The sequence below is a fragment of the Triticum aestivum genome, chromosome 6A, assembly GCF_018294505.1.
Source record: "Triticum aestivum cultivar Chinese Spring chromosome 6A, IWGSC CS RefSeq v2.1, whole genome shotgun sequence".
Classification (NCBI taxonomy): Eukaryota; Viridiplantae; Streptophyta; class Magnoliopsida; order Poales; family Poaceae; genus Triticum; species Triticum aestivum.
Genome location: NC_057809.1, coordinates 80893987 through 80966075, shown reverse-complemented (window position 1 = coordinate 80966075; position 72089 = coordinate 80893987). Strand labels below are relative to the sequence as shown.

Below are 72089 nucleotides of genomic sequence, written 5' to 3'. Positions count from 1 at the left end.
GAAAATTTCAACATCTACAACACCAAATTAGTTCCATCATAAAATATGTATCCATAATATATATTTGATGTCGTAAATATTAGCATATTTCTCTATAAACTTGATCAAAATTGAAAAGATTTAACCTAGGACAAAGCTAGAATTTTGATAAAGTTTTTTTTGATAAAACTAGAATTTTGATGAATTTAGATTGAAGAAAGTAATTCATTTTGCACATGAAAGAGAGAATAAATACACCACGTGGCAAGCGTGGTAAAAGCATTCTATGATGACTTTTTCTGATTTAAATGTATATGGATGCATTTTAGTATGTTTGCTCACTTATTTCAGTCTGTATGTAGTATGCATAAATATATATATAATATGTTACATTTGTGAATGAAGGGAGTAGGTACCTGCTGCATGGCAGGAAATGATGGTGGTAGACATGGCGACAAGAGCCATCAAGCACAGAATGCGAGTGTTGTCTCTGGTGCTCGTCATGTTGGGGATCCTTCTCTTCGTAGCGTTGTTGTCCTTCTGTAGCGACGCTGTCACCGGAATAGGGCGTGCTAGTCTTTATATAGAGATCGGAGAATGGATTTAATATCATTTTATTATTTCCTATATTAATGTTTTGGCAAATACTTTATAATCAATTTTTGCCTATTATATCTTCATGTATTTATTCTTTCCTTATCAAAATGTTCTAGAAGTAATTTTTACCTATTATATCTTCATGTATTAATCAGTTCCTTGTTAACGCGCGGGCAAATGAGATAGCCTCCTGGATTATGTCTTGCATTTTTTTAGTTACTGGTTAAACTGTCCTCTCCCGCAAAAAAAAGTTAAATTGTCTGTGCATATGAATGTGGGGCATACTTATTTTAGTGGTTCAAATATCAATCGTGTCTATCATATAATAGGCATTGGTGGAGTTCTTCTTTGAAACAAATAGTAGCAAGTTCTATTCAATAAAACCACCTTAGTGATTGTAAACAACGTAACTCTAAGTCCAGTGACCAAACTGAGTTTTTCGTCCAAGTTGAGTGAACATCCATGTAAGGTAATCAAAACTTCCGTGATGCTTTAGATTTTGATTTTTGTAATCTTAAAGACCTTGGTTTTGAGGGTGATGTTTTCACCTAGAGGAATAACAATTATCGCATTGATGGTTATATCCGTGAGCGCCTTGACAGAGTGGTGGCTACCCCAACGTGGTGTGCGCGTTTTCCCCACTATAAAGTCGTTAATGGTTATCCTGAACACTCGGACCATAGACCTATTTCTCTATGGGTTGATGGCAGTAGGCGGATGATGAATAAGGGAGGTGGTACACAGATGAAGCGATTTGAAGCCCCGTGGTTACTTGAGGAGGACTGCGACAACTTGGTTCATCAGTAATGGGAGAGAGCTTCTGGTCCTTCAGTGGCTAGAAGACTTGCAGCTGTTAATAACGCATTACATGTATGGAGTCGGGATGTTTTGGGTGATTTACAAAAACGAGCAAGGATTTTGAAACTGGAACTAGAGGAGATCCGGCGGCTACCTTTGTCACGGAGTATGATTCGGAAGGAGCTAACAGTCAAATACAAGCTTGAGAGACTTGAGGAACAGATTGATGTGGCAAGCCGGCAAAGGGCACATGCTGATTGGTTGTCTAAAGGAGACAGCAACACTAAATATTTTCAGGTGTATGCGTTTGAACGAAGGCGGAAAAATACCATAACCAAGCTAGTGAGGGAGGACGGGGTGGTGGTGACCGGGGAGGAGGGCTTGAAGGCCCTCATTACTAATTATTTTTCTAGCTTATTTACCCTCATGGCAGGTGCTGACACTATGGTAATTCTAAATAACGTAGCACCAAAAATCTCTGCCCAACTGTACGAGTACTTAACGGCGGATTTTACTGCAGAGGAGGTTAAGAAGGCTCTAGATAACATTGGTGATCTCAAAGCACTTGGCGTTGATGGCTTACCAGCGATCTTCTATAAGCACTATTGGCAGCTGATTGGTGATGATGTTGTTGTGGGCGAGGTTTTACAAGTATTACGAGGCGGCTGTATTCCAGAGGGATGGAACGACACCCTTGTGGTGCTTATCCCAAAGGTCCAGAACCCAGAAAGATTGAAGGATCTACGCCCTATTAGCCTCTGTAATGTTGTGTATAAGCTCGTGTCCAAGGTTTTTGCCAACAGACTGAAGTGCATACTGGGAGATATCATATCACCAAACCAGAGTGCTTTCGTGCCCCTACGACAGGGTGAACTGGGATTTTGGCTTATGAGATGATACACTTTTTGAAGAGAAAGAGAATTGGAGCCACTAGCTATGCGGCACTCAAACTTGATATGAGTAAGGCCTACGATAGGGTGAACTAGGATTTTATGGAGAAGATCATGACACGGTTGGGTTTTGATAGTACCTTTGTGGGACAAATCAGCAAGTTTATGCGTACTGTACGCTGCAGATTTAAGGTAAATGGGTCTTGTACCGAGACAGTTATTCCAGGACAAGGTTTGAGGCAGGGACACCCAATTTCTCCGTACTTATTTCTTATTTGTGTTGAGGGTTTCTCCGCTTTGCTTGACCATGACGAATCCATGGGTTCGATTAGAGGCATCAAAGTAGCATCTGAGGCCCCTACCATCACACACCTGCTTTTCGCTGATGATTCCTTGCTGTTGTTGGAGGCCACCGAGGAGAGTGTGTCCATGGTGAATGAAATTCTTGAAGTATAAGAGAAGGAGTCGGGCCAAATGATTAATCGGGACAAGTCTTCTGTGCTCTTCAGCAAGAACACGTCGCAGCTTAGGAAACAAACCTTACTGCATCTTCTCGGCCTACAGAACGAAGGTCAACAAGGCAAGTATTTGGGGCTGCCTCACTATGTGGGCAAGGCTTGTCAAGCCTGCTTTTGAATACCTCTGAGACAGAATCCGGGACCTACTTCAGGGTTATAAAATCAAGATGCTGTCAAAGAAGGGTAAGGAAATCCTAATAAAAATGGTTGCCCAAGCAATTCCAGCCTATGCCATGGCCTATTTTGATCTGACAAAGTCCTTGGGCGAGAGTATAAGCGACATGATCTGACGTTTTGGTGGGATAACCAAGAGATGAGCATAAACATCACTGGGCTAGCTGGGAGAAGATGACCCATCCGAAGGAACAGGGAGGGCTGGGGTTTAGGGATCTACACGCATTCAATATTTCAATGTTGTCTCGCCAAGTTTGGAGGCTGATCCAGGCACCGGACTCGCTCTATGCTCGTGTTCTATGTGCTAAATACTACCCGGACGGCGACATTTTTGCAGCTACAGCGACCCCGGGCATCAGTTATGTTTGGCGGAGCATCCTTCAAGGGGTGTCCGTCGTGAAGGAGGGGATGGTGTGGAGGGTGGGTTCGGGTGAGCATATCCGGATCTGGTAGGACCCCTTGCTCCCTGCTGGTGTTGTTCGGTTTCCAAGGTCTCCCCATTGCAATACCATCCTGACTAAAGTCTCAGAGCTTATCGACCCGTATACACACTCCTGGGATGAGCTGTTGGTTAGACAAATGTTCAATCCGGAAGAGACTGATATAATACTAAAGATTCCAATTTTTGAGCAACATGAGGAGTTCTTGGCTTGGCAATTCGATAGCAAGGGCTTATTTTCAGTGAGGTCTGCGTACAGAGTTCACCTTGACATGAAGAAACGGATGGCCCCTAGGCAGCAGGGTGAGGGTGCTGCCGGTGATACAGCTTATGGAAAAATGTGGCAGAACCTCTGGAAGATTAGATGTCCCAGGAAAGTGCATCATTTTTTGTGGAGAGTCACACATAATAGTAACCCTATGCCGAGGAATATTGAATGGATTGGGATTGAACTCGATACTAGCTGTGTCCTTTACCATAGATTACCGGAGGATGGTGGACATCTTTTCTTCAGATGTAAGGAGCTCAAGAAGATTTGGCGTGTGTGTGAGCTGGAGTCGTCCCGGTTAAACCGGCTGCAATGTCAGTCACCGAGCGAAATCCTCGCCACCATATTTGCCCTTTCAGAGGACAGGAAGCTGAGAATCATATGCTTTCTATGGCTGTGGTGGACGGAGAGGAATAAAGGAAATCATAAACAAAAGAGAGCTAGACCTGAGGAGTTCTGCTTCCTTTTGGAGAAGCATGTTGCTGAATGGTGTGTCTTTTATGCAAAAACAAAGAAAGCGCAGATTCTGAGCAAACCTCTGTGGAGTAAACCGATGGCGGATAAGGTTAACCTCAATATTGACAGTGCTTTTGATGTTGCTAAACAGACCACGGGTTGGGGCTGTGTGGCTCGAGATCATACAGGTGAGGTGTTGTTTGCTGCTGCTGGAAGGCTTGTGCACATAAGTTAAGCTCTGCACCCTGAAGCAACTGCGTTGTTGCATGCCATACACTTAGCTGAGAAGCATGGTATGGGGCGTGTCATTTTTGAGACAGACTGTCTTGGACTTGCTCAAACCATTAATTCCACGGTGCATGACCGCTCCAACCTTGGTGCTGTCTTTCGTGAGGCTAGATATCTCCTACCAACGAGTTTTAACAAGTGGAGCATTGTTCATTGCCCAAGAGATTGTAACAAGCCTGCCCATGAGTTGGCAACTATAGTTAGATGCACCGAACAGCGGCTCTGGCTATCAGATTTCCCTCACAATGTAACCGTGGCTGTGACCACCAATTTGGTCGGTCCAACGTTATATATATAGTAAGTTAATTGTGGTAAGAGGCAGAAAACTGGCCTATTAGAGGCTTCTTTAGAATCATGAAGATTTCATAGATGCACATGTTTCTCCTTAGGTGTCGTTCTAATAAATCTTCATAGCCGCTAACCTACGCGAGCTAACCTAGCAGCAGCGTTGCCGCCGACACATAGCAGAGCTGCCGCCCGCCGCTTCCTCCCTTCCTCTCCCGTCCGACGCCCCCCGCACGGGCGGTGAGGGGACCCAACCTTATTCGCCGGTCACTCCCCCTCCCACCCCTCCCCTCTGCCGCCGCTGGAGGAAGCAGCCGGGCTAAGCCCGGCGGCTGATGGTGGTGGCGGAGGAGACTCTCCTTCTCGCGCACGAGGGTGGCACGGGGCACCCGGGGGGAGCGGAAGTGCGCTCTGGATCCGAGCCTCCACGGCGGATGGCCGCGGTGTTGCAGCACCTCGGATCGGCGGCGGCGTGGAGGGCATTGGTGGACTGGTCGGTTGTGAACATGGTTGGCCCTCCGGTCAGATCTGATCTATGCAGAGTGGCTTGATCGCTCCGAGGCGGCGGAGAGCGGTCGTGGTATGTGCGCACGATGCGAGATGGAGGTTCGTCGAGCAGATCCGAGTGAAAACCTAGTCCTTGTCTTGTTGCCAAGACCGGAGATGGCGGCACTCTTTTGTGTCGTTATCTTCTTGAAGGCATTGCCATGGAGAAGCTCCAGACCTCTATCCGCTACCTTCGGGGGAGACCCTAGATCAGTAGATCGGATGACGGCGGTGCTCTGGTGTCGTTTCCCCCCGGGGGGCATCATTCATGGAGGTGTAAATGAGCTCGAGGGACTAGTGGACGGCTTCTTTAGTGGAGCGGCGCTTCATCTTACTCATTGATGGCGGCGAATCTCGACGGCGTGGCGCAGTGGAGACTCGACATTCGATGCACAGAGATGGACTCGCGCAGGAGGAGGACGTTGTCTGGCATCATGGTGGCGACGATGGCAGATAGGCCTGGCAAAGTCGGTGCGTTAGTTTCTGCTCTGAAGATGGATTGATGGAAGATGACGACGGTGACACATGAGAGTGCGTTGGACTGGTTTGTACCCCAACCCCAGTATGTGGCTCGGTTGGGGCCTCCGCTTTAGATGTTAGGCTTTGGTGTGATGTCTATTTGGTATTAGGCTCGGACTATCGGCATCCCTTCATCAAATGGACAGGAGTAGTGACAGTTGTTGCTAAGATGGTGGTTTCAGACTACCTAATGTACTACTTTATATGGTCTTGGTGAAAAATTAATGAAATAGCTCCATGCATCGCCCAGATGCAGAGGCCAGGGTGATCCTCCTTCTCAAAAAAAACATGTTTCTCCTTAATTTTTTAGATGGTTGAAAAATTGCCCAAATGGACTGGTGTGCTTGGACTCCCTAATTTCATATGCTTGAACATTGTTATTGGTGTGCGTTAGCTATGGCCGCTGGGAACTAACACCTCTAGACCTTACAGCTTGTTTGGCAATCCAAGGGAAAGGGAATGGGAGTTAAATGCTAATTCCCTTTCTCCATCTGAATTACCAGGCCTCCCCCGGGTAAGTAATTTGAGGGAGTTTAATACATGAATTCCCCTCCCTATTCCCTCTTTAACTCCCGTTACCCCCAAACAATCACAGCGTGTTTGGTTCGGAGAGTTGGGGGTAGGGAATGGGAGTTTAAGGTTAGTGAGACTAAAAATACGTTGATTGGTTCAGGGGTTTGGGAATTAGTAAGGGAATGGGAAGGGGAATTAGGAGGGCCAACTCCCATCGATATCTACCCAGGGGCACCCTGGTAATGCAGCGGAGGAATGGGAATTATACGTCTAAAAACATATCATTACATATTTGGTGGCCCACCTCCCGCAACAAAATTCCTCCAAACTAACCGGCCAGCGCTAACTACTCCCTGATCTGCAAATGCAACGCCAAATAGGAGCACATCTCACGTAACCTACCATTTATTTTCTTTGTTCATGGAAATTATTCCCATAAATAACCCCACCCCATACCAAATTACTGGGACTAACTTGCCACTTCCCAAGCCTAATCCCTCAGCCAACTCCCTCTCATAAATTCCCAATCCCTTTCCCTTAAACTACAAAACACGCTGTCAAAGGATTAAAAGTCTTCACACCCAAAACTCAGATTTCCTATCCCAAGATGGTAGATCGTCATTCTTTCGGGAACACATGAGATTGCATGGATTTTGGCTCCAGGAATTCAGCCCACGCCTTTACAAGAGGATCAGACCTCGAGTGCGGGCCACCAGGATAGTTCATGACACCGTGCACCTGGCATGGCCGCTTGATTTGGGGCCAAATCTGGAGGCCACGAAGCTGGGAGAGTAATTTTCATTGAGGGACGCGATCTCCCCAGTGGTTCTTCATGAGTGAGTCTAGGAATCGGTGCGCTAGACTTGGGAACCCTCGGGATCTTAATCCGCTCACTTGCCAATCTGAAGGGCCCCTACGATGCAATTTCTTCTCCAAGCTTGCCCTCCCTAACAGGTTTTGGACCTCTGATCGACTAGCTAGCCGAGGACTTCGCATCAGGAAGCGTGCCCGCTTTGTGACAAGGAACAAGAAAGCATTGACCACCTGGTGGTTTCCTGCGTCTTTGCATGATCGATCTAGTATGAAGTGATGTCGGCTTGGGTAATAGCGAATAGACGCGGGGATGGATGATTGTCTGTTGGGACACTGAGCCCCATGCAGAAACTCAAGAAATATCGGTAGACACTCGTGACCCTGGTGATGTGGGAGATATACAAAACATCGGAAAAATATTGTGTTTGAGAATGCCTCGCTATTTGTGGTCGATGTCATTGATAAGGTCCTAGTGGAGGAGTTGTGGAAATTAGCGGGCAAGTTCAAAGAGGATTTGAAACTGATTTTTCATCGCCTGTCTAGGTGGATGTATTGCGAGCAGTCGCACTATTGTAAACTCGTGGATGGGTGTTTATACCCTCTTCATTCTATAAATGTATGATATGCTTTTTATGCGTATTCAGAAGAAACAAAGGTTTCTCCTTGTTTTAATGTTGTTTTGGCTAAACTTGATCAAAACTCTGGCTTTAAATCATATGATTGTAATTCATTCTATATGTGTACATAGAAGCATATAGTTTCTGCATTACTATACGCCCTAATCCACGGTTCATGATCAGGAGCAAAATGTCATCTGAAAAGTGCAAAATAAACCAGGATTGTTACTAACTGTTGGTAGTGTGGTGCCTTTTGAAGAGGATTTGGTAGGTAATAAATTCCCGTGTCCATCTTGTAGCAAAACAATGGAATGGTGACTCTGTAAAGCCCCATGAATTATACTTACCATCTTGTCTATTCTAGATTTCTAGTATAAAAAATAGTATCCTATTGTAGATATCACACACATGAATTGTTCCTATAACAGTGGTTGGATGGTTAGAGTGACTATGGTATCCCCAGCCCATCAGGGTTCAAGCCCTGGTGCTCGCATTTGTTCCTGAATTTATTTTAGGATTTCCGGCGATGCGCATTCAGTAGGAGGAGACGTCCCCGTTGACGACGAGGTGCCTACGGCGACTTCGGAAATTTCAAGATAATATGTCGGCTCAGTCTTTCGGAGCCGCTCATAGGGGTAGGGTGTGTGTGTGAGTTCATAGGGATGGGTGTATGTGCATGTATATGAGCGCTTGCGTCTGTACTATGTTCAAAAAAATAACATGGAGTAATCCCATCACATATTGTCCCTCTAACCAAACAAAAAAAATGGATATCACTATCCATGTAGACTTGTACATATCAGCCAAGAGATTCCATCGGCTCAGAACCATCTTTACCTTCACTGCAAAGCAGCTTCGACATCCTAGGGTAAAATGGAGCAAACCTCCAAGAGGAAATATTAAGGTGAATGTTGACGCCTCCTTTCATCATGAAACATTCAGCGGTTCCACAGGTGTGGTGATTCGAGATAGCTATGGTGTGTTTATTGCCGCTGCATGTTCCTTGTTGCCCCATGTACCTGATGCTTATACAGCAGAAATATTAGTGATGAAACAGGGTCTCATGCTAGAAAATGAAATGGGGCTACACTCAATCCAAATTGAATCAGATTCGGTGGAGGTCATTAACGCATGCTCAGGTCAGGACAGAATCTGGAACGAAGCTTCAGCAATATACGCGGATTGTTTTATCCTGGCTGGCATGATAGGTTCAGTTCAGTTTTCGCATTGCTTTAGGGAAGCCAACGTAGGGCAAAGAATGTTTTTCATGAGAATGTAGCTTGTAAATGGGAGGATGATCCCCCAGACTTCCTGATTGAATGCCTTGTAAATGATGCAACTATATTACCTATGCAATAAAGTAGCCATGATGGCATTCCCTCGAAAAAAACTTTAACATGTCCTAGGGCCTAACATCAAGGTAGAAACAAGTATCAGGTTGTCGTTACTGGAACATGGAAAACAAAATAACAACAATGAAAAAATTATTGAAAATGATCATCCAAGTGCAGTTTTGGTCCTTAGTTGGAAACAAATTGGGCTTTCAGTTTTACACCGACAGTAGGCATTAAAACGGTGAACAAGGCCGAGTCTAGTATAGTAATATGTGAAATGAAACTCACTATTTTGAGCTTGTAACATCATAACATAAATCTATAAGATCACAATATGACTCCATACAAGTTTCTCCAAGGGCAAACGCTATACACTTCTATTATGCATTCAATACATTTTTGTTATTTTATGAAGCATTTACACTATTATATACACCTCGAATGGCTAACACTACTAGAAAAAGGGCTATAGATGGGATTGACACTAATGGCGCACCAGACAAGCGGTGCGATAATGGCGCACCACCTTCTGATACGCTATTAGAGTTGAAACTACTAATGGCGCACCTGGCCCAGGGTGCGCCATTAGTATCAAAAAAAATGAACTAGTGCGTCTGTCCAAACATACTAATGGCGCATCCAGACACAGTGCGCCATTACTAGTTGTAACTAGTAATGGCGCACCTATCGGAAAGTGCGCCACTAATGTTGTTTTTTTATTATATTTTTTATTCCTTTTTTTGCAAAACTACTAATGACGCACCTAGTAAAAAGTGCGCCACTACTATGTTTGACCAAGCTTTGACCCATTTCTGGACATAGTAATGGCGCACTTTTCCCTTGATGCACCATTGCTATTTTTGATACTAATGGCGCACTTTTCCATGCGGTGCACCATTGTGGTTTTGTAGGCAAGTGCCGCAGCCCGACCGCCCACCATCTCTCTCCTCTCTCTCTCGCGCGGAAACCCTATCCTCTTCTCCCTCACACCACGCACACACGTCTCTCGGCCTTGCCCCGGCACCGATCCATGCTGCCTCCCAGTGCTCCCTCCTCTTCCTGCGCGGCGGCCCTTGCCCTCCTCTCTCTTCGGTCCCCTTCGCGCCTCCTCGCGGCAGTCGCAGCCAAGGAGCCCGAGCTCGGCGGCGACGGATCGGAAGGCAGCGTTGGCGCTGGATCTGGGAGTGGTGGAGCCGCCGCCGTCCCCGCTCCACCCTCTCCCGCGCCCCACCTTCTCTCCCATCCGTAGATCGAGAACCTTCTCTCCCATCCGCGGATCAGGAAGGGAAGGTCCCAGATCCACATCGGGTGGGTGGGTGGGTCCTTGCGCTTCGGCGCGCCGCCGTCCACCTGGGCCGCGACCACCGAGGTCCTCGAGGCCGGCCATGGAAGTCCGACCTGCCAGCAGCCATGCCTCGCGCCCGAAACCCTAGCATGCATGCCACAGGAACGAGGTACAGCACCGGACCCCTATGCTCCTCCTTCCATGGACTTCTCACCATGAGAGGTCTCATCTCTGTAGGAAGGAGGACAACGACATGGAAGCTGCTCCTTCCCCTTCCCCACCAGGACCACGCACGCCATGGAAGGTATCCTCTCCTGTTGCTGCTACCTTAGCTCTTTTTCCATCTCCAGATCTGATTCCTGAGCATTTGTGTCTCTGACCTGATTTGGTCAAGGGGGAGAAAGAGAAGCTGCTCCCATCCGCCTGTGCCTTCAGATTTGGCCGCCCATACAGTACGCACACGGTTTAGGGTTGCTCAAATCCATTTACACTAGTTTGGATGAAACAGAGGCTGTCACAAATGCATCACCTCATGTAGCTTCTTGGTCCGCTAGCAAGTTAGTAACTTGCATGTATTTTTTGGTGACGAACAAGTCTGACTCCAATGGATTAACTCTGTCTGTATCGCAAATTTGTTGGATTAACCCAGCAATGCTTTAGTTTTACTTCCCCCTCCCCCCTAGCTAGCTAACTCTTTTAAGGTCCAGTAGTGCGCTGTGATTAATTGTTCGGTTAAATCCAGTCCTGCTAGTCTGGCACACACAGATTTACTTTACTGACGATGAATGGGCTTTATATGTTATCGTTCCATATTATCAAGGGTTCACTGCTCTTTAAAACTACACAAGTGTGTTGTGTTGTTGGCCTGTGTCATCTTGTTAATTCTGGTTGGTCTCTATTTCTAGAATCCCTGCCTGCCTGTGATATTTGTTTTTTGGCAATGACAGGGCTGCCTATATGGTCCTATATTGTAAGTTTGCAGACTCGTATGGAACAATATCTATATTCCTCTATCTCTAGAATGTAGGCAGTTTGCTTCGCTCACATCACCAAGTTCTCCCACTATGCTTAAATCTATTCTACTCCATTTCCTGAGATGAAATTGTGATGATGGGAGTGACATTAAACAGCTTGAACATCTAATTGTGCATGTACTCCATAGTTATATACTGATCCATCTTGTCTTTGCCTCTTATTAACATTCAAATTGTTAATTGCATTCAAAGTGTTAATTGCAGGAGCAGACACAGAGGAGGAATCTGCTACCTCAAAGCAGTTGATCGACGCTGGGAGGGTGGGTATGTGATGTCGGAGGTTGCCGGGAGGGTGGTGACGAGCTACCGAAGAGATGAGTTCTGGCTCTCCTCGATGCCAGGACGAGGCGCTGCTACCGATCGGACGTGGACTCGATTGATTTTGATTTGAAATATGACGGGTTGTAATGTAAAATGCACTTTGGTTCAAAATTTCCTCCCCTTGCGAGAGGTATTCCTGGACGGAGGGAGTAGAAGATTAGTTATAGGATTTTGTTTTATTTCTGTGCAATTTTCTTTTTATTAGATACTTGTAAAGACATGGTAATATTCTTGCTATAATAAAAATTATGGTTCTATTTCATTTTTTGTTTTTAAATTATTTTTCCTTATAGGTTGCTTTTTTAATTTGTATTTTTTTGTTTTTCAAATATACTATTAGTGGCGCATTTCAGCCTTTATTGATGGCGCACCTAGCTTTTTAGCTAGTGGCGCACCTCTAAGATTACTAGTGGCGCACTTGGCTTTATTACTAATGGCGCACGTAAGGGTTAGTAATGGCGCACTATTAGGTGCGCCATTACTGTCTGGGATAGTAATGGCGTACCAAATGTGCGCCATTACTAAAACTTACTAATGGCGTGCTAGTAATGGCACACCTAATGTGCGCCATTAGTAGCCAAAATAGGTGCGCCATTAATAACCTGTTTTCCAGTAGTGTAAGAAATACAATAACAATGGAGTCTGACAACTAACTACTCTGTAGAAGGCACCCGGTGTAGCTTTCAACTAGCAAAAATAGTGCTCGGTATGCAACATTAGGTTCTAAAATATAGAATATCTAAACACCAAAATTTATATCTCAAAAGCCCAGAATACTTCTTTATGAGCAATGCATTTTTTTCTGCAACAACTGATGCAAGCTTCCCATTACAAAAGTAAATCCAAACCTGAAAGTTCGAGCATATAAATTAAGCATTAGCATAGAAAATTTCAACCAATTTAAGGAAATAAACATTATTTCACATGCTTGCTTACTTTCCATGACCCCCTTGGAATCACGTCCTTACAACGAGAATAATTATGGATAATGCATCAACATGAATATCCTCTTCTGAATATTGGACATGATAACTCCAATGAAATAAGCTTACCCTTTTGAGCATGTTAAGCTATGCCAATTTTGTATTGGACAGAGTTTGGTTTTACCTATGAGAGCACAATCAAAGTTATGTCGAACAAGTATGTTTTTCAAGCCTCGCAATATTGCATGACCAATAGCTATAGCCATACCTTGCAATCAAGTTCTTGAAATCGTCAACATGACCATCCTGAAAACTGAAGAAAACACATTTATCACAAAGCCTATGGAGTAGCCAAGCTTACCTTGGGCATGTGCTTGGAGGTGAGCTGCACAGCCTCGTCACAGTGGTCACGTCCCTTTGCATGGTGCACGAAGCCCTAGGCGCATGGTGATCTCGAGACATGTCTATCAGTTGTGGATCAGAAGGCTGGCAGTGGCAGCGGTGGATCGCCCTCAGCGTCGAGCTCTCGAGGATAGGAGCATCATCCGGACCAAATCCTGCATGAGGCACGCCCACCCACCCGATCTCACTGAGACACCAGTTCACGCAAGGCGGGAAGAGGGAAAGGGTTACGGTTGATAAACATGTGAGCAAACAACATTTCGGTAAGAAAAAAATTGTAGTCATGGGAGGTGGTAAAAAATCCAAACGGGTTGGAGGCGGAAGAAAATGAGAACGCAAGACCGGAGGGGAAATGTTGGATTGTTTTTAAGTAGTAGAGATAGAGATAGAGATTTGTATTTCTAATAGGCATAGCTATAATTTATATTGGGCCGAGGATAAAATTACAAAATAACACCATAGTTAGGGATAGGATTAAAAAAACACCAATTAGTAGGCACGGTGCTTCGTCAAACCTTACCTACGTTTTCCTCTTCCTCTCTCTGTTTTGATTTTCCCCCACTGATCTCTTGTTTTTACCGGTTTTTCTTGAAACAGTCTTAACTATCCCACATTTTATTGACTTACCAAATGAATTTATGTTTTTTGTTAACTCAGTAAGTTCTTACCAAATAAAATACTAAATTTATTTAGATAGGTAAATTATGACATTGATTTGATAAACATTTATTTACATAATCACATCAATATGAGCAGGTAAATCCTGAACTAACATACTATTAGAATATTTATATCCTTACAAGGCACAGGCAATTATCTAGTTTTGTTTAAAAAAGGTATAGTGTAATAGAAAAAAATTCAAGTCACACGTTACCGGCCACTAAGCGGTCTTTGACACGGAAAAGTAGTCGTTGTGTGACATAAAGCTCTGCATTCAGCGATGTCCATAGAGAAGTAGATGCTGCTTTTAGAATGTGCATTTTTCTTGTTGGATCTAATTTGGTGAAGAAAAGACCAAATATTGTGTGCTTGTTTTGTGCTGCACCAAAACACAGGGCACCATGACAGGGTCTGTCCCTCGGATGGTTGTTTCAAATATGTGCATTTTCAGATATGGCTATAGATGTTACGATAATTTAAAACATGTATTGCATGAGATCTAGTGTTCTAATATATTTTCATAAATATGAAAAACATAAATACTACAACTTAAAAATCTAGCAACCCAATTGTAAAACATGTATTGCTTGTGCAATTGTACTTGCGTGTGGCCAATGAGGAATGTGCAATTGTAGTTGTATGCGGACACTCGCAAAAAAAAAAGTTGTATGCGGACGGCAGGTGTACAACTGTAGACTGTAGTTGCGCCCAGCCGACAAACGTGTACAGTTGCATGCTTGCCCGACTTCGTGTGTAGATATAGTTAACCTCAGCCGGAGTGTGTCTGCCTTTCATGCACATAACTATAGTTGTCCTCGACATGTGGACGTGCAATGGTAATTGAGCACGTGAAAGAAAAAATTACCGACAAGACAAAGATAAAAAAGAATGATGTAAAAGTACTAAAATGAAAAGTGATACACCAAAAAGGAAAAATCCACACGAATCCTTGCAGATCCAACGGTTTAGAAGCCGATTGAGAAATTGCAATCCCAGTAATAGATAGATAGGGCTTTGTATGAAAAAGAGCAACGATGTAGATTTTTCAAACATGGCGCACATGCACCTAGATGAACACTAAAATTGGGAAAATAGCAAAAACATCAAATGATTCTAAAAAAGTTGTAATAAACATGATCGAGGTGCAAAGTTTCACGAAAATGGATATCCATGGTATTCTAGGCAAGAAGATAAAATTAGAGCCATAAAAACAATTATCTGAAGCAATATGGATGTTCATTTTTCTTTTTCTTTTTTGGCAACACATGCATGTCATTTTATTCACAAAACTACGGTCGATCATATAATTGCTAAAAAATGATTAGAATCGTTGATTTTCTTTTGCTATATTTAGATTTTATTATTAATTTGGATGCATATCAACATATGTTCACCGATGTATCTTTGCGCTGTCATACCACACAATAATCGACAGGCATGGTGAGCAATCTTCAAATCATTTAACTTAAAAAATGGCACACAATAATCAACAAGAAAATCTTTATTGATCATGATCGTCGCGTCAATGATACACAACCGCTCAAAGATCCAAGGTTACATGGCAAGCATAATCAATGACCTAATTGTCATATCAAAGGAGAAACAACCGTCTTAAAAATCTAACATGTTACACAACCTTCTTAAGAATCCAACATGTTACATTGCATGCTCATCCCCATAACATGTTGGATTTTTAAGACGGATGTTTCTCCTTTGACATGACAATAAGGTCATTGATTATGCTCGGCATGTAACCTTGGATCTTTGAGCGGTTGTGTCTCATTGACGGACGATGAGGATCAATAAAGTTTTTCTTGCTGATTATTGCTCGTGCTCTAAGCCTCCAGAGTTTCGGACAGTTTTGCCACCACTTCCCCTAAACAAAACGGAAGTTTGGGGATCCGATTGGATGACTTTATTTTGTCCGGGCTTCCACCCATGGATAGGTTTTAAGGGTTCGGTTGAAGACTGTCATACCGAGAACACACCATAGAACCACAACGTTGGGTATCTCGGCTGGAAAGGAAAAAAGGAAGTCCATGGGTAAGATATATATATATATATATATATATATATATATATATATATATATATATATATATATATATATATATATATATATATATATATATATATATATATATATATATATATATGGATTGCTCTGTAGAGCATGCGAACTGACAAAACACTTTAGGTTTGTCTAGATATGAATGTTTCTAACAAAAATCTTGCAACAACCAGTCTGAGGCCCCAAAGCATTTTTATTTTTATTAATTTTGCTTTGAGAAACCACAACAAGTCAACTGAATCACAAACAAATGTTCAATTTTCTATCCTAAGGACGGGTATTGATCAATCATTTCCCAAAGAAACGACCATGGTAAGCAAACTCAATCAAATCTTGAAAGGAACGAACATGGTTGAAGGGCAACCATGTCATCAGTAGATTCTAACAGAACACAACAGCACTATTAGCATCATCAACGATGGTGAAAAGTAAAAAAGGACAGGATAGGGTTGTTCTCCCCCAAACTTCTAGTAAATTCAACCCTCTTTATGCTGAAAACACTTTGTGTGTGTCTATTCATTGTTGGTCAAAACTGAAGCCTGAAAGAAGTCAGCATACCAAAGAACAAAATGGAGAAATTAACTTCAAGGCAATGTCTAATTGGGAAACTAAAGTAAAATTAAGGAGAACAAGACAAGCAATCAGTATTTAGCACAATATTATTTCTCATGGATCTATATTAAAATTACTTTAGAAAAATGCTCTAAAACGTATACTCCCTCCATCTGAAAAAGCTTGTCCCTCAAATGGATGTATCTAGCACCAAGCTTGGGACAAGCTTTTTCGGACGGAGGGAGTAGGTACAATTTAATATAAACATTAATCTTTAGTAGAAAAGGGGTTGAAAATATAAACAATTTAATAAACACGCAGCTCTCTCTCTCTCTCTTCTCTTGTTCCTCTTTGTATTTCCTTTGCATACATAGTATCTTTTCCAAGCCTTGTTCAACTTTTAGAGGGAAAGCATATGCAGAAAAGAGCATACAAGTTTAAAAAATTATTCAAAGGCGACAAAGCATTAGAAGATAACCGAGGATGAGGGATGATAAATCAATAATCTGATCTTGGTTCTCTCTATAGCTTCAACAGAGAGTTGTCACTGGAATAACCAATGGCACTCTGGCAATATATTAGGGAGCCTTGAAAATAGCCTATTGAAACAACAAGAAAAAATATGACAAAACAGCTTAGTATGAATTATTTAAACAAAGGTAATGATTCAGTAGTACCAACACCCAGAGAAAAGACACCCACAATAAAAAATGGATGTGCTTTGAAAGCACAAAATGGAGTAGCTGCATATAACATATCTAACTTAAATTAACAAGTGGGACTACAGATAAAGTGCATATAAGACCATACCAACTTTAGTAAAGTACGTAGTACAAGATTACTAGTTAAGTCTTCCCTACATTTAGCTGCAATAACATGCATAAACAGAAAACATCCGCTAGAATAAGAGAACTTCAAGTACTCCACTGAAATAACCAGCCTACATCAAGCTACCTTGCAGGACATCTAACAGAACCAAACGTTGCACAATGGCACAAACTAACAGATTGAAGCAGGAATCATCCAAACATAGCAAGAAATAGATGTCACCAATTTAAGAGGACTTAAATATAGTGCTGCTCCTGGCTGAATACCAAGCTCTTGCAATGGTCTAAATATCTTTCATGGCAAACTTCAACCAGCAATTGATTGGTGTTCTTCCAGCGTGTCCAAGTACAACGGAACATACGCCAAAAATGCTTCCCGACAACAGTCAGACCCAAGATTGCGGATAACATGCACTTCATTTAGATCAATGTCATACTTCATCAGTGTGTTATCCTTGCCAGCAACATAGAAAATCAACCGCAATCCGGGTGAATAGCGACAATGTTGTAGTAGTAGTGGTGGAAGGACGGATGATCGATCCCATGTGGACAGTTTCTTTTCGCTAGCAATTGTTCATTGCTCACATGATGCTTCAGTATCCATTCATCTGTATTGTAATCCTCGAGAACCCAGATCGCCAGGCTTAGAGGATCAAGGACACTACGAACTATATTCGTGTAACAAAGGTGCCCCTAGGACTGGCCAATAAAAGCAGGCTCCAACTCTGCTTCCTGGTGTGGCACACGAATGATCCTCCATCTCTCCCCATCAGTCTCCACTGCCAGTATAGAACAGTTAGGCATGACAAGATGCAAGATGTCATTGAAGAAGACGCTTCTCGTGTCAGTGCAGATTCTAAGCTCAGAGGTCGTGCAACTTCTCTTGAAAGTCCACACCCCTATTCTGGACGAGTAAATCGCTACACCAGCCAAGCAGTATCTGTTCTCAAACTCGGAGAACTCAAACACACAAAAATGCGAGGAAATGGCTGGATCGAAAGCCAAATAGGTTGTGGGAAGCTTGGTGCGGCGGCAGCCTAGGAGGGTTCGGGCAATTCGAGCCAGGTCCCGGTGGCAGAATTGCACACCACGTAGTGGAACATCTCCGGGAGATCACCGTCGAAGAAATAGTGATAGAGGAGTGAAGGAAATATGCCCTAGAGGGAATAATAAAGTTATTGTTTATATTTCCTTATATCATGATAAATGTTTATTGTTCATGCTAGAATTATATTAACCGGAAACTTGATACATGTGTGAATACATAGACAAAACACAATGTCCCTAGTAAGCCTCTACTAGACTAGCTCATTAATCAAAGATAGTTATGTTTCCTAACCGTAGACATGAGTTGTCATTTGATGAACGAGATCACATCATTAGGAGAATGATGTGATGGACAAGACCCATCTGTTAGCTTAGCATAATGATCGTTGAGTTTTATTGCTATTGCTTTCTTCATGACTTATACATATTCCTTTGACTATGAGATTATGCAACTCCCCAATACCGAAGGAATACCTTGTGTCTATCAAACGTATACATATTCCTTTCTTCATGACTTATACATATTCCTTTGACTATGATATTATGCTCTACACGTATCTCCGAAGGTGTTTGTTGGGTTGGCATAGATCGAGATTAGGATTTGTCACTCCGGGTATCGGAGAGGTATCTCTGGGCCCTCTTGGTAATGCACATCATGATAAGCCTTGCAAGCAATGTGACTCATGAGTTAGTTGCGGGATGATGCATTATAGAACAAGTAAAGAGACTTGCCGGTAACGAGATTGAACTAGGTATGAAGATACCGACGAGCGAATCTCGGGCAAGTAACATACCGATGACAAAGGGAATGACGTATATTGTCATTATGGTTTGACCGATAAAGATCTTCATACAATATGTAGGAACCAATATGAGCATCACGGTTCCGCTGTTGGTTATTGATCGGAGAGGTGTCTCGGTCATGTCTACATAGTTCTCGAACCCGTAGGGTCCGCATGCTTGACGTTCGATGACGATTTTGTATTATATGAGTTATGTGATTTGGTGACCGGATTTTGTTTGGAGTCCCAGATGAGATCACGGACATGACGAGGAGTCCCAAAATGGTCGAGAGGTAAAGATTGATATATTGGATGATAGTATTCGGACACCGGAAGTGTTTCGGAATGTATCGGGTACATATCGGTGTACCGGGGGGTTACTGAAACCCCCCGGGGGAAGATATGGGCCATATGGGCATAGGAGGGAGGCACACCAGCCCACGTAGGGGTAGCACGCCACCCACAAGGGAGGAGTCCGAATTGGATTAGGGGAGGGGGCGGTGCCCCCCTTTCCTTCTCCCTCTCTCTCCTTCCCCCTTTCCCCCTCTGATAAAAGGAAGGGGGGCCGAATCCTACTAGGAGCCCAAGTAGGACTCCTCCTACTTGGGGCGCGCCTAGGGCCGGCCTCCTCCCCTCTCCCTCCTTTATATACGGGGGCTGGGGGCGCCTCTAACACACATCAATTGTTCCAAGTCGTGTGCGGCGCTCCCCTCCACAGTTTACGCCTCCAGTCATATTCACGTAGTGCTTAGGCGAAGCCCTGCGCGGATCACTTCACCATCGTCGTCACCACGCCGTCGTGCTGACGGAACTCTCCCTCGACACTTTGCTAGATCAAGAGTTCAAGGGATGTCATCAAGCTGAATGTGTGCAGAACTCGAAGGTGCCGTACGTCGGTGCTTGATCGTTTGGATCGAGAAGACGTTCGACTACATCAACCGTGTTAAGCTAACGCTTCCGCTTTCGGTCTACGAGGGTACGTGGACACACTCTCCCCCTCTCGTTGCTATGCATCTCCTAGATAGATCTTGTGTGAGCATAAGAAATTTTTTGAAATTGCATGCTACGTTCCCCAACAAGGAGGAGGTCGTTGCCGGAGTCCGCCAGCTTGCAGCACTCGTAGCAAGGCGGGAAGGAGAGAGAGGGGTGGACGAGAGCCCCGCGTCCCAGCTCCGGAAGGAGGCTGGCGAAATGGCGGACCTCCTGGGGGGGTGCCACTCGTCCCTAGTGAGGTAGAAGACGCCGGCGAGGGTCTGGGGGAGCCTCCTGCGGTGGTGGGGGGCGGAGATAAGGCGGTGCCGGCGCCTGGACACGCACTTGGCGCGACACAGCGGCCTAGTCAAGGAAATATGCCCTAGAGGGAATAATAAAGTTATTATTTATTTCCTTATATCATGATAAATGTTTATTATTCATGCTAGAATTGTATTATCTGGAAACTTAGTACATGTGTGAATACATAGACAAACAGAGTGTCACTAGTATGCCTCTACTTGACTAGCTCGTTGATCAAAGATGGTTATGTTTCCTAACCATGGACATGAGTTGTCATTTGATAAACAGGATCACATCATTAGGAGAATGATGTGATTGACTTGACCCATTCCGTTAGCTTAGCACTTGATCGTTTTAGTTTACTGCTATTGCTTTCTTCATGACTTATACATGTTCCTATGACTATGAGATTATGCAACTCCCGATTACCAGAGGAACACTTTGTGTGCTACCAAACGTCACAACGTAACTGGGTGATTATAAATGTGCTCTACAGGTGTCTCCGATGGTACTTGTTGAGTTGGCATAGATTGAGATTAGGATTTGTCACACCGATTGTCGGAGAGGTGCCTCTGGGCCCTCTCGGTAATGCACATCACTATAAGCCTTGCAAGCAATGCAACTAATGAGTTAGTTGCGGGATAGTGCATTACGGAACGAGTAAAGAGACTTTCCGGTAACGAGATTGAACTAGGTATTGAGATACCGACGATCGAATCTCGGGCAAGTAACATACCGATGACAAAGGGAACAAAGTATGTTGTTATGCGATTTGACCGATAAAGATCTTCGTAGAATATGTAGGAGCCAATATGAACATCCAGGTTCCGCTATTGGTTATTGACCAGAGACATGTCTCGGTCATGTCTACATAGTTCTCGAACCCGTAGGGTCCGCACGCTTAACGTTCGGTGACGATCGGTAATATGAGTTTATGTGATTTGATGTACCGAAGGTAGTTCGGAGTCTCGGATGAGATCGGGGACATGACGAGGAGTCTCGAAATGGTCGAGACGTAAAGATCGATATATTGGACGACTATATTCGGACATCGGAAAGGTTCCGAGTGATTCAGGTATTTTTCGGAGTACCCGGGAGTTACGGGAATACGGGGAAGAAGTATTGGGCCTCATGGGCCAAGTGGTGGAAGAGAGGAGGCAGGGCGCGCGGCCCCCCTAGCCCAAACCGAATTGGACTAGGGGCGGGCCCCCTTTTCTCCTTTCATCCCTCTCCTTCCTTCTCCCTCTCTCCTTCCTTTCCTCCTCCTAATAGGAGTAGGAAAGGGGAGTCCTACTCCTACTAGGAGGAGGAGGACTCCTGGCGCGCCCTACAGGGGCCGGCCAGCCTCCCCCCTTGCTCCTTTATATACGGGGGTAGGGGGCACCCTAGAACACACAAGTTCATTGATCCAAGACGTGTGTGGTGCCTCCCTCCACCATAATTCACCTCGATCATATCGTAGCGATGCTTAGGTGAAGCCCTGCGTCGGTAGCAACATCATCACCATCATCACGCCGTCGTGCTGACGTAACTCTCCCATGAAGCTCTGCTGGATCGGAGTTCGTGGGACATCATCGAGCTGAACGTGTGCTAAACACGGAGGTGCCGTGCGTTCGGTAATTGGATCAGTTGGATCGTGAAGACGTTCGACTACATCAATCGTGTTCTCATAATGCTTCCGCTTACGGTCTACGAGGGTATGTGGACGATACTCTTCCCTCTCATTGGTATACATCACCATGATCTTCCGTGTGCGTGGGAAATTTAATTTGTGGAATTTTTTTCAAATTCGTGAACTTGTTTTCAAATCAATGAACTTTTTTGTTTTTTTCAAATTCGTGAACTTTTATTCTAATCGATGAACATTTTTCAATTTCGCAAATGTTGTTCCTCCTTGGAGCTGGGAGTGTTCGTGTGTTCCAGGGCCAGTCCATCAAAATCGAGGTCCCTTTGTCAAAATCTAAGTTGGCCCTATCTTGTTAGAGAAAAATGTCCGACTGGATCAAGTTGTCATCTATGGCAGGTTGCATGCATAAAAAGTATTTTGAGGTGTTCTTTTTAATTGCTTTAATATAGATTTTTTTCAAAGTATTTTGATGAAACGCTTCGAAAAAGCAAAGGTTTGGCTTTCCTCACCTGCCTCAAGTGAATGGAGGAGTTTTGGCATTTTAGAAAATATCTCCACAAATGATAGGAATCCTACTATTGATTATTTTATATACTTATAGAATGATGAAGTCATAAAGGTTATTTCACTTTCTCTAACCATAAACTACTGTCTAGTTGGTCGCCCCATGTTTTTTACAAGCTTTATTCGAGAGGTCAGTAGATCGAGCCCTTAGAAGTTTTTTTTTGAGAAATCTCGCCTGATTTATTTATTCAGAAGTATGTAGGGAAAGGCTGCGTACTATAGACCCAAAGTGGTCGGACCCTTCCCTGGACCCTGCGCAAGCGGGAGCTACATGCACCAGGTTGCCCTTTTTTTAATTGTCATAGGTACAAGATTGGGGTCATGGGGGATGCCCAACCAAACATGTCTACCTATATGTAGATTACAAGCAAACTTGGCGAGATGGTGAGCTTCAAAATTGAAGTTCCTACGCTCGAAAACAAAAGTGCAAGTTATAAAACTATTACAATGGTTCATTATTTCATGTACCAACGCAGCATTGGGGCCTCCTGTTCCACCATTGATATCATTAACCGCCTCTTGGCAGTCCGCTGCCATGCAAATTCTCTGCTGTCCCAGGTCATCCGCCAAAGCAAGAGCCTCACGGCATGCAAACGTCTCCAAGGTTAGGGGGTCCGTGATCCCATGGTAAACCATCGCTGAAGAGCCCAAATAGTGCCCCTCATGGTCGCGGCAAAGGGCAGTAACTGCGCCTCCTCTCCGCGATCGTACCACAGCCCCATCAACATTAATCTTCGCGATGCCACTTGGTGGAGGAAGCCACCTGTTCGGTTGTGGTGGTGCAGCAACAGTATGTTGCTGCACTCGACCAGCAACATTGTGCTCCAACTCGTCAATGTAATTATTGATAAAGGATGTTGTATGATGGGGGCTCTGAAATATGGATTCATAAATAGCCTTCCTCCTAGCATACCATATTGACCATAGCGTGATGACCATCCTTGTGAAACTAGCATGGTCCAATTTCTCATTAAGATCAAATAACCAAATTCTTGCGTTGGATTCCTCGTTCTTAGCCATGAGAGACACCAAATTTTTGTCCAACAATGCCCACACGCATCGGGAAATCGTGCATGCTACCAACGCATGTCTCCATGAGTCCTCGCAGCCACAAAGCGGGCACACATCTCTATCTGACATATTTCTTCTCTTCAAGACATCAGTTGTGGGGCGTGAGTGATGAGCTAGCCTCCAAAGAAAGATCCTCACCTTCGACGGGATTTTAAGTCTCCACAAGGATGTCCAAGCTTTTTCGTCTTTCTCGGTGTGAGATGAACCGCTATTTTTGTTCAGCCACTCCTCCCTCTGCATTTTTGTCTTAAGAAAAAACGTATACGCTGAACTAACACTGAACTTGCCTTTCTTGTCCGGGTACCATGCCCAAAAGTCCTCAACATTGCATGTACAAACTGGGATTTTCAAGATAGCATCAACATCTATGGGCAAGAACACTGACCGGACTGTGGTCTCATTCCAGGAGGCTGTCGCCGGGGAGAGCAACTCCGACACATACCTAGGAGGCTGAGCAACCAGTGATGTGATGGGCCGTCGCGTCATCTCCTTCGGTATCCAGTTGTCGCTCCATATCTCCGTAGTTTGACCATTGCCAATCCGTCGGATGAGCCCCTGTTTCAACAAATCCTGTCCTTCAAGTATAGCTCGCCAAATCTGAGATGGTTTTGACCCCACCTCCGCGTCTAGGACCGTATTGTTGGGGTAGTATGCAGCCTTCAAAATTCTCGCACTCAAGCTCTCTGGTTGTTGTAAGAGTCTCCAAGCTTGGCGAGCCAATAAAGCTAAATTGAAAATCTCAAGGTCCCTGAAGCCCAGCCCGCCTAAATGTTTCGGGCGTGTCATCACATCCCATGAAACCCAAGCCGGCTTGCATTCTCCTTGCTTGCAGCCCCACCAAAATTTCCTGATGATGGATTTGATATGGTCACACAAGCCTCTTGGGAGTTTAAAACATGACATTGAGAACACCGGGATGGCTTGGGCTACAGATTTAATTAACACATCTTTCCCACCCGCTGACAGGCACTTGCTCATTCATCCCTTTACCTTGTCCCAAACTCTGTCACTCAAATATTTGAAAGTACCCTTCTTTGAAAGACCCACATCCGTTGGCATACCCAAATATCTGTCGCTTAGAGATTCATTAGGAACCTGCAAGTGGCCTTTCACCGTAGCACGAACTATTTCTGGACAGCCCTTGCTAAAGAATATGGAAGATTTGTCCTTGTTTATCCGCTGACCAGAAGACAAACAATATTTGTCCAACAGGTTTGATACTGCTTCCGCTCCATCAACACTTGCCCTGAAAAACAGCAGGCTATCATCCGCGAATAAAAGGTGGTTCACCGCCGGCGCCGACGATGCCACCTTAATGCCGCTGAGCTGGGATGATTGGTTCTAGGATTTTAATAGGCACGAAAGGCCCTCTGCTGCTAACAAGAAAAGGTATGGAGAGATTGGATCTCCCTGTCGAATTCCCCTTGTAGGATGAAAAACTTCTGACTTCACACCATTAAACATTAATGAAAACGATACTAAGCTCACCATATTCATCACAACGGACACCCATGATGCCACAAAACCCAACTTCTCCATGATCGATCTCAGATAGGTCCACTCCACACGATCGTATGCCTTCATCATATCAAGTTTCAAAGCTGCAAAATTGTTATTCTTTGACATGTTCCTCTTCATAAGATGTAAGCATTCGTAAGCTGAGATTATATTATCCGTTAGAAGCCTCCCCGGTACAAACACCGACAGCTCCTCCGATATGATCTCTAGAAGAATTAGCTTGAGGCGATTTGCTAGCACTTTCGAAGCGATCTTGTAAAACACGTTACATAAGCTTATGGGCCGGAACTGAGTTAGCAAGGTTGGATTAGATACCTTTGGAGTAAGGACAAGGAGGGTATCGTTCAAACAAGCGGGACTCTCATCACCCCTAACAATGGTTAGCACTGCCCTTGTAACTACTTCTCCACACACATCCCAGTGCCTCTGAAAAAATGAGCTGGGAACCCGTCTGGACTAGGAGCTTTAGTGGGAAACATCTGAAAGAGAGCGCTTTTGACCTCCTTCGCCTCGTACAGAGCCAACAAAGCTGCATTCATCTCGGCAGTAACCTTCGTAGGCACGTGCTGCAGAACGTCCTGCATCCCCTCAACTCCCTCTGAAGTGTATAATTGTTTGTAAAAATCCAAAGCCATCTGCTGCATCTCCGTTAGTTCCCTGGTCACGTCTCCATCTGGTTTTTGTAAGGCTTTTATCAGGTTCTTTCTTCTCCGCATGGAAGCACGCATGTGGAAGAAACGAGAGTTACGATCCCCCACAGATAGCCATTGGACCCGGGACCGCTGTCTCCACATCAATTCTTCTCGCAGATATAGCTCAATTAAATGGTCATTGATTTTGATCTCTGCATTGGAAGGTCCAACCCTCATGACATCACTCCGAAGGCGATCTAGTTCTTACTTTAGGCTTCGTATTTCTCCTCGGACGCTTCAAAAGGTTGATCTTGACCAGTCGCCGAGATTACTTGCTAGGGCCTCAAGTTTTGTGCGAACTTCACCCGTTGTTAGATTATGACCGTTGCTCTCCCAGGCTGCAGCCACCGTCGGCTTCAACTCTGGATGAGTGTCCCACATCACCTCGTACCTGAATTGCTTTGGCTTCTTCGATCCCTTGATCGGCTGGGTTAGCTGTAGCAAGATGGCAGAATGATTCGAGGTCGCAGATATGATATGTTGTACAGCCGCCAGTGGGAACAATCCACACCAGTCCACTGATCCCAAAGCCCTGTCCAGCCTGACTCGTGTGTACGAGCCACCTGTTACTTTTTTCTCATACGTCCACTTCATGCCTTTGTATCCAAGGTCAATTAGATCACAAACATCAACCGCGTCTCTGAAGCCCTGAATCTGTGATTGGCTCCTTGACCCAATGCCATCATGTTCATCATGCTTCAATACCTCATTGAAATCACCTAGCACACCCACGGCAAATCTTGGAGAGTGGACAAATTTTTCATCGTGTTCCAAATATGATAGCGAAGATGGGTCTGAGCTTCACCATAGAAACAAGTGTAGGATCGAAAGTATGTCTAGAGGGGGGTGATTAGACTACTTGACCAAATAAAAACTTAACATTTTCCCAATTTTAGTTCTTGACAGATTTTAGCTATTGTAGGACAAGTCAAGCAATCATCACACAATTCAAGCAAGCATGCAAAGAGTATATTGGCAGCGGAAAGTAAAGCATGCAACTTGCAAGAATGTAAAGGGAAGGGTTTGGAGAATTCAAACGCAATTGGAGACACGGATGTTTTTCCCGTGGTTCGGATTGCTATCCTACATCCACGTTGATGGAGACTTCAACCCACGAAGGGTAACGGTTGCGCGAGTCCACGGAGGGCTCCACCCACGAAGGGTAATGGTTGCGCGAGTCCATGGAGGGCTCCACCCACGAGGGGTCCATGAAGAAGCAACCACCCACGAAGGGTCCATGAAGAAGCAACCTTGTCTATCCCACCATGGCCATCGCCCACGAAGGACTGGCCTCACTAGCGGTAGATCTTCACGAAGTAGGCGATCTCCTTGCCCTTACAAACTCCTTGGTTCAACTCCACAATCTTGTCGAAGGCTCCCAAGTGACACCTAGCCAATCTAGGAGACACCACTCTCCAAGAAGTAACAAATGGTGTGTAGGTAATGAACTCCTTGCTCTTGTGCTTCAAATGATAGTCTCCCCAACACTCAACTCTCTCTCATAGGATTTGGATCTGGTGGAAAGAAGATTTGAGTGGAAAGCAACTTGGGGAAGGCTAGAGATCAAGATTCATATGGTAGGAATGGAATATCTTGGTCTCAACACATGAGTAGGTGGTTCTCTCTCAGAACATATGAGTTGGAATTGTGTATGTGTTCTGATGGCTCTCTCCACGAATGAAGAGGAGGTGGAGGGGTATATATAGCCTCCACACAAAATCCAACCGTTACATACAGTTTTCCAATCTCGGTGGGACCGAATCAAAAAACTCGGTCGGACCGAAAAGGTAAACCTAGTGACCGTTAGAGATTTTTGGTGGGACTGACATGCAACTCGGTAGGACCGATATGGTTAGGGTTTGGGCATAACGTAATCTCGGTGAGACCGATTACACAAACTCGGTGAGACCGAATTTGGTAATAAGCTAACCAGAGAGTTGGTCAGGTAAACTCGATGGAACCAATTTGCGCTTTAGTGAGACCGAAAAGTTACAAAAAGGAAACAAAGAGTTTACACTGCAATCTCGGTGGGACCGATTCGCTCTTTCGGTGAGACCGAAAAGTTATGAAAGGGAAACAGGGAGTTTGCAATCCCATCTCGGTGAGACCGAGATCCCTATCGGTAGAACCGAATTGCTAGGGTTTGGCAGTGGCTTATGACAAGTGAAACTCAGTGGCGCCGGATAGAAAGAATCGGTAGGACCGAGTTTGGCTTAGGGTTTAGGTCATATGTGGATATGGGGAAAGTAGTTGAGGGTTTTGGAGCATATCACTAAGCACATGAAGCAAGAGGCTCATTAAGCAACACCTCATCCCTCCTTGATAGTATTGGCTTTTCCTAAAGACTCAATGTGATCTTGGATCACTAAAATATAAAATGAAGAGTCTTGAGCTTTTAAGCTTGAGCCAATCCTTTGTCCTTAGCATTTTGAGGGTTCCACTTTCACATCCATGCCATGCCAATCATTGAGCTTTCCTGAAATAATCATCTTGGAATAGCATTAGCTCAATGAGCTATATGTTGTTATGAATTACCAAAACCACCTACGGATAGTTGCACTTTCAATCTCCCCCTTTTTGGTAATTGATGACAACATATAGATCAAAGCTTGGACAAATGATAATAAGCATGAGATATACCGTCGCTTTGAGAAGTATGTGACAAGTGAGAGCTCCCCCTAAATTTGTGCATATTTAAAATTTGCTTTGGACTGCAAATGCACAAAGAGTTAGAGTCATGGGCTACTCTTCCATGTCACATACATCTTGGTGGAGCGCTTAAAACAATAAGAATGAAATACATGCACTCATCACCAAGAATAGTGAATGATCACATAAGATAGATAAGATATATCAAGCATGCATAAGTGTAGCTTATGATCAAACACATGATCATCAATGTCACACGAGCAATGACATAGTATCTCAAGCACTCAAAAGCAAACAAAGTTCTAAAAACCACCAAATAAAGCAAGAGAAAAAAGCAACACTCTCTCTCTCGAAGCCTATGATCTATACATTTTCTCCCCCTTTGGCAACTAGTTACCAAAAAGTTCCTAGAAAATGCATGGTGCTAAGTCGACACTCAGGCTTGATCTTCAGGTGGTGGTGGAGTCCGGAGCACTCCAAGGACGAAGCCTTCTATAGACGTGGTTGGAGTTGAGGCTGAAGTGGACGCTGGAGCTGGTGGAACTAAGGCTGTAGCTGGTGCATACGTGGTGGCTCTGGGGTCAGCAACTGGCACTGCATATGATCTCTGAGCTCTTGGCGCTCTGGCAAATGCATCAGTTGTAGTCTTGCCTCTCCTCTCCTGCATGTCATCCTGAAGTTGTTCCACTGCAGACTGAATCTCTATTACTTTGACATCCAAGTCATAGAACTTTTGTTCCATGATTCTCTCTAGGCTCTGCTGATTCTGAGTGAGGGTGGCCAGTCCTTGCTCAATCCTCAGTGTGGATGCAATCAAGTAACCAAGCTGCTCTTGTTTGGTTTTCAAGAAATACTCAGATGCCTCCTCTTGAGTTGGCATCTTGGCAGCTTTCTCCTTCCTTGCCTTCTCCTTCTTTGCTTGTGCTTGTGCAGATGATAGTTCATTCTCAGTCATGACCACTTGATTATCTTCAAAATCTGGACGGATGGGCAGGTGTTCCTTATCCAGTAAGTATATGTATGTGCCCATCTTTGAGTTGATGAGCTCCTGAATTTGTGGGGCATATCCACAACTCCTCTTCTGGTCTGCTGCAGTCCTCTTGATGGTCTCTACCATGAGGCTCATCACCTTGAACTTCTGTGGCATATCAAATATATGAAGCAAATTTATTGCATGGCCTCTGATGATCTTGTGACCTCCAGACTTGGGCAACAAGGTGTGCCTCAGTATCCAATTGATAGTTGGCAGCCCTGACAGAAGATAGTGCACTGAGCCAAATTTGAAAGTTTCAAGAGCCTCGTTTGGAATTTCCTTGTACATATTGGACATAGAGTTGTGGTTCATCTTCTTCTTGGCATAAATGTCCAAGTCATCTGCTTGCTCCTCTGGGGCATTAATGAGTTGTGCCCACTCAGCAACTGTTGACTGATATCTGGTTCCTTCTGACATCCATACAATCCTCTCATCTGGATAAAAATGTGATGTGGAGTAGAACTGCATGATAAGCTCCTCGTTCCACTTTGTGAGCTTCTGCCCAACAAAGTCTGCTACTCCACAAGCATTGAAGCTGTCATACACTCCAGGGTAGTGTTCTTCATTGTCCTTGATGTATTGCCAGTCAACCCATCTCATATCACAGACTATTGGCTTCTTATCAAGCAGCACTGTCTCATAGAAGTCCTGTTGTTCCTTGGTGTGAAATCTGTAATCCACAGCAGTTCTTCTCCTTGAAGCATACGGGTCTGCTTCTCTCCACTTCCTCAGCCCTGAGTCTCTCCTGAGCTTCATATCCTTGGCCACAGGATGAGCATCGTTGTGGTCTGGGATCTTGGGCTTGAGTTTTCTGAGAACTCGCTCTTCATCATCTTCTTCAGCAGCTTCAGGCACTGGGGCCTTGTTCTTCTCAGCAGCTGGGATGCTTCTTGTATTCCTCTTTGGTGTTTTCTTGACCTTTGATGCAGCCTTGGGTGCTTCCTTGGGCTTAGATGCAGTAGCCCCTGATTTGATAGCATCACCCATTAGCTTGGGTGCCTTAGGTGCTGGTGCAGCAACCTCTTCTTCTTCCTCTTCTTCCATGATGGAAGCCTTTCCAAGCACTCTGGCTACGGTCTTCTTCACCCTTTCCTTCCTTTTCTTGCCTTCAGCAGCAACTGGCTCTATGGGAGTGGGCTTCTCAGAAATCTTGATTGAAGCTCTGGCCTTTGGCATAGGCTGCCTGCCTGCTGGCCTTTTGATCTTTAACCCTAGCTTTGTGCCCTGAGCTGGCTCAATTCTCTTGGAAGTTGCTTCCTCTTCCTCTGCCACATAATCTTCATCCTCAGTATCTAAAGTTCTCTTCTTCCTCTGTCTGGTGGCAACTTTTGGCAAATTGCTTGGGGTACTTCTGCTGCCATCATCTGAAGAGCTGGAGGGACTAGTGCCCTCACTCATCTGCACTTGCTTCTCTGACAAGTTCTGGCTGTCACTCTGATCAGACATGTTGCAAACTCTGACTGCTGACCCTCTGAATAGGTTATAGATGAGATAGAGTGGATGAGCATCACAAAATGCAGAGATTTTTGCAAAAGAATGACTCAAAAACTTAGTTTTAGTTTCCCACTGAAATCATCTCGGATCTACCGATTTTTAAACTCGGTGATACCGAAGCAGTTTTGGAACCTAAACTAGTGAACTCGGTCAGACCGAGTCACGGTTCGGTGGCACCGAGACTGCTAGGGTTTCACAGAGTTCCAAAATCGGTCACACCGATAAGTAATTCTCGGTCAGACCGAGTCTCACTTGTGCAATGGCATAAGCCAAATCGGTGGGACCGAGTTTTTCAACTCGGTGGGTCCGAGATGGTTTCGGCGGAAACCTAACCCTAAAATTTTCGAATCAAAACTAATCTACGAACGCATTGACTGGACAGGAGTGTTTCAATCGTGGCAAGAATCATGACGATCACAATGTGCTAAGAATCAGATTGGGGAATAGCACAAAGATCGAGCCCATACCCTAGTTCGGCGGAGACTCGCTACGGCGGCAACAGCGGGGTAGAATTCCGTTGACGGCGATGGAGACCAGCGACTGGAGGCGGCTGGCGGCGAGGAGACGATCCGGAGACCAAGTTGGCAGAGCAGGCTATCGCGCACGCGAAGGGGTTCGGAGAAATTTCCAAAAAAAATTTGCCCGTGACTATATATAGCCCGACCCTGTCGGTGTGACCGAGTGGAACGACTTGGTGGCACCGAGATGCAAAACTGTACACAGTTATTGCAACTAGGTGTGACCGAATGGTTCAAGTCGGTTGCACCGAGATCGAAAACATATATCAACTTAATGATCTCGGTAGGACCGAAAGTAGGGTATTGGTCAGACCGAGAATCATAAAGAGGTTTTGGAAGTTTAAGTCTATGACGAATCGGGGACTCCGAGCGCTCCTCACACAGAGTGGTTCGAATCTGACTTGATCAAATTTTGTGATGTATCATGAATAGAGTTTGAGACGGGAAAAGCATAGATAGCTAGAGGAGGTTCTTAGGCATTCTTGTCCACCCACTTGGCAAAAGGAAATAAAACCGAACAATCAAAACAACAAGTGGATGTCCTCGAATGAGTAAAATATGCAACCAGCATGCTCACACAATAAGATGGCAAATGAAATATGTGACAAGGCATGCACAACCAATTCTAGCATCTACCAAGCAATTTGCGATGACAAGGTCATCTATATATGATTATATTTACTTAGGAGTCAAGTGAGAACACTTGATCATAGGTCATACTCATCGTTTAAGCTCAAGTGGGGTTACCACTTTTACATAAAGCATTGTTGTGTTCACATCTTTAGAGTTGCTTTAGCTCAAGTCTTAGAGTAAAACTCCCCCTAGATGTGATATCCCCCCTTAGAGGGATGAACTAACCTCGGGTTTTGTCGATGATGACTTCATGTAGATGTTGAAGATGTGGATGCTCAATGTTGATGTAGATCACTTGGAGCTATCCCTTTGAGTGAATTGCACTTTCAATACCTACATGGGTTAGTCCCGCAAGGAACAAACAAGGATATCCATAGACATAGAGTGATGCACACACAAGATGATGTCCATGAAAACTTTTAGGTTACCTTGTCCCTTGTCTTACCAACAAGAGGGTTTGTGACTCCTTGAACTAGTGCAAGATGTGGAAGTTGATTGCACTTGTTCTTTCCAAAATGATAAGAGTGAAGTATGTTGGCGGAGTCACCCTCAAGAACTCTCTAGTTCTTCTTCTTTTGGATCCACACCATCTTGATGGGAATCCTTGGAGTTGTAGTCGTACTTGATGAAGTGGAACTTGAAGTAGTCTTGGGAATCCACTTGACTAAGGTCTTAGGAGCTTCTTCAAATGCATCAATTTCCTCTTGAAGCTTGTCCTTGCCTTTTTGCTTGTAGTCTTGTGGTGGAAGATCATCTTGAGCTTGTGTCCCCTTGAAAGAAGTATCATACTTTTCTTGTTGAGGAACAAACTTTGTCTTGGGGTATTGATCTTCTTCCCACTCAACTCCATTGGCATTGAACTTTCGTTCAAAACCAACACCTTGATTCTTCCGGTGCATTCCTTGCTTGCGCACAATTTCCTCGAATTGCTTACTCCCGGCAAGGCTTTTGTACACTCCTTTCTCTATAATTCCCTTCAATAAGCTATTTTCTTGCTCAAGTGTAACTTGGCTAAGAGAATCATTAGTGGAATCAAGAGAACTACTAGAAGCAACAATATTGGATTTAGCATGATCATTGTTACTGCTAGAGGAAGAATCTTTCTTGTTCTTGTTACTAGACTTGACTTGAGGCATGTAAGTGGATAAGAGTAAATGCTTGGAAATGTAAGGAGAACTTTTCTTGTGGAGATCATCATTGATTGCTTTTAAGAACTCATGCTCTTGCTCAAGATTGAGCTTTTCAAAGCGTAATTTCTCATGAGCTCTTAAAAGTTCTCGATGATCTTCGAAGATAGTTTCATGAGCTAACTTAAGAGTGTTTAGTTCTTTAGTTAGAGCCTCAATCTTCTCCTTATCATTGTCATTCGTTTCATCTTGATTAGCATGATTAATTGATGTTTCATTATAGTATTCATCACTAGAGTTGTCAACAAGCAAATCATCACCTAACAAGTCATCTTCATCACTATTGAAATCAACATACTCGGGGTGTGTTACCTTAGGACCTTTGGTCATGAAGTATCTTCCAATTCCTTCATTTGGTGAGTCAATGATGTTGTAGGAGTTGGTTGACACAAGTGCTAGACCGGCAACACCTTCATCTTGAGTATCTTCGGAGTCGGAGTGATAACTTTTCTCAGAGTGGCTGTCGGAGTCGGAGCCGGATACCCATTCACCAACATGAGCTTGATGTCTTCGTTTTGTGTAGCTCCTTGATGATTTTTCCTTCCTTTCCGAATCCTTGCTTCTCCGTGAGTATCTTCGTTCATAACGATCATCTCTACTCCTTCTCTCTCTTGGTGGTGATTCTTTGCTTCTTCTTTTGGAGAATCTTCTCTTCTCTTGTAGGGAGCCGTACACTCATTGGAATAGTGTCCGGGTCTTCCACAACTGTAGCAGTTTCGCTCTCGACTAGAAGATCTTTTGTCATTGTAGGACCTTGACTTGAAGCTTCTATCTTTGCTTCTACTCTTGTAGAACTTGTTGAAGTTCTTCACCATTAAGCTCAATTCTTCATTGAAGTTTTGTTTCTCACTTGATGATGTAGGGGCTTCACATGAGGCTTTGTAGGCACCACTTGATTTATTGTGAAGTTCCTCTTTATCCTTAAGTGACATCTCATGAGCAACAATTCTTCCAATCACCTCCGTTGGCTTCAGATCTTTGTAATTGGGCATCATTTGGATCAATGTGCACACGGTATCATATTTTCCATCCAAGGCTCTTAGAATCTTCTTGATGATGAATCTATCGGTCATCTCTTCACTTCCTAAGCCGGCAATCTCATTTGTGATGAGAGCAAGCCTAGAGTACATTTCAGCGACACCTTCACCATCCTTCATTTTGAACTTGTCAAGTTGACTTTGAAGCACATCCAACTTGGATTCCTTGACGGAGTCGGTACCTTCGTGCATATCAATCAAAGTGTCCCAAATTTCCTTTGCATTCTCAAGACGGCTGATTTTGTTGAATTCTTCGGGGCACAATCCGTTGAAGAGAATATCACAAGCTTGAGCATTGTATTGCAACATCTTCAACTCATCCGCGGTAGCTTCACGGTTTGGTTCTTTCCCATCAAAGAAGTCACCTTGCAAACCAACACACACAATAGCCCAAACGGCGGGGTTATGTCCAAGAATATGCATTTTCATTTTATGCTTCCAACTAGGAAAATTAGTACCATCAAAGTAAGGACCTCTACGATGATAATTTCCCTTGCTAGATGCCATACTCTCCTAGGTTGTGAAACCAAGGCTATGACCACCAAAAGCTATGGAGATCAAAGCAAATGGAGACCAAAGCTCTGATACCACTTGTAGGATCAAAAGTATGTCTAGAGGGGGGGTGATTAGACTACTTGACCAAATAAAAACTTAACCTTTTCCCAATTTTAGTTCTTGGCAGATTTTAGCTATTGTAGGACAAGTCAAGCAATCATCACACAATTCAAGCAAGCATGCAAAGAGTATATTGGCAGCGGAAAGTAAAGCATGCAACTTGCAAGAATGTAAAGGGAAGGGTTTGGAGAATTCAAACGCAATTGGAGACACGGATGTTTTTCCCGTGGTTCGGATAGGTGGTGCTATCCTACATCCACATTGATGGAGACTTCAACCCACGAAGGGTAACGGTTGCGCGAGTCCACGGAGGGCTCCACCCACGAAGGGTAATTGTTGCGCGAGTCCATGGAGGGCTCCACCCACGAGGGGTCCACGAAGAAGCAACCACCCACGAAGGGTCCACGAAGAAGCAACCTTGTCTATCCCACCATGGCCATCGCCCGCGAAGGACTTGCCTCACTAGCGGTAGATCTTCACGAAGTAGGTGATCTCCTTGCCCTTACAAACTCCTTGGTTCAACTCCACAATCTTGTCGGAGGCTCCCAAGTGACACCTAGCCAATCTAGGAGACACCACTCTCCAAGAAGTAACAAATGGTGTGTAGGTAATGAACTCCTTGCTCTTGTGCTTCAAATGATAGTCTCCCCAACACTCAACTCTCTCTCATAGGATTTGGATCTGGTGGAAAGAAGATTTGAGTGGAAAGCAACTCGGGGAAGGCTAGAGATCAAGATTCATATGGTAGGAATGGAATATCTTGGTCTCAACACATGAGTAGGTGGTTCTCTCTCAGAACATATGAGTTGGAATTGTGTATGTGTTCTGATGGCTCTCTCCACGAATGAAGAGGAGGTGGAGGGGTATATATAGACTCCACACAAAATCCAACCGTTACACATAGTTTTCCAATCTCGGTGGGACCGAATCAAAAAACTCGGTCGGACCGAAAAGGTAAACCTAGTGACCGTTAGAGATTTTCGGTGGGACTGACATGCAACTCGGTAGGACCGATATGGTTAGGGTTTGGGCATAACGTAATCTCGGTGAGACCGATTACACAAACTTGGTGAGACCGAGTTTGGTAATAAGCTAACCAGAGAGTTGGTCAGGTAAACTCGGTGGGATCGATTTGCTCTTTCGGTGAGACCGAAAAGTTACAAAAATGAAACAAAGAGTTTACACTGCAATCTCAGTGGGACCGATTCGCTCTTTCGTGAGACCAAAAAGTTACGAAAGGGAAATAGAGAGTTTGCAATCCCATCTCGGTGAGACCGAGATCCCTATCGGTAGAACCGAATTGCTAGGGTTTGGCAGTGGCTTATGACAAGTGAAACTCGGTGGCACCGGATAGAAAGAATCGGTAGGACCGAGTTTGGCTTAGGGTTTAGGTCATATGTGGATATGGGGAAAGTAGTTGAGGGTTTTGGAGCATATCACTAAGCACATGAAGCAAGAGGCTCATTAAGCAACACCTCATCCCTCCTTGATAGTATTGGCTTTTCCTAAAGACTCAATGTGATCTTGGATCACTAAAATATAAAATGAAGAGTCTTGAGCTTTTGAGCTTGAGCCAATCCTTTGTCCTTAGCATTTTGAGGGTTCCACTTTCACATCCATGCCATGCCAATCATTGAGCTTTCCTGAAATAATCATCTTGGAATAGCATTAGCTCAATGAGCTATATGTTGTTATGAATTACCAAAACCACCTAGGGTAGTTGCACTTTCAACAAGAGAGCCTCCAAGGTTGATCTCCTACACCTAGAACCTTGCCATCAATATGGTACTTAGAGAAACCCAAAATATCGACTTTTATTTCATTATTCCAAAAAACAGCCAAACCTCCACTCCTACCGGAGGCATCAACAGCAAAAGAACAATCGTAACCTAAAGAACTTTTTAAATTTTTAGCTCTCTCCCCACTGATTTGGGTTTCAACTATACAAAGCACTCTAGGGGCAAACTTATTCGCGAGTTCGCGCAGCTCTTGAATTGTCGGGGCGTTGCCAATCCCCCGGCAGTTCTAGCATAGAAGATTCATTGCATTCGGCTGTCCTCCGTCGCGGAGGCCGCCGATATCGCATCCAAGCCCTTTCCCCCAGTGGGGTTCTTCTTCACCGTACCAGTTGTCCCATCCGTTTCTCCTGAACTTGCTATCTTCACCGACTGACCCATGAGTTTTGAGCGCTTTGGGTCTTGCTTCGGTGGTGGGCTGATTGGCACCGTACTCCCACCTGGCTTCGACACCGGTACCAGTTCCCGACCCGTCAGAAATGCGTTCGGGGAGCCAATGACCTGGTCAGATGAGCGCTTCTTGATATTATCCAGGTCCATCCCTTCAGCAGCTTCTGCTTCCTGGCTTGTCACTGGATTATGCACCACATGCTCCTCCTTCTGGTTCTGATAGCTATTCTGCTGGTTCCTGCTTCGGCGCCGGGTTCCCCAGGCAGTGGTCACCGGAGCCCTTAGATTTTTGAACACAAGAGCATAAGGGGGATGCACCCCGTCGCCATGTTCTTTGAACGCATGCCCCATCATGCCGCAAACTTGACACCAGTTTGGCAGTCGCTCGAACTTCACCGCAAAAATTTCCCTCTGTCCTCCCCGAATCAAGGATATAGCCTTCTTCAGCGGATGATGAACGTCCAATCTAACTCTTACTCTGTAGAAGTTTCCTTCGAAATAAAAAAGAAGAAGGCTCGGAGTCGACAAACTTCCCAATCTTTGATGCAAGCGCCTGAACCTTCCCAGGGTAGGCGATTGGAAGCTCGATGATCCTTGCCCATATCTCGAACGTCCACAGCTCAATCGAAGATGGTTTTGAGAATCCATCATACGGGGCGATGAGGACTGGATTCCCCCTGAAGTGCCATGGGCCACCCTGGGTTACTCGCTCCCAGTCCCCCAAGCAATCAAACTGCATCTGAAAAAGGTTTTCCTCCAGGGTTTTTATCTTGACTGGCCTGGCAAGATCCCATGCTGATCTCATGTTGTTAAAAAACCAATAGTTGTTGAAACCCTTGTCCATATGGACTCGGGCTAAGATCATTCAGCGGAGCGCCTCCTCTGCTGGGGCATCATCATCCTCGAAGATCACATCATCTAGATCGTCTTCCTTGAGGGCCAGCTCTCTCATCATCTCCTCCAAATTGCCCTTGCCCTTGCGGCCATCCGCCCATGATTTCCCCTTGCCTGTCATCGCGAATAGACCCGTAGACAAGCCGATCTCCCCGAGAAAAAGGAAAAACCTTAGCGACCCGGCGATGCAAGACCAGCCCCCGAAACTTGGTAGCGCAGGGCTGCCCCGATCCCGGCGAAGCAGGCCCCGATTCCACCGGCGCGAGGAATGGTAAACCTCAACGTCGCCAGAGGCGGCGAGAGAAGCGAAACCCTAACATGAGGGAAATACACAGGCCGTCGCTTTGACAGACTCGAGCCCTTAGAAGTGCGCATAAAACACATAACGTTCTCTTGGGAGATCGAGATTGATGGGCCGATGGACCGGTCTTACGCTTCGGCCTAGTTTGTTCTTATAAATTTTATGCTATTTTTTAATAAAAGAGCAGCGTAGTGGAGCGGCAAAGCATCATGCCCATCATTATAAAGGGGTATACGGTAATCACAGCCGTGTGTTTAGGGGGCGGGGGGTGTATCGAAGCGGAAGTGTATATATATTGATTATTCTTCATGTGAAGTAATTTCCGATGTGCATAGATAGATATTCTCAACGGTACACCATATATTTCCAGCACATGGCAATACATGTAATTCATTACTTTTAGCAGCAGCACAGGCCGCCATTATCTGGTGAGCAATAGCTTTTATCCTTATTGTAACCTTGGCCTACACAATAAGCCTTGCACGGAACGTTGCCACTAGGTTGGATTGGGGGCGCACAACCTTTTGCGGCTACACACAATTTCGTAAAAGTGCTTGTTATACCTAGACCTGTTGTACCTACGAACAATGGAGTGATAACCACGTTAGTGCATTTATATTGCATAGCAATCGATTACCAGGGTGCTTCCTTCCTTCCAGAAAATAGTTATAATTCCAACTTTATCTTAAGTCAGACTTCTTTAAGTTTGACCAAGTCTATAGAGAAAATTTCAACATCTACAACACCAAATTAGTTCCATCATAAAATATGTATCCATAGTATATATTTGATGTCGTAAGTATTAGCATATTTCTCTATAAACTTGATCAAAATTGAAAAGATTAAACCTAGGACAAAGCTAGAATTTTGATAAAGTTTTTTTGATAAAGCTAGAATTTTGATGAATTTAGATTGAAGAAAGTAATTCATTTTGCACATGAAAGAGAGAATAAATACACCATGTGGCAAGCGTGGTAAAAGCATTCTATGATGACTTTTTTTTGATTTAAATGTATATGGGTGCATTTTAGTATGTTTGCTCACTTATTTCAGTCTATATGTAGTATGCATAAAAATATATATAATATGTTACATTTGTGAATGAAGGGAGTAGGTACCTGCTGCATGGCAGGAAATGATGGTGGTAGACATGGCCACGAGAGCCATCAAGCACAAAACGCGAGTGTTGTCTCTGGTGCTCGTCATGTTGGGGATCCTTCTCTTTGTAGCGTTGTTGTCCTTCTGTAGCGACGCTGTCACCGGAATAGGGCGTGCTAGTCTTTATATAGAGATCGGAGAATGGATTTAATGACATTTTATTATTTCCTATATTAATGTTTTGGCAAATACTTTATAATCAATTTTTGCCTATCATATCTTCATGTATTTATTCTTTCCTTATCAAAATGTTCTAGAAGTATTTTTTACCTATTACATCTTCATGTATTAATCAGTTCCTTGTTAACGCGCGGGCAAATGAGATAGCCTCCTGGATTATGTCTTGCATTTTTTTAGTTACTGGTTAAATTGTACTCTCCCGCAAAAAAAAGTTAAATTGTCCGTGCGTATCAGTGTGGGGCATACTTTATTTACTGGTTCAAATATCAATCGTGTCTATCATATAATAGGCATTGGTGGAGTTCTTCTTTGAAACAAATAGTAGCAAGTTCTATTCAATAAAACCACCTTAGTGATTGTAAACAACATAACTCTAAGTCCAGTGACCAAACTGAGTTTTTCGTCCAAGTTGAGTGAACATCCATGTAAGGTAATCAAAACTTTCGTGATGCTTTTGATTTTTGTAATCTTAAAGACCTTGGTTTTGAGGGTGATGTTTTCACCTGGAGGAATAACAATTATCGCATTGATGGTTATATCCGTGAGCGCCTTGACAGAGTGGTGGCTACCCCAACGTGGTGTGCATGTTTTCCCCACTATAAAGTCGTTAATGGTTATCCTGAACACTCGGACCATAGACCTATTTCTCTATGGGTTGATGGCAGTTGGCGGATGATGAATAAGGGAGGTGGTACACAGATGAAGCGATTTGAAGCCCGGTGGTTACTTGAGGAGGACTGCGACAACTTGGTTCGTCAGTAATGGGAGAGAGCTACTGGTCCTTCAGTGGCTAGAAGACTTGCAGCCGTCAATAACGCATTACATGTATGGAGTCGGGATGTTTTGGGTGATTTACAAAAACGAGCAAGGATTCTGAAACTGGAACTAGAGGAGATCCGGCGGCTACCTTTGTCACAGAATATGATTCAGAAGGAGCTAACAGTCAAATACAAGCTTGAGAGACTTGAGGAACAGATTGATGTGGCAAGCCGGCAAAGGGCACATGCTGATTGGTTGTCTAAAGGAGACTGCAACACTAAATATTTCCAGGTGTATGCGTCTGAACAGAGGCGGAAAAATACCATAACCAAGCTGGTGAGGGAGGACGGGGTGGTGGTGACTGGGGAGGAGGGCTTGAAGGCCCTCATTACTAATTATTTTTCTAGCTTATTTACCGCCATGGCAGATGCTGACGCTGCAGTAATTCTAAATAACATAGCACCAAAAGTCTCTGCCCAAATGAACGAGTACTTAACGGCGGATTTTACTACAGAGGAGGTTAAGAAGGCTCTAGATAACATTGGTGATCTCAAAGCACCGGGCGTTGATGGCTTACCAGCGATCTTCTATAAGCACTATTGGCAGTTGATTGGTGATGATGTTGTTGTGCGCGAGGTTTTACAAGTATTACGAGCCGGCAGTATTCCGGAGGGATGGAATGACACCCTTGTGATGCTTATCCCAAAGGTCCAGAACCCAAAAAGATTGAAGGATCTACGCCCTATTAGCCTCTGTAATGTTGTGTATAAGCTCGTGTCCAAGGTTTTGGCCAACAGACTGAAGTGCATACTGGGAGATATCGTATCACCAAACCAGAGTGTGTTCGTGCCCGGCAGGCTCATTTCCGATAACACTATTTTGGCTTATGAGATGATACACTTTTTGAAGAGAAAGAGAACTGGAGCCACTAGCTATGCGGCACTCGAACTTGATATGAGTAAAGCCTACGACAGGGTGAACTGGGATTTTATGCAGAAGATCATGACACGGTTGGGTTTTGATAATGCCTTTGTGGAACAAATCAGCAAGTGTATGCGTACTGTACGCTACAGATTTAAGGTAAATGGGTCTTGTACCGAGACAGTTATTCCAGGACAAGGTTTGAGGCAGGGAGACCCAATTTCTCCATACTTATTTCTTATTTGTGTTGAGGGTTTCTCCGCTTTGCTTGATCATGAAGAATCCATGGGTTCGATTAGAGGCATCAAAGTAGCACCTGAGGCCCCTACCGTCACACACCTGCTTTTCGCTGATGATTCCTTGCTGTTGTTGGAGGCCACCGAAGAGAGTGTGTCCATAGTGAATGAAATTCTTGAAGTATATGAGAAGGGGTTGGGCCAAATTATTAATCGGGAAAAGTCTTCCGTGCTCTTCAGCAAGAACACGCCGCAGCTTAGGTAACAAACCTTACTGCATCTTCTCGGCCTACAGAACGAAGGTCAACAGGGCAAGTATTTGGGGCTGCCTCGCTATGTGGGCAAGGCTCGTCAGGCCTGCTTTTGAATGCCTCCGAGATAGAATCCGGGACCTACTTCAGGGTTATAAAATCAAGATTTTGTCAAAGAAGGGTAAGGAAATCCTAATAAAAATGGTTACCCAAGCAATTCCAGCCTATGCCATGGCCTGTTTTGATCTGGCAAAGTCCTTGTGTGAGAGTATTAGCCACATGATCTGCCGTTTTTGGTGGGATAACCAAGAGATGAGCATAAACATCACTGGGTTGGCTGGGAGAAGATGACCCATCCGAAATAACAGGGAGGGCTTGGGTTTAGGGATCTACACGCATTCAATATTGCAATGTTGTCTCGCCAAGTTTGGAGGCTGATCCAGGCACCGGACTCGCTCTATGCTCGTGTTCTACGTGCTAAATACTACCCGGACGGCGACATTTTTGCAGCTACAGCGACCCTGGGCATCAGTTATGTTTGTCAGAGCATCCTTCAAGGGGTGTCCATCGTGAAGGAGGGGATGGTGTGGAGGGTGGGTTCGGGTGAGCATATCCGGATCTGGCAGGACCCCTTGCTCCCTACTGGTGTTGTTCGGTTCCCAAGGTCTCCCCATCACAATACCATCCTGAATAAAATCTCAGAGCTTATCGACCCGTATACACACTCCTGGGATGAGCTGTTGGTTAGACAAATGTTCAATCCGGAAGAGACTGATATAGTACTAAAGATTCCAATTTTTGAGCAACATGAGGACTTTTTGGCTTGGCAATTCGATAGCAAGGGCTTATTTTCAGTGAGGTCTGCGTACAGAGTTCACCTTGACATGAAGAAACGGATGGCCCCCTGATACGTCTCCAACGTATCTATAATTTTTTATTGTTCCATGCTATTATATTATCAACCTTGGATGTTTTGTATGCATTTATATGCTATTTTATATGATTTTTGGGTCTAACCTATTAACCTAGAGCCCAGTGCCAGTTTTTGTTTTTTCCTTGTTTTAGAGTATCGTAGAAAAGGAAAATCAGACAGAGTTCAATTGACCTGAAACTTCACGGAACTTATTTTTGGACTAGAAGAAGCCCACGGAGTATCGGAGATGAACCAGGAGAGTCCCGGGCTTCCCATGAGGGTGGGGGCGCGCCCCCTGCCTCGTGGATAGCAGGGAGATCCACCGACGTACTTCTTCCTCCTATATATACCCATATACCCTAAAAACTTTGGGGAGCATAATAGATAGGAAGTTCCGCCGCCAGAAGCCTCTGTAGCCACCGAAAACCAATCTAGACCCGTTCCGGCACCCTGTCGGAGGGGGAATCCATCTCCGGTGGCCATCTTCATCATCCCGGTGCTCTCCATGACGAGGAGGGAGTAGTTCTCCCTCAGGGCTGAGGGTATGCACCAGTAGCTATGTATTTGATTTCTCTCTCGTGTTCTTGAGGTGATACGAACTTGATGTATCGCGAGCTTTGCTATTATAGTTGGATCTTATGATGTTTTCGCCCCCCCCCCCCTCTACTCTCTTGTAATGGATTGAGTTTTCCCTTTGAAGTTATCTTATCGGATTGAGTCTTTAAGGATTTGAGAACACTTGATATATGTCTTGTGAGGGATACCCGTGGTGACAATGGGGTATTCTATTGATCCACTTGATGTATGTTTTGGTGATCAACTTGTGGGTTCCGCCCATGAACCTATGCATAGGGTTTGGCACACGTTTTCGTCTTGACTCTCCTGTAGAAACTTTGGGGCACTCTTTGAAGTACTTTGTGTTGGTTTGAATAGATGAATCTGAGATTGTGTGATGCATATCGTATAATCATACCCACGGATACTTGAGGTGACATTGGAGTATCTAGGTGACATTAGGGTTTTTGTTGATTTGTGTCTTAAGGTGTTATTCTAGTACGAACTCTATGATAGATTGAACGGAAAGAATATCTTCATGTTATTTTACTACGGACTCTTGAATAAATCGATCAGAAAGGATAACTTTGAGGTGGTTTCGTACCCTACCATAATCTCTTCGTTTGTTCTCCGCTATTAGTGCCTTTGGAGTGGCTCTTTGTTGCATGTTGAGGGATAGTTATATGATCCAATTATGTTATTATTGTTGAGAGAACTTGCACTAGTGAAAGTATGAACCCTAGGCCTTATTTCCTAGCATTGCAATACCGTTTGTGCTCACTTTTATTATTAGTTACCTTGCTGTTCTTATATTTTCAGATTACAAATACCCATATCTATCATCCATATTGCACTTGTATCACCATCTCTTCACCGAACTAGTGCACCTATACAATTTACCATTGTATTGGGTGTGTTGGGGACACAAGAGACTCTTTGTTATTTGGTTGCAGAGTTATTTGAGAGAGACCATCTTCATCCTACGCCTCCTACGGATTGATAAACCTTATGTCATCCACTTGAGGGAAATTTGCTACTGTCCTACAAACCTCTGCACTTGGAGGCCCAACAATGTCTACAAGAAGAAGGTTGTGTAGTAGACATCAAGCTCTTTTCTGGCGCCATTGCTGGGGAGGTTAGCGCTTGAAGGTATATCTTGAGATATTGCAATTGAATCTTTTTGTTTCTTGTTTTAGCACTAGTTTAGTTTATAAAAGAAAACTAAAAATGGAATTGAGTTTGTCTCATACGCTTCATCTTTTTAATATCTTTCATGAGTATGATGGAAAGGCAAATTTTGCCAAAGTGTTAGAAGAAGAATGCATTAGAATGTTTGGCACTAAATCTTTGAATGATGAGCATGATTGCAATGTTGTTAGTATTAATTCTTTGAATATCCGTGATGCTAATGATATGCAAAGCCACAAGCTTGGGGAAGCTATGTTTGATGAAGATGATATTTTTGTCCCCCAAGTTTTGATGAGCAAATTTATTATGATGAAAGCATGCCTCCTATTTATGATGATTATATTGATGAAAGTGGATTTGGAGAGGTCATGACTTTATTTTGTGATGAATCCACTATTTCAGAAGAGGTTCCAATTGATTATGAGAACAAAGTTTCTATCTATGATGATTATTGTGATGACTTCTATGCTATAAAGAATAATGATATCCATGAAACTTGTCATCATGATTTTAGTTTTCAATTGGATTATGCCTCACATGATAGTTATTTTGTTGAGTTTGCTCCCACTATTATCCATGACAATAAATTTGCTTATGTGGAGAGTAATAAAAATTATATGCTTGTAGATCATGAAAAGAATTCTTTATGTGATAGTTATATTGTTGAATTCATTCATGATGCTACTGAAAATTATTATGAGGGAGGAACATATGCTTGTAGTAATTGCAATAATATCAAGTTTCCTCTCTATGTGCTTAAAGTTTTAAAGTTATGCTTGTTTTGCCTTCCTATGCTAGTTGATTATTGTTCCTATAAGTTGTTTGCTCACAAAATCCTTATGCATAGGAAGTTGGTTAGACTTAAATTTTCTAGTCATGTTCTTCATGATGCTCTCTTTATGTTACAATTCTTATCTTTTATGTGAGCATCATTGAAATCATCATGCCTATCTGGGGGCGTTAAACGATGGCGCTTGTTGGGAGGCAACCCAATTTTATTTTTGTCCCTTCATTTTTGCTCCTGTTTAGTGATAAATAATATATCTAGCCTCTGGTTATATGTGGTTTTATGTTTTAATTAGTGTTTGTGCCAAGTAGAACCTTTGGGAAGACTTGGGGAAAGTCTTGTTGATCTTGCTGTAAAAAACAAAAACTTTAGCACTCACGAGAATTGCTGCCATTTTTTACTGGAGAGTGCTATTAAGTTAATTATTTTGGAAGAGTATTAATAGACAAATTACTCAGGTCCAACAATTTATTTTAGAATTTTATGATTTACACAAGTATACGTTTGATCCATATTACTACAGATTGTTCTGTTTTTGACAGATTCTGTTTTCTATGTGTTGTTTGCTTATTTTGATGAATCTATGAGTAGTATCGGAGGGTATGAACCATAGATGAGTTGGAATACAGTAGATATTACACCAATATGAATTTAGAATGCGTTCACAACAGTACCTAAGTGGTGATTTATTTTCTTATACTAACGGAGCTTACGAGTTTTCTGTTAAGTTTTGTGTTGTGAAGTTTTCAAGTTTTGGGTAAAGATTCGATGGATTATGGAACAAGGAGTGGCAAGAGCCTAATCTTGGGGATGCCCAAGGTACCCCAAGGTAATATTCAAGTACAACCAAAAGCCTAAGCTTGGGGATGCCCCGGAAGGCATCCCCTCTTTCGTCTTCGTTCATCGGTAACTTTACTTGGAGCTATATTTTTATTCACCACATGATATGTGTTTTGCTTGGAGCGTCATTTTATTTTCTTTTGTTTTGCTTGCTGTTTGAATAAAATACCAAGATCTGAAATTATGAAATGTTAGAGAGTCTTCACATAGTTGCAGAATTATTTGACTACTCATTGATCTTCACTTATATCTTTCGGAGTAGTTTGCTCTTGCTCTAGTGCTTCACTTATATCTTTCTAGAGCACGGTGGTGGTTTTATTTTATAGAAATAGATGAACTCTCATGCGTCACTTATATTATTTCGAGAGTCCTAAATAGCATTCTAATTTGCTTTGGTTATGAATTTAGTCCTAATATGATGGGCATCCAAGATTGGTATAATAAAAACTTTCATATAAAGTGCATTGAATACTATGAGAAGTTTGATACTCGATGATTGTTTTGAGATATGAAGATGGTGATATTAGAGTCATGCTAGTTGGGTGTTTATGAATTTGATAAATACTTGTGTTGAAGTTTGTGATTCCCGTAGCATGCACGTATGGTGAACCGTTATGTGATGAAGTCGGAGCATGACTTATTTATTGATTGTCTTCCTTATGAGTGGCGGTCGGGGATGAGCGATGGTCTTTTCCTACCAATCTATCCCCCATGGAGCATGCGCGTAATACTTTGTTTCAATAACTAATAGATTTTTGCAATAAGTATGTGAGTTCTTTATGACTAATGTTGAGTCCATGGATTATACGCACTCTCACCCTTCCACCACTGCTAGCCTCTCTAGTACCGCTCAACTTTTGCCGGTACCTTAAACCCACCATATACCCTCTCAAAAGAGCCACCATACCTACCTATCATGGCATTTCCATAGCCATTCCGAGATATATCGCCATGCAACTTACCATCGTTCCGTCTATTATGACATGCTTCATCATTATCATATTGCTTGCATGATCATGTAGTTGATATCATATTTGTGGCAAAGCCATCATTCATAAATCTTCATACATGTCACTCATGATTCATTGCCCATCCCGGTACACCGCCGAAGGCATTGACATAAGAGCCATATTTTGTCCTAAGTATTGAGTTGTAATTGTTGAGTTGTAAGTAAATAAAAGTGTGATGATCATCATTTTAGAGCATTGTCCCAAGTGAGGAAAGGATGATGGAGACTATGATTCCCCCACAAGTCGGGATGAGACTCCAGGCTAAAAAGAGAGGCCATAAAAAAATAGAAAAGGCCCAAATAAAAAAATGAGAGAAAAAGAGAGAAGGGACAATGCAGCTATCCTTTTACCACACTTGTGCTTCAAAGTAGCACCATGATCTTCATGATAGAGAGTCTCCTATGTTATCACTTTCATATACTAGTGGGAATCTTTCATTATAGAACTTGGCTTGTATATTCCAATGATGGGCTTTCTCAAAATGCCCTAGGTCTTCGTGAGCAAGCGAGTTGGATGCACACCCACTTAGTTTCTTTTTGAGCTTTCATACACTTATAGCTCTTGTGAATCCGTTGCATGGCAATGCCTACTCACTCACATTGATATATGTTGATTGGCATCTCCATAGCCCGTTAATACGCCTAGTTGATGTGAGACTATCTTCTCCCTTTTTGTCTTCTCCACAACCACCCTTCTATTCCACATATAGTGCTATATCCATGGCTCACGCTCATATATTGCGTGAAGATTGAAAAAGTTTGAGAACATTAAAAGTATGAAACAATTGTTGGGCTTGTCATCGGGGTTGTGCATGATTTAAATACATTGTGTGGTGAAGATGGAGCATAGCTAGACTATATGATTTTATAGGGATAGCTTTCTTTGGCCATGTTATTTTGAGAAGACATGATTACTTTGTTAGTATGCTTGAAGTATTATTATTTTTATGTCAATATTAAAAAAAATTCTTGAATCTTATGGATCTGAATATTCTTGCCAAAATAAAGAAGAATTACATAGAGAAATATGTTGGGTAGCATTCCACATCAAAATTTCTATTTTTATCATTTACCTACTCGAGGACAAGCAGGAATTAAGCTTGGGGATGCTGATACGTCTCCAACGTATCTATAATTTTTGATTGTTCCATGCTATTATATTATCAACCTTGGATGTTTTATATGCGTTTATATGCTATTTTATATGATTTTTGGGTCTAACCTATTAACCTAGAGCCCAGTGCCAGTTTCTGTTTTTTTCCATGTTTTAGAGTATCGCCTGAAACTTCACTGAACTTATTTTTGGACCATAATAAGCCCATGGAGTATCGGAGATGGACCAGGAGAGTCCCGAGCTGCCAACGAGGGTGGGGGACGCACCCACCCCCCTGGGCGCACCCCCTGCCTCGTGGACAGCCGGAGATCCACCGACGTACTTCTTCCTCCTATATATACCAATATACCCTAAAAACTTTGGGGAGCACAATAGATCGTGAGTTCCGCCACCAGAAGCCTTCGTAGCCACCGAAAACCAACCTAGACCCATTCTGGCACCCTACCGGAGGGGGAATCCCTCTTCGGTGGCCATCTTCATCATCCCGGTGCTCTCCATGACGAGGAGGGAGTAGTTCTCCCTCGGGGCTGAGGGTATGTACCAGTAGCTATGTGTTTGATCTCTCTCTCTCGTGTTCTTGAGATGATACGATCTTGATGTATTACGAGCTTTGCTATTATAGTTGGATCTTATGATGTTTTCTCCCCCCTCTACTCTCTTGTAATGGATTGAGTTTTCCCTTTGAAGTTATCTTATCGGATTGAGTCTTTAAGGATTTGAGAACACTTGATGTATGTCTTGCGTGGGATACCCGTGGTGACAATGGGGTATTCTATTGATCCACTTGATGTATGCTACCTCTTGAGCACTGCATTGGTTTTCCCTTGAAGAGGAAAGGGTGATGCAGCAAAGTAGCATAAGTATTTCCCTCAGTTTTTGAGAACCAATATATCAATCCGGTAGGAGGCTACACGCGAGTCCCTCGCACCTACACAAAACAAATAAATCCTCGCGACCAACGCGATAAGGGGTTGTCAATCCCTACACGGTCACTTACAAGAGTGAGATCTGATAGATATGATAAGATAATATTTTTGGTATTTTTATGATAAAGATACAAGGTAAAATAAAAGGCAATGAAAATAACTAAGTGTTGGAAGATTAATATGATGGAAGGTAGACCTGGGGGCCATAGGTTTCACTAGTGGATTCTCTCAAGAGCATAAGTATTTTACGGTGGGTGAACAAATTACTGTTGAGTAATTGACATAATTGAGCATAGTTATGAGAATATCTAGGTATGATCATGTATATAGTCATCACGTCCGATACAAGTAGACCGACTCCTGCCTGCATCTAATACTATTACTCCACACATCGACCGCTATCCAGCATGCATCTAGAGTATTAAGTTCATAAGAACAGAGTAACGCTTTAAGCAAGATGACATGATGTAGAGGGATAAATTCATGCAATATGATAAAAAAACATCTTGTTATCCTCGATGGCAACAATACAATACGTGCCTTGCTGCCCCTACTGTCACTGGGAAAGGACACCGCAAGATTGAACCCAAAGCTAAGCACTTCTCCCATTGCAAGAAAGATCAATCTAGTAGGCCAAACATAACTGATAATTCAAAGAGACTTGCAAAGATAACCAATCAGACATAAAAGAATTCAGAGAAGAATCAAATATTGTTCATGGATAAACTTGATCATAAACCCACAATTCATCGGTCTCAACAAACACACCGCAAAAAGAAGATTACATCGAATAGATCTCCACAAGAGAGGGGGGGAACATTGTATTGAGATCCAAAAAGAGAGAAGAAGCCATCTAGCTAATAACTATGGACCCGAAGGTCTGAGGTAAACTACTCACACATCATCAGAGAGGCTATGGTGTTGATGTAGAAGCCCTCCGTGATCGATGCCCCCTCCGGCGGAGCTTCGGAACAGGCCCCAATATGGGATCTCGTGGATACAAAAAGTTACGGCGGTGGAATTAGGGTTTTGGCTCCGTATCTGGTTGTTTGGGGGTACGTAGGTATATATAGGAGGAAGGAGTACGTCGGTGGAGCAACAGGGGGCCCACGAGGGTGGAGGGCGTGCCTAGGGGGGTAGGCGCGCCCCCCTACCTCGTGGCCTCCCTATTGGTTGCTTGATGTAGGGTCCAAGTCTCTTTGATCTTGTTCGTTCCACAAATCATGTTCCCGAAGGTTTCATCCCATTTGCACTCCATTTGATATTCTTTTTCTACGAAACTCTGAAATAGGCAAAAAAAACAGCAATTCTGGGATGGGCCACCGGTTATAGGTTAGTCCCAAAAATAATATAAAAGTGAATAATAAAGCCCAATAATGTCCAGAACAGAAGATAATATAGCATGGAGCAATCAAAAATTATAGATACGTTGGAGACGTATCAAGCATCCCCAAGCTTAATTCCTGCTCGTCCTCGAGTAGGTAAATGATAAAAACAGAATATTTGATGTGTAATGCTACTAGGCATAATTTCAATGTAATTCTTCTTAATTGTGGTATGAATATTCAGATCCTAAAGATTCAAGACAAAAGTTTAATATTGACATAAAAATAATAATACTTCAAGCATACTAACTAAGCAATTATGTCTCCTCAAAATAACATGGCCAAAGAAAGTTATCCCTACAAAATCATATAGTATGGCTATGCTCTATCTTCACCACACAAAGTATTTAAATCATGCACAACCCCGATGACAAGCCAAGCAATTGTTTCATACTTTTGACATTCTCAAACTTTTTTCAATCTTCACGCAATACATGAGCGTGAGCCATGGACATAGCACTATAGGTGGAATAGAATGGTTGTTGTGGAGAAGACAAAAGGGAGAAGATAGTCTCACATCAACTAGGCGTATCAACGGGCTATGGAGATGTCCATCAATAGATATCAATGTGAGTGAGTAGGGACTGCCATGCAACAGATGCACTAAAGCTATAAGTATATTAAAGCTCAAAAAGAAACTAAGTGGGTGTGCATCCAACTCGCTTGTTCACGAAGACCTAGGGCATTTTGAGGAAGCCCATCATTGGAATATGCAAGCCAAGTTCTATAATGAAAAATTCCCACTAGTATATGAAACTGATATCATAGGAGACTCTCTATCATGAAGATCATGGTGCTACTTTGAAGCACAAGTGTGGTAAAAGGATAGTAGCATTGTCCCTTCTCTCTTTTTCTCTCGTGTTTTTTTATTTGGGCCTTTTCTCCCTTTTTATGGCCTCTTTTTTTCGTCCGGAGTCTCATCCCGACTTGTGGGGGAATCATAGTCTCCATCATCCTTCCCTCACTGGGCAATGCTCTAATAATGATGATCATCACACTTTTATTTTCTTACAACTCAAGAATTACAACTCGATACTTAGAACAAGATATGACTCTATATGAACGCCTCCGGCGGTGTACCGGGATATGCAATGACTCATGAGTGACATGTATGAAAGAATTATGAACGGTGGCTTTGCCACAAATACAATGTCAACTACATGATCATGCAAAGCAATATGACAATGATGAAGTGTGTCATAATAAATGGAACGGTGGTAAGTTGCATGGCAATATATCTCGGAATGGCTATGGAAATGCCATGATAGGTAGGTATGGTGGCTGTTTTGAGAAAGGTATATGGTGGGTGTATGATACCGGCGAAAGGTGTGCGGTATTAGAGAGGCTAGCAATGGTGGAAGGGTGAGAGTGCGTATAATCCATGGACTCAACATTAGTCATAAAGAACTCACATACTTATTGCAAAAATCTACAAGTTATCAAAGCAAAGTATTAAGCGCATGCTCCTAGGGGGATAGATTGGTAGGAAAAGACCATCGCCCGTCCCCGACCGCCACTCATAAGGAACAATCAATAAATAAATCATGCTCCGACTTCATCACATAAAGGTTCACCATACGTGCATGCTATGGGAATCACAAACTTTTACACAAGTATCTCTCAAATTCACAACTACTCAACTATAATGACTCTAATATCACCATCTTTATATCTCAAAACAATCATCAAGCATCAAACTTCTCTTAGTATTCAACACACTCATAAGAAAGTTTTTACTAATCTTGTATACCTAGCATATTAGGATTATTTAAGCAAATTACCATGTCATTTAAGACTCTCAAAATAATCTAAGTGAAGCATGAGAGATCAATAGTTTCTATAAAACAAATCCACCACCGTGCTCTAAAAGATATAAGTGAAGTACTAGAGCAAAACTATATAACTCAAAAGATATAAGTGAAGCACATATAATATTCTAATAATTTCCAAATCATGTGTGTATCTCTCAAAAAAGGTGTGTGCAGCAAGGATGATTGTGGAAAACTAACAAATAAATACTCAAATAATACAAGACGCTCCAAGCCAAACACATATCATGTGGTGAATAAAAATATAGCTCCAAGTAAAGTTACCGATAGAAGTAGACGAAAGAGTGGATGCCTTCCGGGGCATCCCCAATCTTTGGCTTTTAGGTGTCCTTCGATTATCTTGGGGGTGCCATGGGCATCCCCAAGCTTAGGCTCTTGCCACTCCTTGTTCCATAATCCATCAAATCCTTACCCAAAACTTGAAAACTTCACAACACAAAACTTAAAGTAGAAAATCTCGTGAGCCCCGTTAGCGAAAGAAAACAAAAGACCACTTCAAGGTACTGTAATGAACTCATTCTTTATTTATATTGGTGTTAAACCTACTGTATTCCAACTTCTCTATGGTTTATAAATTACTTTACTAGCCATAGATTCATCAAAATAAGCAAACAACACATGAAAAACAGAATCTGCCAAAAACAGAACAGTCTGTAGTAATCTGTAGCTAGCGCAAGATATGGAACCCCAAAAATTCTAAAATAAATTTCTGGACGGGAGGAATTTATCTATTAATCATCTTCAAAAATAATGAACTAAATAGAAATTTCCAAATAAAAATGGCAGCAGTTATCGTGAGCGCTAAAGTTTCTGTTTTTACAGCAAGATTAACAAGACTTTCCCCAAGTCTTCCCAACGGTTCTACTTGGCACAAACAATAATTAAACACAAAAAACACAACCAAAACAGAGGCTAGATAAATTATTTATTACTAAACAGGAGCAAAAAGCAAGGAATAAAAATAAAATTGGGTTGCCTCCCAACAAGCGCTAGCGTTTAACGCCCCTAGCTAGGCATAAAAAGCAAGGATAAAGATAGGTATTGCCATCTTTGGTAGGCAATCCATAAGTGGCTCTCATAATAGATTCATAAGGTAATTTAATTTTCTTTCTAGGAAAGTGTTACATACCTTTCCTTAACGGAAATTGGAATCTAATATTTCCTTCCTTCATATCAATAATTGCAGCAATCATTCTAACGAAAGGTCTACCAAAAATAATAGGACATGAAGGATTGCAATCTATGTCAAGAACAATAAAATCTACGGGCACATACTTCCTATTTGCAACAATAAGAACATCATTAATTCTTCCCATAGGTTTCTTAATATTGGAATCCGCAAGGTGCAAGTTTAAAGAGCAATCATCAAAATCACGGAAACCTAACAAATCACACAAAGTCTTTGGAATCGTGGAAACACTAGCACCAAAATCACACAAAGCATAGCATTCATGATCTTTAATTTTAATTTTAATAGTTGGTTCCCACTCATCATAAAGTTTTCTAGGGATAGAAACTTCCAACTCAAGTTTTTCTTCATAAGATTGCATCAAAGCATCAACGATATGTTTGGTAAAAGCTTTATTTTGACTATAAGCATAAGGAGAATTTAGCATGAATTGCAACAAGGAAATACAATCTATCAAAGAGCAGCTATCATAATTAAATTCCTTGAAATCCAAAATAGTAGGTTCATTAACATCTAGAGTTTTGATCTCTCCAATCCCACTTTTATCAAATTTAGCATCAAGATCTAAAAACTCCGAATTTTTGGAACGCCTTCTAGGTAAAGGTGGATCATATTCAGTCCCACCATTATCAAGATTCATATTGCAAAACAAAGATTTAATAGGGGACACATCAATAACTTTTAGATCTTCATCTTTATTACCATGGAAACTAGAAGAACACGCTCTTATAAAGGAATCTTTCTTAGCACGCATCCTAGCGGTTCTTTCTTTGCACTCATCAATGGAAATTCTCATGGCTTTGAGAGACTCATTGATATCATGCTTAGGTGGAATAGATCTAAGTTTTAAAGAATCAACATCAAGAGAAATTCTATCAACGTTCCTAGCCAAATCATCAACTTTAAGCAGTTTCTCTTCAAGCAAAGCATTGAAATTATTTTGTGAATTCATAAATTCCTTAACACTAATCTCAAATTCAGAGGGAATCTTATTAAAATTTCCATAAGAATTGTTGTAGGAATTACCATAATTATTAGAGGAATTACTAGGATAAGGCCTAGGGTTAAAGTTTCCTCTATGCGTGTTGTTACCAAAAAAAATTCTACCAAAAAAATTCACATCCATAGATTCATTATTATTCTCAATAAAAGTAGACAAAGGCATATCATTAGGATCAAAAGAAACACTCTTAGTAGCAAATAATTTCATAAGTTCTTCCAACTTTCCACTCAAAACATTAGTTTCTTCTATCGCATACACTTTTTTATTAGTAGATCTTTCAGTGTGCCATTGAGAATAATTAGCCATAATATTATCTAGGAGTTTAGTAGCTTCTCCAAAAGTGATTTCCATATAAGTGCCTCCCACGGCCGAATCTAAAAGATTTCTAGAAGCAAAATTCAATCCGGCATAAAAAATTTGTATAATCATCCATAAATTCAAACCATGTGTTGTTCAATTATGTATCATTAATTTCGTCCTCTCCCAAGCTTGTGCAACATGTTCATGATAAAGTTGCTTAAAATTCAAAATATCATTTCTAAGGGAGATGATCTTAGCGGGAGGAAAATACTTAGAGATAAAAGCATCTTTGCACTTGTTCCAAGAATCAATACTATCTTTAGGCAAAGACGAAAACCAAGCTTTAGCACGATCTCTAAGCGAAAAAGGAAATAGCTTCAATTTAACAATATCATTGTCCACATCTTTCTTCTTTTGCATATCATATAAATCAACGAAGCTATTTAGATGGGTAGCGGCATCTTCACTAGGAAGGCCGGAAAACGGATCTTTCATGACAAGATTCAGGAAGGCGGCATTAATTTCACAAGATTCAGCATCGGTAAGAGGAGCAATCAGAGTGCTAATAAAATCATTGTTGTTGGTATTGGTAAAGTCACACAATTTAGTGTTATCTTGAGCCATCGTGACAAGCAAGCAATCCAACACACAAGCAAACGAGGAACGGGCAAAAAGAGGCTAATAGAGAAAGATAGGGAGGATAGAGAGAGAGGGCGAATAAAACGGCAAGGGTGAAGTGGGGGAGAGGAAAATGAGAGGCAAATGGCAAATAATGTAATGCGTAAGATAAGGGTTTGTGATGGGTACTTGGTATGTTGACTTTTGCGTATACCTCCCCGGCAACGGCGCCAGAAATCCTTCTTGCTACCTCTTGAGCACCGCGTTGGTTTTCCCTTGAAGAGGAAAGGGTGATGCAGCAAAGTAGTGTAAGTATTTTCCTTAGTTTTTGAGAACCAAGGTATCAATCCAGTAGGAGGCTACGCGCGAGTCCCTCGCACCTACACAAAACAAATAAATCATCGCAACCAACGCGATGAGGGGTTGTCAATCCCTACACGGTCACTTACGAGAGTGAGATCTGATAGATATGATAAGATAATATTTTTGGTATTTTTATGATAAAGATGCAAGGTAAAATAAAAGTCAATGAAAATAACTAAGTGTTGGAAGATTAATATGATGGAAGATAGACCCGGGGGCCATATGTTTCACTAGTGGCTTCTCTCAAGAGCATCAGTATTTTACGGTGGGTGAACAAATTACTGTTGAGCAATTGACAAAATTGAGCATAGTTATGAGAATATCTAGGTATGATCATGTATATAGGCATCACGCTCGAGACAAGTAGACCGACTCCTGCCTGCATCTACTACTATTACTCCACACATCGACCGCTATCCAGCATGCATCTAGAGTATTAAGTTCATAAGAACAGGGTAATGCTTTAAGCAAGATGACATGACGTAGAGGGATAAATTCATGCAATATGATAAAAACCCCATCTTGTTATCCTCGATGGGAACAATACAATATGTGCCTTGCTGCCCCTACTGCCAGTGGGAAAGGACACCGCAAGATTGAACCCAAAGCTAAGCACTTCTCCCATTGCAAGAAAGATCAATCTAGTAGACCAAACCAAACTGATAATTCGAAGAGACTTGCAAATATAACCAGTCATACATAAAAGAATTCAGAGAAGAATCAAATATTTTTCATAGATAAACTTGATCATAAACCCACAATTCATCGGTCTCAACGAACACACCGCAAAAAGAAGATTACATCGAATAGATCTCCACGAGAGAGGGGGAGAACATTGTATTGAGATCCAAAAAGAGAGAAGAAGCCATCTAGCTAATAACTATGGACCCGAAGGTCTGAGGTAAACTACTCACACATCATCGGAGAGGCTATGGTGTTGATGTAGAAGCCCTCCGTGATCGATGCCCCCTCCGGCGGAGCTCCGGAACAGGCCCCAAGATGGGATCTCATGGATACAGAAAGTTACGACGGTGGAATTAGGGTTTTGGCTCTGTATCTGATTGTTTGGGGGTATGTAGGTATATATAGGAGGAAGGAGTACGTCGGTGGAGCAACAGGGGGGACACAAGGGTAGAGAGCGCGTCTGGGGGGTAGGCGCGCCCCCTACCTCGTGGCCTCCCTATTGGTTGCTTGACGTAGGGTCCAAGTCTCCTGGATCTTGTTCGTTCCATAAATCACGTTCCCGAAGGTTTCATTCCGTTTGGACTCCGTTTCATATTCTTTTTCTGTGAAACTCTGAAATAGGCAAAAACAGCAATTCTGGGCTGGGCCTCCGGTTAATAGGTTAGTCCCAAAAATAATATAAAAGTGAATAATAAAGCCCAATAATGTCCAAAACAGAAGATAATATAGCATGGAGCAATCAAAAATTATAGAAAGGTTGGAGACGTATCAATGTATGTTTTGGTGATCAACTTGCGGGTTCCACCCATGAACCTATGCATAGGGGTTGGCACACGTTTTCGTCTTGACTCTCTGATAGAAACTTTGGGGCACTCTTTGAAGTACTTTGTGTTGGTTTGAATAGATGAATCTGAGATTGTGTGATGCATATCGTATAATCATACCCACGGATACTTGAGCTGACATTGGAGTATCTAGGTGACATTAGGGTTTTTGTTGATTTGTGTCTTAAGGTGTTATTCTAGTACGAACTCTATGATAGATTGAACGGAAAGAATATCTTCATGTTATTTTACTACGGACTCTTGAATAGATCGATCAGAAAGGATAACTTTGAGGTGGTTTCGTACCCTACCATAATCTCTTCGTTTGTTCTCCTCTATTAGTGACTTTGGAGTGACTCTTTGTTGCATGTTGAGGGATAGTTATATGATCCAAATATGTTATTATTGTTGAGAGAACTTGCACTAGTGAAAGTATGAACCCTAGGCCTTATTTCCTAGCATTGCAATACCGTTTGTGCTCACTTTTATCATTAGTTACCTTGCTGTTTTTATATTTTCAGATTACAAATACCCATATCTATCATCCATATTGCACTTGTATCACCATCTCTTCACCGAACTAGTGCACCTATACAATTTACCATTGTACTGGGTATGTTGGGGACACAAGAGACTCTTTGTTATTTGGTTACAGGGTTGTTTGAGAGAGACCATCTTCATCCTACGCCTCCTATGGATTGATAAACCTTAGGTCATCCACTTGAGGGAAATTTGCTACTGTCCTACAAACCTCTGCACTTGGAGGCCCAACAACGTCTACAAGAAGAAGGTTGTGTAGTAGACATCACCCCTAGGCAGCAGGGTGAGGGTGCCGCCGGTGATACAACTTATGGAAAAATGTGGCAGAACCTCTGGAAGATTAGATGTCCCGGGAAATTGTATCATTTTTTGTGGAGAGTCTCTCATAATAGTCACCCTATGCTGAGGAATATTGAATGGATTGGGATCAAACTCGATACTAGATGTGTCCTTTACCATAGATTACCAAAGGATGGCGGACATCTTTTTTTCAGATGTAAGGAGGTCAAGAAGATTTGGCGTGTGTATGAGCTGGAGTCGTCCCGGTTAAACCGGCTGCAATGTCAGTCACCGAGCGAAATCCTCGCCACCATATTTGCCCTTTCAGAGGACACGAAGCTGAGAATCATATGCTTTATGTTGTTGTGGTGGACGGAGAGGAATGAAGGCAATCATAAGCAAAAGAGAGCTACACTTGAGGAGTTCTGCTTCCTTTTGGAGAAGCATGTTGCTGAATGGTGTGTCTTTTATGCAAAAAAAAAGAAAGCGCAGATTCTGAGCAAACCTCTGTGGAGTAAACCGATGGTGGATAAGGTTAAAATCAATATTGACAGTGCTTTTGATGTTGCTAAACAGACCACGGGTTGGGGCTATGTGGCTCGAGATCATACAGGTGAGGTGTTGTTTGCTGCTGCTGGAAGGCTTGTGCACATAAGTGAAGCTCTGCATGCTGAACCAACTGTGCTGTTGCATGCCATACACTTAGCTGTGGAGCATGGTATGGGGCGTGTCATTTTTGAGACAGACTGTCTTGGACTTGCTCAAGCCATTAATTCCATGGTGCATTACGGCTCCAACCTTGGTGCTGTCTTCCGTGAGGCTAGATATCTCCTACCAACGAGTTTTAACAAGTGGAGCATTGTTCACTGCCCAAGAGATTGTAACAAGCCTGCCCATGAGTTGGCAACTATAGGTAGATGCATCGAACAATGGCTCTGGCTATCAGATTTCCCTCACAATGTAATTGTGGCTGTGACCGCCAATTTGGTCGGTCCAACGTAATTTGGAATGCAAGGTGTTCCAGTTCTATAGAATTGTGGTAAGAGGCCGAAAACTGGCCTATTAGAGGCTTCTTTAGAATCATGAAGATTTCATAGATGCACATGTTTCTCCTTAGGTGTCGTTCTAATAAATCTTCATAGCCGCTAACCTACGCGAGCTAACCTAGCAGCAGCGTCGCCGCCGCCACACAGCAGCGCTGCCGCCCGCCGCTTCCTCCCTTCCTCTCCCCTCTAACGCCCCCCGCACAGGCGGTTGAGGGGCCCCAACCTTAGTCGCCGATCACTCCCCCTCCCATCCCTCCCCTCTGTCGCCGCTGCAGGAAGCAGTCGGGCTAAGCCCGTCGGCTGATGGCGGTGGCGGAGGAGACTCTCCTTCTCGCGCACGAGGGTGGCACGAGGCACCCGGGCAAGCGGAAGTGTGCCCTGGATCTGAGGCGGCGGAGATCCATAGTGGCTTGATCGCTCCGAGGCGACGTAGATCGGTCGTGGTCTGTGCGCATGATGCGAGATTGAGGTTCGTCGAGCAGATCCGAGTGAAAAGCTAGTCCTCGTCTTGTTGCCAAGACCGGAGATGGCGGCACTCTTTTCTGTCATTATCTTCTTGAAGGCATTGCCATGGAGAAGCTCCAGACCTCTATCCGCTACCTTCGGGGGAGACCCTAGATCAGTAGATTGGATGACGGCAGTGCTCTGGTGTCGTTTCCCCCTTGGGGCCGTCATTCATGGAGGTATAAATGAGCTCGAGGGACCAGTGGACGGCTTCTTTAGTGGAGCGGTGCTTCATCTTACTCATTGATGGCGGCGGATCTCGACGGCGTGGCGCAGTGGAGACTCGGCATCCGATGCACAGAGATGGACTCGCGCAGGAGGAGTCTGGCGTCATGGTGGCTTCAATGGCAGAGGGGCCTGGCAAAGCCAGTGCGTTAGTTTCTCCTCTGAAGATGGATTGATGGAAGATGACGACGATGACACATGAGAGTGCGTTGGACCGGTTTGTACCCCAAACCCAGTATGTGGCTCGGTTGGGGCCTCCGCTTTAGATGTTAGGCTTTGGTGTGATGTCTATTTGGTATTAGGCTCGGACTATCGGCATCCCTTCATCAAATGGATAGGAGTAGCGACCGTTGTTGCTAAGATGGTCGTTTCAGATTGCCTGATGTACTACTTTATAAGGTCTTTGTGAAAAATTAATGAAATAGTTGCATGCATCGCCCAGATGCAGAGGCCAGGGTGATCCTCCTTTTCAAAAAAACATGTTTCTCCTTAATTTTTTAGATGGTTGAAAAATTGCCCAAATGGACTGGTGCGCTTGGACTCCCTAATTTCATATGGTTGAACATTGTTATTGGTGTGCGTTAGCTATGGCTACGGGGTACTGACACCTCTAGACCTTACAGCTTGTTTGGCAATCCAAGGGAAAGGGAATGGAAGTTAAATGCTAATTCCCTTTCTCCATCTGAATTACCAGGCCTCCCCCAGGTAAGTAATTTGAGGGAGTTTAATACATGAATTCCCCTCCCTATTCCCTCTTTAACTGTTGTTACCCCCAAACAATCATAGCGTGTTTGGTTGGGAGAGTTGGGGGTAGGGAATGGGAGTTTAAGATTAGTGAGACTAAAAATATGTTGATTGGTTCAGGGGTTTGGGAATTAGCAAGGGAAGGGGAAGGGAATTAGGAGGGCCAACTCCCATTAATCTCTACCCGGGGCACCCTCGTAATTCAGCGGAGGAATGGGAATTGGACATCTAAAAACATATCATTACATATTTGGTGGCCCACCTCCCGCCACAAAATTCCTCCAAACTAACCGGCCAACGCTAACTACTCCCTGATCTGCAGATGCAATGCCAAATAGGAGCACATCTCATCTAACCTACCCTTTATTTTCTTTGTTCATGGAAATTATTCCCATAAATAACCCCACCCCATACCAAATTACTGGGACTAACTTGCCACTTCCCAAGCCTAATCCCTCAGCCAACTCCCTCTCATAAATTCCCAATCCCTTTCCCTTAAACTACCAAACACGCTATCAAAGGACTAAAAGTCTTCACACCCAAAACTCCCATTTCCTATCCCAAGATGGTAGATCGTCGTTCTTTTTGGAAGACATGAGATTGCATGGATTTTGGTTCCAGGAATTCAGCCCACGCCCTTACAAGAGGATCAGACCTCGGGTGTGGGCCACCAGGATAGTTCATGACACCATGCACCTGGCATGGCCGCTTGATTTGGGGCCAAATCTGGAGTCCACAAAGCTGGGAGAGTAATTTTCATTGAGGGACGCAATCTCCCCAGTGGTTCTTCATGAGTGAGTCTAGGAATCGGTGCGCTAGACTTGGGAACCCTCGGGATCTTAATCCGCTCACTTGCCAATCTGGAGGGCCCCTGCGATGCAATTTCTTCTCCGAGCTTGCCCTCCCTAATAGGTTTTGGACCTCTGATCGACTAGCTAGCCGAGGACTTCGCATCAGGAAGCTTGCCCGCTTTGTGACAAGGAACAAGAAAGCATTGACCACCTGGTGGTTTCCTGCGTCTTTGCACGATCGATCTAGTATGAAGTGATGTCGGCTTGGGTAATAGCGAATAGACGTGGGGATGGATGATTGCCTGTTGGGACGCTGAGCCCCATGCAGAAACTCAAGAAAAATCGGTAGACACTCGTGACCCTGGTGATGTGGGAGATATGGAAAATATTGGAAAAATATTGTGTTTGAGAATGCCTCGCTATTTGTGGTCGATGTCATTGATAAGGTCCTAGTGGAGGAGTTGTGGCAATTAGCGGGCAAGTTCAAAGAGGATTTGAAACTGATTTTTCATCGGCTGTCTAGGTGGATGTATTGCGAGAAGTCGCACTATTGTAAACTCGTGGATGGGTGTTTATACCCTCTTCATTCTATAAATGTATGATATGCTTTTTATGCGTATTCAGAAGAAACAAAGGTTTCTCCTTGTTTTAATGTTGTTTTGGCTAAACTTGATCAAAACTCTGGTTTTAAATCATATGATTGTAATTCACTCTATATGTGTACATAGAAGCATACAGTTTCTACATTACTATACACCCTAATCCAGGGTTCATGATCAGGAGCAAAATGTCATATGAAAAGTGCAAAATAAACCAGGATTGTTACTTACTGTTGGTAGTGTGGTGCCTTTTGAAGAGGATTTGGTTGGTAATAAATTCCCATGTCCATCTTCTAGGAAAACAATGGAATGGTGACTCTGTAAAGCCCCATGAATTATACTTACCATCTTGTCTATTCTAGTCACTGTTCAAGAAATCTTCCGATTCAGCGATTAATCTTCTGATTTAGCGCTAATCAGGGGGTGATCGATAAGATTATGACTTATCTTCACTATTTATCTTTTGGACCGATTTATCACTCTGACAAACGATTTATCAGGAATCTACCGATAAATCAGACCTATTCATAGCACTATGTTTGCCAAAACTATGTTTATTTATGTTTTGTGGACTTTGTTACATAATATGTACTTGTGTCCTATTTTGTTTGTCATTATACGAGGATTCAAAGGCTAGGAATCAAGGTAACACTTTTGTCAAATAATGTTTTGGTGTTGAATATAGCGTATTTTAGTGTTAGGAATCTAAGATTTGCAAAAAGTACCCGATTAATAGTCGACCGATAAAATCGATTAGTCGCCCGATTTCCGATTAATCTCTAATCCTTAGCTGACCGAGACGATAACGATAAGAGATATCCTCAACATTGATTCTAGTATAAAAATAGTATCCTATTGTAGATATCACACACATGAATTGTTCCTATAATAGTGGTTGGATGGTCTGGATGGTCAGAGGGACTGTGGTATCCCCAGCCCATCAGGGTTCAAGCCCTGGTGCTCGCATTTGTTCCTGAAATTATTTTAGGATTTCCTGCGATGCGCATTCAGTGGGAGGAGACGTCCCTGTTGATGACGAGGTGCCTACGGCGACTTCAGAAATTTCAAGATAATATGTCGGCTCAGTCTTTCGGAGGTGCTCATAGGGGTAGGGTGTGTGTATGCATTCATAGGGATGGGTGTATGTGCGTGTACATGAGCACTTGCGTCTGTACTGTGTTCAATAAAATAACATGGAGTAATCCCATCACATATTGTCCCTCTAACCAAACAAAAAAAATAGATATCACCATCCATGTAGACTTGTACATATCAGCCAAGAGATTCCATCGGCTCAGAACCATCTTTACCTTCACTACAAAGCAGCTTCAACATCCTAGGGTAAAATGGAGCAAACCTCCAAGAGGAAATATTAAGGTGAATGTTGACGCCTCCTTTCATCATGAAACATTCAGCGGTTCCACAGGTGTGGTGATTCGAGATAGCTAAGGTGTGTTTATTGCCGCTGCATGTTCCTTGTTGCCCCATGTACCTGATGCTTATACAGCAGAAATATTAGCGATGAAACAGGTTCTCATGCTAGCAAATGAGATCGGGCTACAATCAATCCAAATTGAATCAGATTCGGTGGAGGTCATTAACGCATGCTCAGGTCAGGACAGAATCTGGAATGAAGCTTCAGCAATATACGCGGATTGCTTTATCCTGGCTGGCATGATAGGTTCAGTTCAGTTTTCGCATTGCTTGAGGGAAGCCAACGTAGCGGTGCATAGTTTAGCAAAGAATGCTTTTGATAAGAATGTAGCTTGTAAATGGGAGAATGATCACCCAGACTTCCTGATTGAATGTCTTGTAAATGATGTAACTATATTACCTATGCAATAAAGTAGCCATGATGGCATTCTCTCAAAAAAAGCTTCAACATCCTAGGGCCTAACATCAAGGTAGAAACAAGAATCAGGTTGAAGTTACTGGAACATGAAAAACAAAATAACAACAATGAAAAAATTATTGAAAATGATCATCCAAGTGCAGTTTTGGTCCTTAGTTGGAAACAAATTGGGCTTTCAGTTTTACACCGACAGCAGGCATTAAAACGGTGAACAAGGCCGAGTCTAGTATAGTAATATGTGAAATGAAACTCACTATTTTGAGCTTGTAACATCATAACATAAATCTAGAAGATCACAATATGACTCCATACAAGTTTCTCCAAGGGCAAATGCTATACACTTCTATTATGCATTCAATACATTTTTGTTATTTTATGATGCATTTACACTATTATATACACATCGAATAGCTAAGAAATACAATAACAATGGAGTCTGGCAACTAACTACTCTGTAGAAGGCACCTGGTGGAGCTTTCAACTAGCAAAAATAGTGCTCGGTATGCAACATTAGGTTCTAAAATATAGAATATCTAAACACCATAATTTATATATCAAAAGCCCAGAATACTTCTTTATGAGCAATGCATTTTTTCCTGCAACAACTAATGCAAGCTTCCCATTACAAAAGTAAATCCAAACCTAAAAGTTCGAGCATATAAATTAAGCACTAGCATAGAAAATTTCAACCAATTTAAGGAAATAAACATTATTTCACATGCTTGCTTACTTTCCATGACCCCCTTGGCAGGGGCGGAGCCAAGGGGACTAGAAGGGGCCTGCCCCCCCCCCCCCAATGATCGACAATTTTAGTAGCAGTGACGAGTAATTACCAACGAGATTAGATCAATATATGTACTCGCCCCCCCCCCCCTATACTCAAATCCTGGCTCCGCCACTGCCCCTTGGAATCATGTCCTTACAACGAGAATAATTATGGATAATGCATCAACATGAATATCCTCTTCTGAATATTGGACATGATAACTCCAATGGAATAATCTTACCCTTCTGAGCATGTTAAGCTATCCCAATTTTGTATTGGACAGATTTTGGTTTTACCTATGAGAGCACAATCAAAGTTATGTGGAACAAGTATGTTTTTCAAGCCTCGCAATATTGCATGACCAATAGCTATAGCCATACCTTGCAATCAAGTTCTTGAAATCGTCAACATGACCATCCTGAAAACTGAAGAAAACACGTTCATCACAAAGCCTATGGAGTAGCCAAGCTTACCTTGGGCATGTGTGTAACACCCACGATGCATCTATATCTCCCACGTGTCGGGACACGACTTAGAGGCATAACCGCATGGTAGGCATGTCGCAAGAGGGGTAATCTTTACACATCCCTTGTACTGAATAAGAAAGGGGTCAAGAGTTGGCTTACAATCGCCACTTCACACAATACATAAATATGTCATACATCATCCAGAATACAATCAAGATCCGACTACGGAACCAAAATAAAGAAAGACAACCCCAAATTTTAGATCCCCGATCGACCCAACTGGGCTCCTCTACTGATCATCCGGAAAAGAAACATAGTAACTGATGTCTACTACACAACCTTCTTCTTGTAGACGTTGTTGGTCCTCCAAGTGCAGAGGTTTGTAGGACAGTAGCAAATTTCCCTCAAGTGGATGACCTAAGGTTTATCAATCTGTGGGAGGCGTAGGATGAAGAGGGTCTCCCTCAAACAACCCTGCAACCAAATAACAAAGAGTCTCTTGTGTCCCCAACACACCCAATACAATGGTAAATTGTATAGGTGCACTAGTTCGGCGAAGAGATGGTGATACAAGTGCAATATGGATGGCAGATATTGGTTTTTGTAATCTGAAAATATAAAAACAGCAAGGTAACTAATGGTAAAAGTGAGCGTAAACGGTATTGCAATGCTAGGAAATAAGGCCTAGGGTTCATACTTTCGCTGGTGCAAGTTCTCTCAACAATAATAACATAATTGGATCACATAACTATCCCTCAACATGCAACAAAGAGTCACTCCAAAGTCACTAATAGCGGAGAACAAACGAAGAGATTATGGTAGGGTACGAAACCACCTCAAAGTTATTCTTTCCAATCAATCCGTTGGGATATTCCTATAAGTGTCACAAACATCCCTAGAGTTCATACTAGAATAACACCTTAAGACACAAATCAACCAAAACCCTAATGTCACCTAGATACTCCAATGTCACCTCAAGTATCCGTGGGTATGATTATACGATATGTGTCACACAATCTCAGATTCATCTATTCAACCAACACATAGAACCTCAAAGAGTGCCCCAAAGTTTCTACCGGAGAATCACGACGAAAACGTGTGCCAACCCCTATGCATAAGTTCATGGGCGGAACCCGCAAGTTGGTCACCAAAACATACATCAAGTGAATCATGTGATATCCCATTGTCACCACAGATACGCACGGTAAGACATACATCAAGTGTTCTCAAATCTTTAAAGACTCAATCCGATAAGATAACTTCAAAGGGGAAACTCAATCCATTACAAGAGAGTAGAGGTGGAGGAGAAACATAAGATCCAACTATAATAGCAAAGCTCGCAATATATCAAGATCGTATCACCTCAAGAACATGAGAGAGAGAGAGAGAGAGATCAAACACATAGCTACTGGTACATACCCTCAGCCCCGAGGGTGAACTACTCCCTCCTCGTCATGGAGAGCACCGGGATAATGAAGATGGCCGCCGGAGAGGGATTGCCCCCTCCGGCAGGGTGCCAGAACGGGTCTAGATTGGCTTTCGGTGGCTACGGAGGCTTCTGGTGGCGGAACTCCTGATCTATTGTGCTCCCCGATTGTTTTAGGGTATATGGAGATATATAGGCGGAAGAAGTACGTCAGGGGAGCCATGAGGGTGGAGGGCGTGCCCCCTGCCTCGTGGCTTCCTCGTTGCTTCCCTTACGTGGACTCCAAGTCTCTCGGGTTGCTTTCCTTCCAAAAATAAGTTCCGTGAAGTTTCAGGTCAATTGGACTCCGTTTGATTTTCCTTTTCTACGATACTCTAAAACAAGGAAAAAATAGAAACTGGCACTGGGCTCTAGGTTAATAGGTTAGTCCCAAAAATCATATAAAATAGCATATAAGACATCCAAGGTTTATAATATAATAGCATGGAACAATCAAAAACTATAGATACGTTGGAGACGTATCAGCATCCCCAAGCTTAATTCATGCTCGTCCTCGAGTAGGTAAATGATAAAAATAGAATTTTTGATGTGGAATGCTACCTAACATATTTATCAATGTAATCTTCTTTATTATGGCTAGAATATTCAGATCCATAAGATTCAAGACAAAAGTTTAATATTGACATAAAAATAATAATACTTCAAGCATACTAACAAAGTAATTATGGCTTCTCAAAATAACATGGCCAAAGAAAGTTGTCCCTACAAAATCATATAGTCTGGCTATGCTCCATCTTCACCACACAACATATTTAAATCATGCACAACCCCGATGACAAGCCATGCAATTGTTTCATACTTTTGATGTTCTCAAACTTTTTCAATCTTCACGCAATATATGAGCGTAAGCCATGGATATAGCACTATAGGTGGAATAGAATGGTGGTTGTGGAGAAGACAAAAAGGAGAAGATAGTCTCACATCAACTAGGTGTATCAACGGGCTATGGAGATGCCCATCAATAGATATCAATGTGAGTGAGTAGGGATTGCCAGAGCTATAAGTTTATGAAAGCTCAAACTGGAAACTAAGTGGGTGTGCATCCAACTTGCTTGCTCCCGAAGACCTAGGGCATTTTGAGGAAGCCCATCATTGGAATATTCAAGCCAAGTTCTATAATTAAAGATTCCCACTAGTATATGAAAGTGACAACATAGGAGACTCTCTATCATGAAGATCATGATGCTACTTTGAAGCACAAGTGTGGTAAAAGGATAGTAGCATTGCCCCTTCTCTCTTTTTCTCTCATTTTTTTATTTGGGCCTTTCCTCTTTTTATGGCCTCTTTTTTTAGTCCGGAGTCTCATCCCGACTTGTGGGGGAATCATAGTCTCCATCATCCATTCCTCACTTGGGACAATGCTATAAAAATGATGATCATCACACTTTTATTTACTTACAACTCAAGAATTACAACTCGATACTTAGAACAAGATATGACTCAATATGAATGCCTCCGGCGGTGTACCGGGATGTGCAATGACTCATGAGTGGCATGTATGAAAGAATTATGAATGGTGGCTTTGCCACAAATACGATGTCAACTACATGATCATGCATAGCAATATGACAATGATGGAGCGTGTCATAATAAACGGAACGGTGGAAAGTTGCATGGCAATATATCTCGGAATGGCTTTGGAAATGCCATAATAGGTAGATATGGTGGCTATTTTTAGGAAGGTAATGGTGGGTGATATGGTACCGGCGAAAATTGCACGGCACAAGAGAGGCTAGCAATGGTGGAAGGGTGAGAGTGCGTATAATCCATGGACTCAACATTAGTCATAAAGAACTCACATACTTATTGCAAAAATATATTAGTTATAGAAACAAGGTACTACGCGCATGCTCCTAGGGGGATAGATTGGTAGGAAAAGACCATCGCTCGTCCCCGACCGCCACTCATAAGGAAGACAATCAATAAATAAATCATGCTCCGACTTCATCACATAACGGTTCACCATACGTGCATGCTATGGGAATCACAAACTTCAACACAAGTATTTCTCAAATTCACAACTACTCAACTAGCATGATCTAATATCACCATCTCCATATCTCAAAACAATCATCAAGTATCAAACTTCTCTTAGTATTCAATGCACTTATATGAAAGTTTTTATTGTATCCCTCTTGGATGCCCATCATATTAGGACTAAATTCATAACCAAAGAAAATTGCCATGCTGTTTAGGACTCTCAAAATAATATAAGTGGCGCATGAGAGTTCATCTATTTCTATAAAATAAAACCACCAACATGCTCTAAACAGATATAAGTGAAGCACTAGAGCAAATGAAAAACTACTCCAAAAGATATAAGTGAAGATCAATGAGTAGTCGGATAATTATGCAACTATGTGAAGACTCTCTAACATTTAAGAATTTCAGATCTTGGTATTTTATTCAAACAGCAAGAAAAACTAAATAAAATAAAGTGACGCTCCAAGCAAAACACATATCATGTGGTAAATAAAAATATAGCTCCAAGTAAAGTTACCGATGAACGAAGACGAAAGAGGGGATGCCTTCCAGGGCATCCCCAAGCTTAGGCTTTTGGTTGTCCTTGAATATTACCTTGGGGTGCCTTGGGCATCCCCAAGCTTAGGCTCTTGCCACTCCTTGTTCCATAATCCATCGAATCTTTACCCAAAACTTGAAAACTTCACAACACAAAACTGAACAGAAAACTCGTAAGCTCCGTTAGTATAAGAAAATAAATCACCACTTAGGTACTGTTGTGAACTCATTCTAAATTCATATTGGTGTAATATTATACTGTATTCCAACTCATCTATGGTTCATACCATCCGATACTACTCATAGATTCATCAAAATAAGCAAACAACACATAGAAAACAGAATCTGTCAAAAACAGAACAGTCTGTAGTAATCTGGATCAAATGTATGCTTCTGGAACTCATAAAATTCTCAAATAAATTGGTGGATCTGAGGAATTTGTCTATTAATCCTCTTAAAAAAGAATCAACTTAATAGCACTCTCCAGTAAAAAAAATGGCAGCTAATCTCGTGAGCACTAAAGTTTCTGTTTTTTACAGCAAGATCACAAAGACTTCACCCAAGTCTTCCCAAAGGTTCTACTTGGCACAAACACTAATTAAAACATAAAACCACATCTAAACAGAGGCTAGATGAATTATTTATTACTAAAAAGGAGCAAAAAGTAAAGAACAATAATAAGATTGGGTTGCCTCCCAACAAGCGCTTTCGTTTAATGCCCCTATCTAGGCATGATGATTTCAACGATGCTCACATAAAAGATAAGAATTGTAACAGAGAGCATCATGAATAATATGACTATCACATTTAAGTCTAACCCACTTCCTATGCATAGGGATTTTGTGAGCGAACAACTTCTTGGAACAAGAATCAACTTACATAGGAAGGTAAAACAAGGATAACTTCAAGATTTTCAACGCATATAGAGGAAACTTGATATTATTGCAATTCCTACAAGCATATGTTCCTCCCTCATAATAATTTTCAGTAGCATCATGAATGAATTCAACAATATAACTAACACATAAAACATTCTTTTCATGATCTACAAGCATAGAAATTTTATTACTCTCCACATAAGCAAAATTCTTCTCATTCAGAATAGTGGGAGTATCATAAGAGACTCGAATACTATAAATTGTTGCCACATTAAAAGAGTACTATTCAGGAAAAGGGTAATCATAGTCATGACAAGTTTTAATATAATCATCACTACTTTTTATAGCATATGTATCATCACAATAATTATCATAAGCAGCAACTTTGTTCTCATCATAATCGATTGAAACCTCTTCCAAGATAGTGGAATCATCACTAAATAAAGTCATGACCTCTTCAAATCCACTTTCATCAATATAATCATCATAAATAGGAGGCATGCTTTCATAATAATAAATTTTCTCATCAAAACTTGGGGGACAAAAAATATCAACTTCATCAAACATAGCTTCCCCAAGCTTGTGGCTTTGCATATCATTAGCATCATGGATGTTCAAGGAATTCATACTAACAAAATTGCAATCATGCTCATCATTCAAATATTTAGTGCCAAACATTCTAATGCATTCTTCTTCTAGTACTTGAGCACAATTTTCCTTCCCATCATTTTCACGAAGTACATTAAAAAGATGAAGCATATGAGGTACCCTTAATTCCATTTTTTGTAGTTTTCTTTTATAAACTAAACTAGTGATATAACAAGAAACAAAAAGATTCGATTGCAAGATCTAAAGATATACCTGCAAGCGCTAACCTCCCTGGCAACGACGCCAGAAAAGAGCTTGATGTCTACTACACAACCTTCTTCTTGTAGACGTTGTTGGGCCTCCAAGTGCTGAGGTTTGTAGGACAGTAGCAAATTTCCCTCAAGTGGATGACCTAAGGCTTATCAATCCGTGCGAGGCGTAGGATGAAGATGGTCTCCCTCAAACAACCCTGCAACCAAATAACAAAGAGTCTCTTGTGTCCCCAACACACCCAATACAATGGTAAATTGTATAGGTGCACTAGTTCGGCGAAGAGATGGTGATACAAGTGCAATACGGATGGCAGATATAGGTTTTTGTAATCTGAAAATATAAAAACAGCAAGGTAACTAATGATAAAAGTGAGCGTAAACGGTATTGCAATGCGTTGAAACAAGGCCTAGGGTTCATACTTTCACTAGTGCAAGTTCCCGCAACAATAATAACATAATTGGATCATATAACTATCCCTCAACATGCAACAAAGAGTCACTCCAAAGTAACTAATAGCGGAGAACAAATGAAGAGATTATGGTAGGGTACAAAACCACCTCAAAGTTATCCTTTCTGATCGATCTATTCAAGAGTCTGTAGTAAAATAACATGAAGCTATTCTTTCCGTTCCATCTATCATAGAGTTTGTACTAGAATAACACCTTAAGACGCAAATCAACCAAAACCCTAATGTCACCTAGATACTCCAATGTCACCTCAAGTATCCGTGGGTATGATTATAAGATATGCATCCCACAATCTCAGATTCATCTATTCAAACCAACACAAAGAATTTCAAAGAGTGCCCCGAAGATTCTACCGGAGAGTCAAGACGAAAACGTGTGCCAACCCCTATGCATAGGTTCATGGGCAGAACCCGCAAGTTGATCACTAAAACATACATCAAGTGGATCAATAGAATACCCCATTGTCACCATGGGTATCCCACGCAAGACATACATCAAGTGTTCTCAAATCCTTAAAGACTCAATTCGATAAGATAAATTCAAAGGGAAAACTCAATTCATCACAAGAGAGTAGAGGGGGAGAAACATCATAAGATCCAACTACAATAGCAAAGCTCGCGATACATCAAGATCGTATCACCTCAAGAACACGAGAGAGAGAGAGAGAGAGAGAGAGAGAGAGAGATCAAACACATAGCTACTGGTACATACCCTCAGCCTCGAGAGAGAACTAGCTCCCTCCTCGTCATGGAGAGCACCAGGATGATGAAGATGGCCACCGGTGAGGGTTCCCCCCTCCG

At 42.6% G+C, this 72089-nt stretch overlaps 1 pseudogene; it reads left to right on the top strand.

Moving 5' to 3' along the window:
• Positions 1 to 40491: 40491 nt before the first annotated feature.
• LOC123129473 (uncharacterized) lies at positions 40492 to 60737 on the top strand (annotated as a pseudogene).
• The last annotated feature ends 11352 nt before the right edge of the window (positions 60738 to 72089 follow it).